The following is a 72,089-nucleotide window of genomic DNA, read 5'->3' on the forward strand; positions in this document are numbered from 1 at the left end:
CTCAAATTAGAAAATGTTCATTAACTGATGAACATGTGTGAACAATAGGAGGGATGTAACAAGACTTCACAAATGCATAATTTAGTAAAAGATATTGAAGTAAAAAGGTATTTATTAACAACTGAAATAAACGATAAAAACAGAGCCCCAAATAATATTATTTTAATATACATTTAATATTTTAATTGATAATTTGATTTTGCAAGTGATGCTCATCATAATGTTAACTATGTTAAATTACACGCTGAATATCAGATGTGCAAAGTCCATAGATGGCAAAGTCTACTCACCAAAAGTATGATACGCATGCATTAAATTAACAAAAAAGCATCTCATGAAAGAGACACATGCAGGGCATCATGTCATCTCTGGCGCCACCTTGTGTACTTAAAGGGCCTAAAAAATAAATATCTCATCCTGGTTTTAGTTGCTTGACTAAGTTCTTAAATATTCACCTTTTGTGATTGCACCTCATTTGTGGAGCTCACAGTGCTGAGAAATGACACATTGATTAGTTTGAGATATGTGGAAACAATTCAAATTAATAGTCATATTGTATTGTGTATATTTGTCAGTACTATTTTGAAAACTTTTTTTTCTCATGATCCGAGATGAAATGATGCTGTTTTTTTTATTGGTTTGTGATATTTCCTCAGGTCACATGAGTCAGAGTAGATGGTTGTTGATTTGTCTGGCGACTGATCTGAGGACTGTATCTTCAACCACCTCCTCTGTTCAGTGATGGTTGTTCCAGGTTGACAACCTGAAAAAATGTTTTCTTCAATTTCTCTCTAACATCTGTCTTCCTTGGCCTGAATGCAAACATTCTCAAAGGAGTGTCTCTTGTCCTGCAGATTGTGGTGAATACAGTGACTTTGTCTTTTGTCTGTTTATTACACCTTTGCAAAGGGATCAGTGCAGCAGAGTGAGGCAGTCAGAGGCAGACTGGTAAAGTGGGCAGAGAAATAACAAGCTCCCTAAAACAAAAGGTTCACCAGAAACAGAGCATTCAGTTAAGTACTATATTATGCCGTATAATTCATGGAATGTGGAGGATTACATAGAAATCAAATGCTGAAATACATATATTAAATATGAAAATGATAAATAAATAAATGGTAAAATGTTTCTTGTTATTTTTGTTGTTAAAAAGGAATAACTAAGTAATTCCATTGATGGATGTCGGCATACATAAATGTTAATAGATAAGAAATGTGTATACACTGATTCTTTCATCCATTCAAGGCACAAACACATTTATTTTTAAATTTAATTTATTAAGGTGACAATTTCTATATTACACATCTTTCATGTACATCATCAATTAAACAGGGAAAAGAAAATGTGTTACCATAAACCTCTTAAACCTTTCTTTTACAAAAGAAAATGTATTATTGACACCATTTACAACTCGGTTTCATATACAGGAGAGTGAGAGTGGTTTAGTTGTACATGGATGCTGCTGGAAAACAACAAAAAGCTGTGAATAATGATATCCACATATTCGCTTAACTGCCATATCCCTGGGATTTTAAATTTGTGATCGACCCAGAACAAGATTAAAGCAACACTCTGCATCAAGGGCAACAATCAAGGCGAGGCAAAAAATGTAAATATGCAGCGTCACCGGTCAGCTTTTCATCATGATACATTCGTTATATAACACCGACTTCCTCTCAGTAGTTGTTATCCAGCTGAAGTGACAATTGCGTCATCAGCTCAAGTCTTATTAGCTTTTCTACACTGGTTTGTCTCCAAAACAAACTCTCTACAACGGGGCCGAGAAGGACCAGAGCCAGAGTGCATTCATTTGACCATAAAGCCCAGATGGTCGACCATCTCTGCCGGCATCAAGATGCTAAAAAGGATACCTGATGCTTGAGGGTTGGAAATAAGGCAACCTGAAGGCTAATGACAAACACCATCGCACCACACGGGTGGAAACAGAGAGCTTAGTGTTACGGATGCCCAACGTGAAGAAAGTGGAGGGATGCTTTTTTTAAAAAGTGCTGTGCTTCGTCACATCGACAACCCCTGAGTGTTCCTCAGTAACCACGCGTCTTTTCACGTCACTCCAAAATGACCGACGCACTACGTGGCGGGGTTGTTGTTTTTTCTCCCATGAAGATAAATCAGATTTCATGTCTTGAACACAACTTCAAATTGAGAGTGGCCACCTTTAATGTAATGTCACTGCGTTTCAGACATTCATTTTGAAGCCGTATCTTTTCTCTGGAAAACAAAATGACATCGGGGGAATTTTGAGTGTTAGAAGTAAAAATACTCAACAGGTAAAAAGATCTATTGGCAGAGATGGAATATAGTATTCATTACTGTGTTTAATCATCTGAAACCTGCATTTTCGTTTAGAATGAATCCTTCATATCTACATGGGGAGCGGTTCCTCTTCCATGAGTCTGCCATGTTGCACCACCATGTTTCTCCAGTAGCCCAGAGAGGACAAACACTGAGTTTTAATGTGACCTGAAGGCCACCGTAGTTTTCCCACGGGGAAGGGGTGAGCAGAGGGGTATTCAGCTGGTTGCAAACCTCACCACTAGATGCCGCTAAATTCTTAAACAGTTCCTTTAAGCGTTAAAGGGAAGACTAAAGTTTTAAATACCACAACTATCACTCAGCTGCAAACACTAGTGTATGAGGAGCTGCATGCAGTTTCTTTGAGTTTTTCAAAGTAAGCATTCAAAATGTCATTAAGGATTTTATCTAGACTGGAAAAAAAAAAGTTTGGTTTGACTTGCACTTATACACCGAACTCCATCTTAAAATACCTTCCTTACTAATCCCAAATAGATTTCTTCGGGATGTTGTTATTTTTTTTAATTTTTTTTTTAAAAGCAACCCAATGAATTAAAATGAGCTCATAGTTAGAGGAATAACTTTTAAAATGCTCCCAGAATATTCTAATCCAAGACATCCCATTCCCCATCACAGTACAAACCCTATAAAACTAGGGCCAGTTTCACTTCTGTTGAAGTCTTCCACATTTCCCACCACTATAAATAATGGAGAATACAATACTTTTCACAATTCTCAAGCGATTCACAGATCAAATACTACAGAAGCAGGAACAGATAGTCGTTTCTCTTTTGTTACTTTTATAAGGCATATCGCCTGAATCTCTTTGAAGCTCCAAGATTGTCTGATTTAAGCATTAATTTGGAGGCACTCTATAAATTCAATGAGGCATAGTTATCATCTTCTACTGTCACACATTTCTGTTCAATTAAGAAGAAAAAAATCCATGTTTAGAGATGCAGATGAAAGTGTGAGAGGTTTGAGCATATGACCATGATTTGGATGATGCTAAAAGCGGACGCAACAAACAATCTTAGAGCGACAAAGTCTGCTTTTTGGTGAAACTTAACCCTGTTTTAGAAAAATCACAACCTTGCTTTAAAATGGACAATTTGATGTTTACCAGATGCTTTAATGCAGAGCAACGTAATAAGAAGAAAGCAGGTAGTCCGTTTTCGACTGTAGCCCCAAAGTCACCCTGTTGCCCGCCATCACATGATCACGTGTGTGGATGGAAAAAAATGACTGCAGTCCCGTTTCACAGATGTCATGGTGGGTGAGTTTTCAGGATGCGATTTGCCGCTTGGGAGAGTTGGGAGCAGCGTTGTGTTTTGGTTAAAAGAATACAAAATGTTCACGTACCATTTGAGCGTCGAGATGCTGCGAGCACGGTGAGCACGGTAGACAAATCCCAGCTCCTTTGCAACAACATGCAGACAACAGTCTCACACACGCACCCATAGAAGTACCACACGGGTGTGTGCGTGCATGCATGAGCAGAAACACATGAAACACCCGCTTTTTCTGAAGGGGCTCCCTGATTTGAACACTGGTGGTCTTTATTCCTTTGCACCCTCTATTCAAGCCTCTGCTGGTTTCTCTCACTCCTGCCCGAAGCCTTCGGTCTCCTCGATGGCGAACATCAGCTTCTCCTTCAGTTGCTCGTAGCTCTTGTAGGGTGGCAGGTCCAGTCTGTTGAAGCTGGGAAAGTAGAGTCGGTTTGTTCAGCTTGGCTTTGGACTTTTTTCTCCTCTGGTCTTTATTTAAACAACAACATCTAGAAAGAGCATCTCTGAGCCGACCCATGAAGAACCACATTCAGCTTATGCCCACTATGCTGTGTTTTCTTATAGCTGGTTGGGATTATGTCCCCACTTTTAACTACTAACCAAGCGAACACACACACAGGAAACCCTTCTTACATGAACTGCTACAAACGGGCTCGGTCAGTCCAAAGCTTGGTTCAGTCACAGTGTGAATCTGGTGTAGAGCTGGTGTCGTTTGCATGAACTCACCATGTGTGACTTCTGGGAAGCCAGTTTTCTTTCCCCACCTTCTCGATACAGAACTTCTGGGGACCGTTGCTTCCTGCAGAGTGAAGCACAAGTCAGTCGGAGCAAGAATCATCCCACTGATGCATTAGTTAGAAACCTCTATAAAAATAAAACTACTAAAACAAAGTAGGATAGTATAAGTGAATATTAAACAGAACAAAACACAGAGACATGAAGAATAGGAAAACAACAAATTCAAATAAAGCTTGGAGCATTATAAACACAAAATAGTTATATATTGATGTAATAATTACCCATGAGGTCGGCGAAGCCTCCTACTGGTAGACGACAGGTACCAGTAACAAACTGCAGCAGCCTCATCCTCTTCTCGTTGTCCATCTCTTTTATAAACTGCAGGACAAAGTGGCATGGTGATTAAAACGCTGAAAACGTCACCATTATTATAATTATATCAATTTTAGGTCATACAAATAGCATCATAAATAAAAGTAGGGAAAATGTTTCTAAAAATACAGATAATGAATAGATATTAAATGTAAACAACCAATTTTAACCTATAATATCATGACATCCATCCATCAATCAATTTAAAACTCTAGAGCTAGAGACGGCCGTGAGTTAATCTTTTCAACAATAAAATTCCTCCCAACGTTATGTCCCGCCTGTTGATATGTTGGTATACGGAAGATAGATAGTCTTGAAATGCCGTTTCAGCTCAAATTTAAATCTCAGTTCTACTGATTACTTGATTTACTTCTTGGACTTGTTGGTATCAGGTTCACCAACTATGACTTACATTTTAATTGCAAATATTTGAACATAATACCACCCAAAAGTGAGAATGAAACACACAATATAAACAGAGATAACATGATAACAATCATGATAATACAAAGATTAATCATTTGGACGTGTTAAATTCTAAAACCTATATTAGTCATATCCTTAGAGAGTAAAAGGTTGAATAGCTGAGTGCTGCTGATGCACACCGACCTGCCAGAACCAGACGATCTGTTTGCTGCTTCGGGCGTAGTGTCTGTAGATGGTGTTTCTCTGCCAGTCGGCCAGGTCGATCTCCTGCATACCACACAGCATCACCTGGAACAGGACACCAGTTATTAACGTTAAACGAGTCTCTTAGTGCATCCAGTAGCACATCATGTATCACGTAAATAATATGAGGTTCCAATCCTTCCACACCTCAAGCTCTTTAGCATCAAAGTACTGCAGGTACTGCTGAGGGAGGACCTCGTTGAAGCCTTCAAAGAAAGCCTGAGTCTGCTCCTCCACTCCTCTGGACAACCGCCACTCTGCTACCAGCCTGCAGGGGGAGACAGAGACAAATACACACATATTACACTCCTATCGTCAAACTAAAAAACACTAAAAACACCATGTGCTACGTTTTCAGAGCAAAACCAGCCTGATATATAATCAACTATGATAGAGTTATTATGTACGGGATTAAAAAGGCTGAATGAAAATGACTGAACAGTACCTGATGTACTCCTCCTTGTTCTCCTCAGTGACCTGGATCTCTCCTCCTCCTTGTTTCAGGTCGTGGGTGGAGATTTCCCCCAAGATCTCTTTGTCAACGGAGAAGAACATCTCCAGCCCACACTCCTCGATGTTGTTATCCCTAAAGAGGAGCAACAACAATTAACAAGCCGCTGCTAGAACACTGTTCATCATCCACACAAACAACAGCCTTTAACGTGGCCTCTGACAAACACGGAGGAGTTGTCAATCAAAATCAAACAAGTGGCAAAACTTTGAAGAGTTATAGCATAAAAATGTTGTGCCACTCTGCACACAAACTGAAACTCTGGTGTAAAATAATTTCAATTAAATTTTGAAAAACGAAACGGGACACTTAACACATAGAGCAGGACTAGAGCATGCTCATTATTTTCAAAGTCAATTCATTGCAAAGTCCAGACATCACCCAAGAGCCAAAAGCGTTGCAGCGGCGAGAGAAAACTGCCTCAACAGATTTAACTTTTGGCAGAAATCTTGAGCAGACCAGGCTCTTGGGATCCATCTGCATTTGGCGTTGGTATTATCAGCAGCAGTACAAGTCCAAGGTGGCAGCCACAGCCCTGTTTAGATGATGCTATCTCCCACATGTCGCTGTAGTCCAAAAGGCATTTGACGTTGAGCAGCAAATAATACTTTAACAATGCTTATAACCAATTTTACTTGAGTTCAGACTGGGCTGTCAATGACTAGATGTAGAACTAGAGACAAAACTAGCCCGCACTCCAAGCAAAATCTCAGATTTTTTAAGCTTTAATCCTTTTAACAAACTGCAGTAGCTGTATGCTATCAACATCATTCCCAACTCTTCTGACCCAGCTTCTCATTTATTCCACTACTAGCCTCAGGGAGGCACCACAGCTATGGTTTTAACAACAGCCTCTCAGGGTTTTCCCTGGGAACTTTCCAAGAGTACCATCTAAATATATAATTGAAACAACATGACAGATGAAAGAACAACAACATTATAGGATCTCCCATTACTGTCATTAGAACCAAGTCCAGCTGGTTAATAGCGCTTAAGGTGGGGACATCAGAGAGCATGGTGTGCTGCTTGAGCACTGAGCTTTTCCTTGAGAAGACACACCTGACTGTGACTGTTTGAGCTGTTTACAGTAAATATATGTTGCAACTGACTAATCATTGTCACTTCAGTAACCACATGATTGTCTCAATAGGTGCCTCACTCATTAAAAGGTATACTCTTTGCTGTGCGATATGTGTCTCGACTCTTTTGCTTAAGGTTTAATGATATAGTTGAATGAGGTCAGATCATTGCTTCTGATGTTAGCAAAAGGTGTTTCGCTGCTGAAAATTCCATCATCTTCATCTGAAATCCATCAGCAGTGAAAAGTCTGAATAGAGTTTTTCATGATTAATCACAGAATAACAAAAGTAGAGTGCCGTCTCTCTCCAGCTTCTGCCCATGTGGCTCTGTGTACTCACTTGATCCATATGAGGGAGTTGTAGAACTCCGGGTCTATTGACTCCAGGTCTTTGAGGGCCAGTGGTTTGTTCAGGATGCGCTTGTAAAACGGCAGTGAGAAACCAGTGTCGATGAATTTTCCATGGAAAAGAGCCTGAGGGAAGGAAACACACACAGCTTATTTGTTGTACTCCGAGTACTGCAAAACCCCAAAAACATCGTCTTTCCATACTAATTGACATAAACAAACATTTAAACAGGACTAACCATGGCAATGAAGCGTCCTATGAACTTGAAATACTTGAGGTGGTCAGGGTTGATGTAGGAGGCGGGGTTGATCTGGAGACAGTAGTTATCTTTGCCGGCGTATTCAAACAGGCAGTACATGGGGTTCAAAACTTCATGGGACAACAGGAAGAACCACTCCCTGTAAGAGAAGACCCCGCAGAAATAAGAGAAGGAAACACATTCAACAATATGGAGCAATCCACTAAGTGTAGATTTACAGAAACGGGGTGAACGTATACAGGAATTAGTGCAAATGCAAACATATTAAATATTGCCAGTGAATTTAGTCGCAAAAATTAAAAATCCAGTCAGGAAATACAATAAACAAAAATGTATGAAACAGCATAACATATGTTCTTCTAATATGTGAACATATATTGACAACCTTTATGCACTTTTAAATGAATAAATAAATAAAATAAACAACGTACCTGGCGACGCCTCCGTAGTCGAGGCCTTCTTCTCCAGGGAAAATGATCCATAGTCTCCTTCGTAGATCTTGAGCATTGAAGCTCATTATCTGAAATACAGACAACGTACTGAGGTTAAAACATGGATACACTTTACCATATTTGCATCATTTATTTACACAGATGTTTAATTCCACTATAAGTATTACGGCCAAGACAACATCATTTCAGAGTTCAGAGAGCTCTGTGTGACTGCGGGGCGGGGCGGGTCCCTTTACCTGCTGGAAGGAGTCCTCAAACAGGGTTTTTCTGGTTACGGTGATCTTGATGTGTTGAGACATTGACAGTTGCTGAAGAAAAAGGAGAAAATGTCAGAATCATTCAGTCCTTGAATGTGCTTTCAGCTGTGACAAGACAACACATTGTTATCCTGTAATATATAAGCACCATAATGGGACTGGATTGGGAAAAGATGTGCCACAAATGTCAAGACTCCAAACTCCAATATAATATCCAACAGCTCAAAGTAGCTTCTTAATAAAGAGGGCAGTTACTAAGCAGTTTACCAATTCTCCCTGGAAAGCAAACAGAACTCTACTGAAGTATAATGAACCAGTCATCCTGTTAAAACTGTGTAACGTTAACTCTTACCTGGCACCAGAATCTGAAGTACTGTACTTTGGCTTTGAAGTCTCGGACGTAGGTGATCTGAGGTCCATTTTCACTGTGGTGGGAAAGAAGCACAGACAGACTCTTAACATGTCGTATTTCATTTAAACATATTAAAAGGCTATTTTAACTTCTTTTTGACCCAAACTTTGTTGCTTGTTTGTTTTTTGTGGCAATTTTCCCTGTGCTGTTGACATAATTTGTATTATCCTACACAAGACTTTGTACAATATGGGACATATCTATATACCTTAGCAAAGTACGTTTTCCATGACTTCCATGTCCTACTCACTATACAGTACACATTATAGTGAGTTAGCCATGTTGTAGTGCTGTCTTGAGTTTATAGTGAGAAATATTATACCCTATACAGTCGACTCAAAGTATCCCACAATACATCTTGGAAAGTAGTGTACAAACGATGGTCACACATTATACCATCATGCATTGTGATGAAGGAAACATGACAAATATAGGAGTAGCGAGAGCACCGCAATTGAGACAAAGCTATGGGTCGTGGTGTAAAAATACTACATTTAAAGGTCATATTGATAACATTTTTATTTAAACAAATAATTAAAAATTATTCCAGCTACAGTGACTCAGAGAGGGCGGCAACAGCGCAGATGCAGACTGGGAATGCTAACCAACCAGAGCAGACCAGGCTTTTTCAGGAAGGAAGTATTCTTATTCACATTCACCAAACCAAAACCAAAGCAAAGCAATTACTCTCAAGACATATTATGCTCACGACTTCATGTCGTGACTCAACTGTTATGTGTGAGAACAGAGGACGTATAAAAGACTAGGTGATTTAGTATCAGGATAATCTGTGGCAGGATCTAAAAATAGGGAGACATTTCAGAGGCAGTGACTCATTTAGCTCAAGATCTACATCAACAGAACTACCTGGTTGAACAGAGTTACCTGCTGCATGTCAAGTGTCAAGCTAATACAATCAATCACATCCCAAGTAAATATTTTGTGTCAACGCCAGCTTTATGAGCTAATTTTATGTTTTTGTCTAGCTGAAAAAAATATATCACTCATAACTTTCTGACATGCAAAAGTGCTGGAAAGACGACGAATATTACTTACAGTCACTTCTAAAAGTTACAAAGTAGCAACTGAGTTAATGTTATATCATTTTTTCTAAAAATAGGAACATTCCATCCACGATCCATGAAGTTTAGTCAATCGTCCACTTATTTAGTGTGTGTAATGTAACTCTTTTCTGCCTCTGAACTCTCTTAATCTGATTCGACCCGTGAATTCCTAATTTCCCCAGACGTCTTGAAAACAGGAAACATTTGCTTGTAAAAACATTAAGTTACTAGGAGGAGTTCTGTTAAACTGGTTTGATGCCTAAAGGCTGTAAACGAGCTGCCAGACGAACCTGCAAGCTCATGACAAGAGTCCCAGTGACTTTATATCTATCTATCTATGAGTGCACAAAACAGTATCTAATATTCTATATTCTATAGATTCTCCAAATCCACAATTGGATTGGACTTTTGATTTCAGATTGGAGTCTTGATCTTTGAGATCAATGACAGATTATTGCTTTCATTCCCCGAAAACTGGCAGTTATATTAATTCTTCTTGAAGAAGAAATGCTGCATCTTATCAAGCGTGACTTAAAACCTTGTTTTAATGTAACACACTATATGATAACATTTAAATGATTTATTTAATATGCCCCAGCGACCCTGAATACAGGATAAGCGGTAGACAATGGATGGATGGATTTAATATGCAATAACAAGTTATTAAGTTAATAACTTATTTCACCTGTCAATTTGGAGCAAATAGTTGAACTTGAGTTTCTCAGAGTTTACGAGGTACGCCTGAATGCACCATGAAGTCCCTGTTGGCAAAATACTCCGCTGTGCAAAGTGATGTAGACACACCATTGACATTAAGTGGAGATACACCACCGCAGTTGAACTCCCTAAACAGTTGGCTGAGCATTGATTTCTCTGCTGGGGGCTCCATTGGTTGCTGCAGTCTCTTATGCAGACCATAAACTGTAGTTTTTCTGTCAACGACGCATTCTTTGCTGACATAACTCATATGAGAAAAATGTTGCCACCCAGGTGAGTTCAGGGAGGCCGGATGATTGCCTAGTCAGACACTAGCGTGGCCATGGTGTTGCAGTCTACCGGTAAGGTAAGGTATGTAGACGGACGGCATATTTTTACTTAATGAAAAACAATCTACACTTCAATCTTTCCCTGAGAATAAAGACGTGTTTACTGCACATGATAGGATTGGTAGAAGTGTAATCTGGCCCAGATGGTCGCCAAAAAAGATGGGACACAGTGGTTTGCTGCTCTGACTGGTTGTAGGTCTATCATTTTGGTCTCCACCCATTGATGACATTCATTGGTAATCAAAAATTAATACATCATTTTGAGGAAGCAGAAATTAAAATGGTAGAGGACATACAGTGAGGATTTTCCAGTGCGAGGGTCAATGTAGGTGGTCGTTCTCCTGTTGTGGTCTACAAAGTAGGGAATACCGTCAACGGTGAACCTCATCTCCCAGCCCTCTGGGAGAGGCTTGTCATTCAGCAAACTACAAAAAAATAAAACAGGACAAACGTTTAGTGATGGTTTGTTCAGTGTGATACAGCAAACCAAGTCACATCGTATGCGAGTTCAGCTAAAAGCACAATAACATCACTGTCATCTGATGTGCAGGTTATGTGGAAGGACAGCAGTGGGTATGCAAACTGACCCCTGCGTTCGAGGGTCCTCCCACTGTGTCGTCCGCGTAGGGTGATGCACAAAATAAACTCTGCCATTCGTGTCCGTTCTCTTCTCTGAAACGGCACATTGACAACAAATGAAAAAATCGTTGATTATTCAACTCATATGCACTCATAACTCGTAACCTTTGTATTTTTCACAGAGGAATTCAATGCCAACTCTAGGTGTTGGGCCTCATTGTTAAAAGCTACTTATCATAAACAAACAAACTCCTTGATTAAATTCTTTGACACGCATTAGTACATTGGAATCAAATCAAAGTCTCAGCTATGCGATAAATGGTGAATGTTTACTGCTACAGGTTAAATCATGTCTCAGAAGTCGGTGTACTTCAATCGAAAAAATCTTACCCCATCCATGCGGCAGAGGCCCGAGGGGATCAAAATCATTCTTAGTCTGAGCAGCTGACACCTGGTCTTGTAGCTGCACAACAGAGAATCAGAATCATTTGTATGAATCAAAAAGCACCTGACGGACAACTACAGCGTTTAAGGATATGACGCACAAACAAAGGAATGGTGTTACTTTGGTTATGGGAACATATCATAAAGATCAGATTTACAACCATCAGCTTGAACAAAAGTCACATATTTGATCCAGTTGCTTGTTTGACACTCAGTGACACTCACTGGACTTTAACCTTGTTCTGCCTATTAACAGTATCTGGGCTGCAGTGTGCACTGATGTCAGTATAGGAGTGAAGATTCAGCGTTATGCAAAGATGTACACCTTGCAGCACCCATTCACAGCAAAAACGTTTTCAGACCCTAGAACTCATGAACATGAAGGTGACGCACTTCTGATTTAATTAAAGGAAACCAGAAGGCTGTTTGGAATGAAAGTCACCATATTCCAGTGGATTCACGCTCACATCAGCACACACTAGCACGTCACGAAGAGGAACTCTCACCCCGAATATGAACCTCTGGTTGAACTGCTGCATGGCACCCTGTAGCTGGCTGCGCTGGTGCTGCCACTGCTCGTAGTTACGCACCGTCTCCATCGTGGGGCGCTGCCACGTGGTGGTTCGCGTCATGTGATCAACAAAGTAGACCCGCCCCATCTGGTCGACGCGACGCTCCCAGCTAAAGACGGATGACATGAAGGACAGTGAGAGAAGGTAAAGAGTGATTACGAGTCGACTGATATTCTTATGTTTTCAGCCAAAGTCATTATGCAATATTTAAACCCATTATTCTATCTCAGTGATTTGTTACTGGAGTTTATCTGTACACAACTTGATCATATATTTGACAACTGGCCATGTAGAGAAAGAGGCAGACGAAAAGAGCAAACATGTTAAGGAAGACAAGAAGGGTCAGAATATGGAGCTCGGATCCACATTAAACTAGCAGGTAAGTGGAAATGGAGGTGTGTAAAAATGCTTGGACAAGTTTGTGCGTCACGGCTCAGGAATATAGTAAATTATCAATGTGGTAGATGAGGGGGCACATGCTGCTCTCTGCAAGTTACACAAGACGGTGACGCCAAAACTCAAAGAGAGGAAAAATACAGAGGCCTTTGTGAAGTCAATGTATGCTGCAGGGTTGGTACCTCACTCCTATATAGAATGTATAAACAGAAATAATGATATGCATCCTGTCAAGTGCTATTTTTAGGAAGTTAAAAAGGAACCCAGTATCGCATCCTTGTGTTTGCATTCAATACTTCTCACCAAAATGCATTGTGGGTATTCTGTCTGTCTACTTCCCTGCTTTTGCAGGCACGCTGTTGGTGCATTACCGCAACTTAATCAACTGTAGCATGAAGCCATCATCGTGTGTCCTTGTACTTTAGCAAGTCACTGGGTGTCAAAACCCCAAAGGTTACTGATCACATTTTCCGCTGTCTTTCTGCCAGCATCATGACTAATTTATTCCCACTTTGGATGACGACAAGATTTGGCTAACAAAACAGCTCATCAAAGGATGGCGGCGGATACAGGTAAAGTACACAGCAGCTCCTGTTATCAACATACATGTAAATTATATAATCAGGATCCTTAAACAGAGCAGGAGCCAGTATCTGCCCTTTTATTTCATCTACCAATGGATCCTATAGAATAGAATGCAATACACTTTAAACAACAAGTACTATCTGTGTTTAAGAAAAGAAAGAGCAAAAGGGAAGGACTTATTACCCAGGGGGCAGTGGTTCAGGGCGCTCCCACGTTGTTCTCTTTTCCACATGATCGACAAAATACAACCTGCCGTTCTGATCCACCCTCTGCTCCCATCTAAGTAAAACAACGGCAATAAAAATGAGCACATTAGGTCAGGGTGCATGGCCACAGAAATTTAGGTTATGTATGGATCTAAAAGAGTGATCACATGAGTCAGCCCGCTACAAAAGCAGTAAATAACTATTAAAAGGTCATGATTTCACTAAAATAGCTCAATAGGGGCATTCAGGAAGTTAGTCTGAATGAAACCAAAGAGAAGATATGTGTCCCTTGGGTATAATAACGATGCCCTTTCTTTGTTATCCACATCCTCATGCTCTTAAAGCATTGTGAAGCTGTTGATTTTTGGCGCAATATTCTATAATAACATTCCAGCGTATGGTAATTCAAGTGGTACCCCAGGGTCGCCAGAAGGATGTGCAGAAGTCTAGTTTTCATTCAGACCACTTAAATTATAACATGCTGAAACGGTACTTTGCCTGCAGAAGGCATAAATATAACCATACCCCGGCTTTAATGCACACACACTTCAATGTATCCATACATAGCTTCAAGAATCAATAAATGCTCATGTAACTTGTCTGTTGCAGTGGTGTCAATGTTATCCTAGAGTTTGTGTCAAAAAAAAAAAATATATATATATATATATATATATATATATATACCCCCGCGACCCTAAATACAGGATAAGCGGTAGAAAATGGATGGATGGATATATATATATATATATATATTGCTCTCAGTTCTTGTGCAAAGACTGTAAAAGGAAAGCTTACCCAGGGGCCAACGGCCCACTGGCGGCAGCGGGGACCCTTGGAGTGACAGCAGGGCTGATGCTGCTGGTTGGCTGTCTGGTTGCTGCAGCTCCAGACGTGGAGGCCGGTGTGGAGCTCCCCTCTGAGTCTGCTGGTGGACTTGGTTCTGGGGCTGATGGGGGTCCTAAGGCTGGTGTTCGCACTGGTGTATCAGAACCTGACTGACCATCACTGCCATCAGCTGGGGCAGACCCATTGCTGGAAGATGCTGAGGAAAACAAATAAAAAAAATAAAAATCACTGAGAGTTAAATCGTAGATCCTAAAAAGCAAGACTGCAATTACAGATAAACAAACATTAGTAAAACATGGAGCAATATAATTGATTTATCAAGGCAGGCTGGCTTTGCAGCTTGAAGTGGCAACAGAACAGAACAGATGTCATAAAAGAAGATTTTTTTCCTTCCCCAGACAGATTTACGCCTCAATATTTGGGCTGTTCCTTAACACTGCCTTGTGTGAATAAGGCTCATATTAAAGTAAAGTGTGACAAGTGTCTAGAACACATCAGAACGGGACCTTTCCTTCAGTAACTGTCTGACCTGGTGAAGAGGTGGGTCTGCGTGGGGTTGGAGGAGGAGGTCTGGAGGGCCTGGGTGGTCGGAGAGGCCTCGATCCCCCTGATGACACTGAAGGAGATCCTGTGCTGTTTACAGACGTGCAGACACTGGGAGAAGACCTGTGCTCCACACCGTCCACGGCTGGGGAGCTGTCTCGACTCCGCCTGTGACGACAAAGTTTACGATAAATCGAGCTGAAAAATAAAATCAGAATCTAGAAATGAGTGAAACTCAGCTGAAGATGTTAGTTGCTACTGTACCTTATGGCATGATCACCATTGGGTTGTGGTTTCCCATTTGATGTACCTGGAAAACATACAGCATAAATAAAGCAGAAAATGGAGTTCCTGTTTATACGGGGAAAAAAAACAAAGAAATAAAACAATCTTGTATTTAATGGGCCTGAAGTAAATCCTACTGACATAAATGCATAAACGTGCTACTGACGATGAAAACCCTTTTTTAATTCACTCAGTACATGTTTTCTTGGTATTTTTAGCGAGACACGTGCAGTGGAAGTGACAAATAAACCTATACTTAAAGACTACTCGAGCAGACTCTTGACGCAATCTCTTCCGTGACTCACTGTGATGGTCGGCCTCCGCCGTGGCGAACATCTCGGGGTCGACGGTCATGCCGTCCAGGCAGACAGACAGGTCTCCCACGACATCCGCCTGGTCTCGGTCTGCACCCAGCTGTAAGGTCTGCACCACCTCAGAGACTACAAGAGATGACAGTTTAAAATGAGATCAAGGATTAGGACTGAATGCTGTTCTTGCTCATGTGGTCAAAGGCTTGTTCAATACAAAACAAATCTATAACAGCGTGTATTTTCCTGCTTTGACGTGGAACACCAAGCATGTGATTTGTACACAGAGTTCTCCGTCATTAGCAATGCTGGACGGGATCCATGCATACAAAAGTGACCAGGCTCAATGGAGTCTTTATGAGAACCCCCCCAAATAAAACAAGGCAACAAAAAGAGGATGACAAAAAAAAGTGAAGAAAATGACTTTCAAGATGTTTTAGTGTTGGCGTGTTTGAACTCTGAACAAAATCAGATAAACCACATCTGTAAATACTTTGAAATAATTGATGTATTTTTGGGTTGTCTGATTTTTAAAAATGTTTAAAACTGTTTTGTTGCATTAACATCTTTTTTATTTCCACATTTTGTCATCAACCCGTACCACATATGTGGCTGCCAAAACCTCTGGTGTGCACAGGGTGATGTATTTTACATTTCTGGCAGCAGCGACAGCAGTTTGAAATAAATGAAAGTGGTGGTTGGCTGGCAGCTTCAACAAAAGGAACAAAAGCTTCAACAAACAGGAAACACCCCTAAACTATGAGACAAACCAAAACACAGCATCCAAGATGTCATTAAAAAAAGGCGTGTTACCATTTTTCAGACTCAATATACAAAATAAATATCATGCTTGACTAAGATTTACCACAACAGTTGTGGAAAAAAACGGTTTCACAGAGCACTGCAGCTCTGTGCTGATCAGCTGACATCATCCGAGATTAAAGACAGGTTGGCTTGTAGTCTCACTTGTACCATTAATCTTGGTTTGGTTTGAATGGGAGTCAAAGAGTAAGTATGGGTGTGGTCACTCTAAACGATTTAACACCTTTCCTCAACCGTGTTATTGAAATTGATCCACAATAATCCAGGAGGATTTAAAATAATATATATCAGCTCATTTCACACACTTTCTAAAACAATGCTTGTATATCGACACAGATTGAAAATGTATCTTAAAAGGAACACTTCGCTCTCAAAATGACCATTTGTATATCAATGACTCACCCAGAGTGACCTTGCATTGTTGGTTATTTTATTATTTTACACAAATATCTCCACATGAATGAAGAATCAAAAGCTGTGAAAACATTTGCGCATTAAGTCTCATGCTTGCCCAGGAGAAGTCTTTTAAATAGTACGTTTTTAACAAAGATCCATGTGTTTGGGAAGTATTGAGCATATGACTGGATGAATGAGCCTGGGATTATACTGTAAGAGTTGTGCGAGAGTTTGTAAATGGATGTTTTGCTGTTTATTTTAATCCACTGAGAGGCAAGAGACAAAAAGAGTTTTCTCCCAAAAAACTCAAGGTGAGACCAGGTGAGTAATTGATAATGTATACAAATGATCATTTTGGGGCTGTAGTATTCCTTAAATAGCATAAACAAATATAACAGGATTTTTTTATTGATGAATATCTATTCAGGAAATGAATTGTCTACCCACATACAGATGGTAGCGCGCACACGACTCACAAACAGTGACGTCAGCAGTATGGAGTGAGCCAGAAAAGAAGATTATTACACAGATTATACAGCTCTTTGTGTGTGTGTGTGTGTGTGTGTGTGTGTGTGTGTGTGTCCTACACTCACTTTTCATGTCGTTAGACTTGAGTGTGTCGCTGACGTCCAGCGTGGCTATGCCTAGCAACACGTCTGACTTCAGTGTCTGGTGGCTCCACACCCGAAACACCAGTTTGCTGAATGGAGTCACGATCCTGTTGAAACAAATGTGCAATTGATACTTCTGGGCGACAGATGTCCTCTGAGGATCTGGTTTCAGAAAGCCCTCCACTTCATCAATCACAGCTTCAAACGTTGTGGCCTTTCAGACAGTCATGTTTCCTTCCTCAGCAGGAAACTGCTAATCTGATATAGAACCCAACCGATATGGGACTTTGGGGGCTGATGCCGATTCAGATATTTTCTTTTAAAAATGAAAAATTTACTCTGGCACAATTTCGGAAGCATTCGAGCAGCACTTCCCATTTTAGATTATTTAAAGATTAATTTTATACATCAGTGCATACCGGCCAGCGTAAGCTCCCATACTGATATATCTGCTAATATCGGGCAACTTTGAATCTGCTATTCCCTCAAAGCCAATTTACAAAATGTGATTGAATGTAGCTTGACGTCAGAGCTTTCACCACCTGACGTCTGCATCCCATTTTCAAAGCATTTCATTTAAATGATATTGTGAAACAAAGCGGTATTGCCGATAGCAACCAGGATGAAATATAAACTTCATCAGGTTTTTAAGTATTAAGCCTTTCGCTAGGTGACACACTACTGTTTAGAGATCCTTTTAACAGGTAAAAAGTAAAGGGGAAGCAGCTGGTAGCTGGCAATCCATCAGCTGTGACTGTGTGAGCAGCAAAAGTCTTTGTCTTGACACGAACCCACAGAGAATGAAGTTCAGAAGCTATTCGGGGACAACAAGTGTCTATTACTATCACTATGACAGTTGATTAGCTCGCAACATGAGGGAAAAAAACATCTGCGGGCACATGGGATCTGCTCCAATTACATTTGATAGTAAACACTTGTTACATAATATCTAAGCCCCCGTGGACCGAGAGAAACTGTAGGACTCTATATTAAGAAGGTCACTGTGCACAGCAGGGAATCCTGGGTAGGCGCAATGTAAGAGGACCTCTGGGGTGTGTGAACTTGCTGGACTGCAAAAGTCACGTGGTGCGAGTGTGCTCCGAGTACATTTAGAAACAGGATTCCTGTAAGATGAACCGGACACACTCTCACCACTGCGTGGCATTTTCCTTGTAAGTGCCAAGCGCTCGTTGGAGATAGCATATCTTTCATGTAAAACTGCACACACGTTGTTATCCTGAACTCGGGAGTTGCACTTGAGAGAAAATCCTTCCCGAAAAACCAAGTCCTGGTTCATTCCAAAAGAAAACTGCCGCAGGCAAAACATCTTGATCAAGATCATATGTTACTCCAGCAATTCTGGTGAAGTATAAGGAAGTCTATTTTTGTATGCTATGAAGAAACTCCTCAAGGTCTGGACAGTTTGCTTAGGAAATTATGATGTGCTCTGCCAAATACCGCAGTAAGCAGTATTTTTCCCCCCCAAGATATGCCTCTTCCTCAAAGCCAAACCCCAAATAACCACACTGGTTTCATTAATCACTTCATTCAAATTCACATTAGCAATCTCACGAACAGACACCGTGGTTTATTACACCAAAGACCAGCAGAAATGTTCATACACTTGAGCTGTACCTCTCCCAGTGTCACACTATGTGGTGTGTGCTTCAACAAGCGTCTCGTTAAATTTGAAGCACTACAACATTCCCGACGAGCAGATTAAAGCTGCTCTTGCTGATGTTAGTGCTACTACTTTTCCTTAAGCGCCTTCCATCCGTCGTGTACTGTATCAATAATGTCACCAATCATAATCATTTTGATTACCTGAACAGTCATTCAACGGATGCTTTATAAGGGCTTTGAGAAAAGCAAATATGTTGTTTAAGGAACAGTTGGGGTTGTTTGGCATTCCAGACCAGTAACATTTAACACATTATGGCACATAGTAATTAGTGTAAGATGTCTACCAGAGCTGACTAAAGCTAAACTTTTCCTTTGAATGATCAACAATTAGAATTCACCCTACGTCCTACGTGAAATATTTGCATTTTAAATACCATTTGATACTGGCTGGATTCAAATCTGGTTCACAAAATAGCAACAGAATAATAAGGTTCTGATTATCATAGATGTGGTAATCTCGGCAAGAGTTTGACTCACACAGTGAGCGGCTGCTTCCATTTGGGGCTGTTGGTGTTGTTGCATTTCTCTGTTTTCTTGGACTGGCCGTCGACTGTCACTTCCACATAAGGACTGGGGCCAAACCAGTTTTTCTTGTTGTCTTTTAGTTTTGCCGATAGCACTGAAACAGGGAGACAGAGAGGAGGGATCAGGCAGTGGACAGTCGGTCGTGTTGGTGCAGAAAGAAAGAGGAAAAGAACGCCAATGATTCAGAAGGAGCGCACACTCTTAAAATGAAAAGCAGAACAGTGGAACGGGACTGCAATGAAATCTGGATTTTACCAGTCCAAAATTAATTTAGTTGGTGAGGCAATGGCAGTTATTATGGCAATGCAGAGGAGGACAAACATCGCCCCACAGTGAAACACACAAGGCAAAGTTTAAGCTCTCGGAACAGGACTTGACCACAGCACATCATTTGTCCTGCCATAGAAGACAAGCTAAAGGTGTTACTAATAATGTTATTAATGCCTCCGTACTATTCAAGTGTGGCAGTAAGCCATGACTAGACATAGTCGTGAAAATATGATATTAATATGATATGAAAATGTCATATCATGATCATGCTGGCCAAAATAATGGTGATTCACGATATTGCAGCAATAATGATCAAAATATGTTTAAATCTTAAACATACTGGTATTATTTTATATAATTTTCTATCATTTTGTTAAGAAATACATTGTTGTACTGCTTCACAGCTCAGAAGCACATCTCGTTTCAGTGAATGTTCATTCAAGTGAAAGAAAATCAATAAATAAGATCATAAATCATAATATATGCATAAATAAATAAAGTATGAACAAATAAATCAAAAATGTATTTCTGTGTCCTGTATTTTTTTGTATATATCAGGCTCTATTATTAGCTTCTCTACCATGATAGCAAGCCAGACAGCTTCATGAAGTTACTACAATATTAATTATGACTATCCCAATGATGAAAATTCACCAGAATCAATTTATTGTGAGCAATTTTAATCCTGTCCACAATAAAGTTCTACATCGTGCGACCCCTAGTCATGACCTTGTGAAAGCTAGCCAGTAAAATATAGCAGGACACTGAAACTGAAGCAGCAGTGTGTGTGTGTAAAATGAGGAGAAAAAACAGTACACAGAAATGAAAAACGGACACAAAACAAAATTTGAAAACATTATTTTGACATCATTTTGACAAAAACTTACCGACTACTTGTAGCTGTGCTTTCATAGGGTAACCATTGGAAGTGCCCGGCTTGGTGACTCCACTTGCCATGACATAGGGCTGGGGTGAAGGCCTGCAGAGCAGACAACACATCATTACACTGGCGACAAATCACTTTCCCACTGCTGCAAATTTACAGCATATGGATGAGATATTTATTATAAGTATATTTAAGCTAGCTTCATTTGAAACCCTTAAAAGAAGCTTTTGATGTAAAAAAATGACATTTGTACAGAGCTAAACACAAGTAAAACAAAATGAATTACCTCCCTAACTTAATAATTAGGGACAGTGTGTTTTGTATACACACAGCAGACTGCTGACACAGAGAAACATTCATGCTCACATTCATATCTCCGGGCCATTTAGAGTCAACATTTTGGTCATTTTCCGCTTGAAGTAGGAATCAGTTTTAAGCCATAAAATATAGTCAAACATAGATCATAGTTTGCTTTGGACAAAAGCATCTGCCAAATAAATCTAATGTAATGTGTAATGAATAACAACTGTTGATATTTGAATTTAATATAGCAATATGAAGAACAGACCGACTGTACACTCAGAATATATATAACAAGTAACACCAGGTCAAACAAGCCCGCCACTGGATTAGAGTTACCTGTCAGACTGTCAAGCGGAACACACAGTTGTTACACCATCATGGAAGGTCATAAAAGGAGACAAAGGTCAGGCCTGCTGTCTGTGAGATACTGTCTGTATAAACTGCATCTTTAACTTTGAAGCCAGTCCAAAATACAGCCTGTGCCCATCCTCGTGCTCTCTGCCCGAGATCCAAATCCACCTGACCAGCACCTGACCTGCAACCAGTCACTACAGTATCTACACGACTGTAAACAACTGATTGCATGAGAGTTACATGGATCCTATGTCTCCTCAAACCATCTCACCTCCTTCTAGTTCAATTTTTCGTTAGATTTCCTATGTTTTCCTGTCTCTTAGTGACAATCAAATCATTTGTAAACACTGAGAAGAACTTCCATTGGTGGCTGCTTCACCCATTCACTGGTCAATACACAAGATGAAACTCATGGAGACATTTGTATCTTTGGCTCCATAAACACCTGATGTTTATGCTTTCAGATTGAGAACACTGGATTTATTTTTAAACAAAATTCACTGAAGCTACGATCGAACTTTCAGTGCAAGAAACACTGACAACAGAGTTGTCTTGTTTGTGTTTTGGGAATAAATATCCCCCTTAAGAATAGTACCAGTCATAAGATGTTTGCTTGACAATAAACGGATATGAAGTGTGAAATTCCTGCTCGGCTGCAGCACTGAAAGAAATATGTCAGTCAAAGAGACAGGGATACACTGGCCCAGGAATCAGGTCCTCTGATCTTTGCTACAACCTGGTCCGCGCGTCACTGAATAATGCATGTTCCCTAGTCTATCTCGCCCAGTATGCACATGGCAGAGCAGAAGAAAGTGAGGAGCTCCTGGGTAAACTTTCACTTTGGCTACTGCTTTAGGCACTGTCAATAATTCATTGCAACTGCTGACTTTGCAGCCTGGCGAGCAGGCCGACCGCGTTTCAAAGACGAGGGTATTCCCTGAATATTAAACCCTACAATGACCTGCCTCCACTCAGATTTATTAACCAGCTAAATAACATCAGGCACAGGCCAATAAATTGTGTTCAGTGATTTTGTGGTGATGTGAAATTTCACAATTTGTGCACTTGAACAGCACACCTTACGCAAATCACCTGAAGGCCTCTAGAGATCAGAAAAACATATCTGGGCTTAAGTTGTGTTCTCAAGACGGCCTCCCAAACTGGTTAACTCGTAGAGATAAACTGTTTACACCATGACTAAGCATACAAAACAATGACGCTTATCGCCCAAAACATCTTGATACTCAACTTGATCGGAAGATAAAGGGATATTTTATGACACTTCAAGGAAACAGCAACTGAGAGTCCTGTGTCTAATTGGTAATGCTTTTTCCAACCGAGGTAATTCATGGCTTGACTGACTTACATCACAATGACATATGTCATGAGTTACTGAAATCCTGGTGTGACCACAAACTAGGTCAGGAGGTGTTGGACGTATCGCAATGGATTACTAATAGTCCAATCGTTTCCAGCAACAATAGGGCTAACCAGCAAAAGAGCGGCCAGCCTCCTTGTTCGGTCACCAGATGACTAAACGTTTAACACTGCCTGTAAACAACAGTGGCAGGGAATGAAAGAGAGTAACTTTGCCAAGTTGCTGACGCCTCACAACTGTGATAATAAAATCATTGTCTATTTCCTTCTTCCCCGTGTGCTCGACATGCAGCCATTGTGCTTACATCATCAAAAGTATAATATAAGTCTAGTTTCAGGAGTTTTAGTTACTGCCTCGCAGCTTGACGTGTAGAATCGACTATGTCGTATTGAGTAGTGGTTCATAATAGTTGCTTAAAGTCTCGTATTTTGTGTAATGTTTCCTTGAAAGGATGTGAAGTTTGGCGTGCTGTCCTCTCGATATGAAAACAACTACACGATATGCATTCCAACTGTACTGGCTGCATGTTCATTAATTGTTGACAACCTATTTGAAATTATTATCCCCCTTAATGTCCTATTTGTTAAGCCAAACCCACAAACATTCGTAAAAAAACAAACAAAACAAAACAACATATTCTAGTCCAACTCGGAATTGATAAGGCGCTAACGCTAACTTAGTTAGCCGCAGAGTGGGGGACAGGATGTCCTGGTTCGCTCGGAGACGTCACTGACGTTAAACAGTCTGTATGTTTACAGTGGCGGTGTTGTCGCAAGAGTACATGTTGAATGTCAGTTGGTTCACCAGTTCTGACAGTCTGCTTGCCTTCCCCAGCCCGGCTAGCTGCTAGCCTACTAGCTCGTGTCATCATGGCTGTCTGGAAATCCCAAAGTCCAACGGCTATGAAACAAACAACCAAATACCACCGCTGAGAGATTTATTAATTTGTAATCACGTACCCGGATCCAATCGGAGGTTGTAAAACCAAACTGGCAACGCTGTCGTGAACTCCCAGCCCTCGGTCTGTCGGATGTTTAGGTTTCAGTCGGGGCTTCACTTCAAGGAAGGAGAAACTTCCACCATCTTCGTAAGCTCACATCACGTGATCGAAACAAGGTGGGGCGCTCGCTCCCCCCTCCCCATCGCATGGCTGTGATTGGATCAGAGGATGGACCAATGGACGACCAGTAAACACGATGATGCGTTTATGGTCCTTGCTGAAGTCTTCTGTGAAACGAGACAGAATGGATTTTACAACGAATGTGCCATGCACGGTTTCTATCTACTGCTCAAATGACACGATTCGTAATAAACTTGCGATTATATAGGCTAATGTGAATGGCATTATACATTCCAGATACTTGTTCCTGATTAAAGATTTTGCTATTTACTGTATTGTTAGACACTAAGGTCCAACCGCCACCAACTACAAACAGCAGATGGCATTGCTGTACTTCATAGCAAGATCACTAACTACAGGCTGCATTATTTGGTTTACTTTTTTAATGAGTTTACATTTCCCCCGTGTGTTTCATAACCTACGAACATATTACATTACATTACAAGAAACTGAAAAAGTAATGTTTTGGTGTAAATTATATTGTGACTGCTCTTTATATGTTATCAATATCCATTGTTTGGGGGGGGGGGGGGGGGGGGGGGGGGGGGGGGGTGCTGGAGCCGATCACAGCTATATGTTATTAATATGAATATGATTATTGTGAATATTAATATGATTATTATTATTTATTATTAATAATTAATATTATTATTCGCGGTCAAACAAACAAACAAAGAGCAGGAGGATACCGAAAGTTAGTCCTCTCTATCAAAATAAAGGTTTCGAATGTGTCATTTGGAAAAATATGAACTCTATCACAGCATAAACATGTCATGTCATGTCGTATTATCCTTTCATTTAATCACCTGCCCTCAACAAATGATAGTGAATCCACTAATGTCCGGTGTGCATGTGAGTTACTGTAATTCAGAATGGTGTGGAATCAACTTTATTACAGCCTCTGTTTTTCTGACTTGAGTCTTTAAAGATTCTTATGGCTCATAAATAATTTTAATTATTGGACAATTGTAATAAATGTAAATGCATTTGGTATGAACTCTCTAAAGTAGGAAATACTATTCTCTTGGTCACTTTACCAGTGCTCCTGAAGCAGAACTGGTCTAATATAGACTTTAAATCATGGAATAAACTAGTGCCTAAACTTCAATGCTTGTTCTTTTTTTGGCGTTTACCAGTGAGTGTTTTATTTTGAAAGAGATAACAGGAAGCTACGTATTCGCTACCGTGCCCAGCTAGACCGCTGTGGTTGAGTGGTCGTGGTTGGTCAGTGTTGTCACACAGCATGAGACCAATCTGTGCTCGGATCATGCGAGCATGGGAATATTTGGAGGAAAAGACGGTTTGACAGCTCACTCGAAGAAAAGGTAGGCATGCAATTCCCTGCGTTTCACCCAAAAGAAGAGCTTACTTCACTTACTGCAGCTGTTTTATGAGGCTTGAATGAACGTGATCGTGTCAAATATGTCCACACACAAGTCATGATGGGAGGTTTTACACTCGTGATGAGAAGCTATGGCTGTGCAGCAGTAAACACAGTAATGACACTTATATAAATACTAATAGAAAACAACATCACTTTTATATCACAAGAAAAGTTAAGTGACTTTAGGAACATTATGAGGATTATAAAATGTAGGTAAAGAACTCATATTAAGGTCACTATAAAGTAAACATTGACTGCTACAGTCACACTGAAGGGTATTATATTATTATTAAAGAAATATAAGAGTGCCAACATTTTTTTCTTTTTGCTGCAGAGTCGTAAAGTGTATCATTGAGGATGAATGCAGGTTGAGGGAAGGTCACACCCTGAGTTGGCTTGATGCCTGCTTCTACAGTTGCAATTCTAGGTATATGAATAGAAATAGAATAGAGTTGAATGGAGTGTCGGCGTGATTATCTCCACTAATATGAAACACAACAGATGGCCGATGAGCTCTTGGTCAACATACAGGAGCCCATCACTGGGCCAGACCAGTTTTGCTATGTGGGCACAGTGAGTTAAAAGTGAATGGCGTGACTGTAAGGATGGGTAGTATTGCAGCGATTTGACTGGAGGCTGATTCGAGTCACAGAGCCCCCGGACTCAATCAGCTGCTCATACTTTTTACTTTTTAAAGCAGAAGTCGTGGAAGTTTTTGTGTAACCTGAGGTGAAGTAGTTGTTATGAATGAAACCTAATTATTTATGACGGATGGGTTCATCCCAGTGATCCACATCCAAAGCAGCAACACGGAGTAAAACAATGTCGGGGGCATGGCAGTATAGATGCATATGGCCACGTTGAACCTGCTCAGCCTTCATGTGCTTACAGGTGCTTTGTTATCGTCTCTCTGAATTTGCATTGCTCCTCTGGGATTTTCATTTACTTTTACATGCACATTAGTAATCACCAGTAAACCTTACAGACTGGCAGGGATGGATCTCTTTATACATGTGCCTGATCCACACAGAAAAGGAGACCTGTATATACGTATCTGTAATCATATTCCTTGCTTGTCACTCTTTTTAATAGAGTGACACTCACTTTAATTTCACCGGCAGAAGCTGTTTCCACGTTTGCTTTGTGTGTCTCTATCTGTAATTGGCTCCATTTCAGCGGAGTGTCTTCAGGAATACCCTTTACCCCCTCCGCCAAGTGTTGCCAAGTTGTAATCCTCACGCCCAAGACATCGATCTGAGACCAGCTCCTTACTTAACTTTTGAATGCCTCAGAATGAACGGCTGGTCTCTGATGGTCTGACTGGCCGTGGGAAACGTTCACCCCACCCGTGCCCCAGCGGGTCTTTGACTGGAACAGCCTGCTCTTGCCAGGCAGCTAACAGTGTATTAATAAGTGTTTTGGCAGCTACTTTGGTCCCAACCCCCAACTCGCTGTCCATTCCCCCCCTTCATAACACAAACAAGCCAACCAACCCCCCCCAGCCCCAGCCCCCCACACACACACTTCAAGTACCTAAAAAAACGTGCTTATTTTAGGCTCGGGGGGAGATAACTGACACGCCAGGGTTGCGTACTAATAATTGCAGGGGTTTGTCGTTAGAGTGGCAAATATTTCCTATTATTTTGCACAATAGGACATGAACAGAATTATCCCGAGCAAAACACCAACTCCCTCTATTAGTATTTTAATTATAGCTATTTGTTGCTCTTTAAAGACTGCTTCATCAACGAGAAGCATCTTGTTGATTCAACATGAAGAGAAAACATGAGACAAAAGATGGAGAAACGGAGGGAAAAACCTGAGACATGAGAATAGATGCTTCAGTGATGAACGTGGTGTCAGGCTGACCATATCTGAGAACTGTGTCAGGGTGTGCTGGCTCCCACACTGACTGACGGGTGGGGGAGACGGCTGTAGTGGTGCTGATGTTTTTCCCTCACCAACGCCTCCAGGCTATGGCAGTGGATTGACGAGTTAAGGAGACGCCGTTGTGTTCATATGGTTTGATCATATTGTGTCTCGGGAGCGATGCTTCTATTCTCTGTTTTGTTTTTATAGCCCCGGGGATATATATTAAATAATAAAACAAAAAGAAACCACATGGCATGGTTCCAAGCTGGAGGAGCTATGTTTGGGTCCGGCTATGGGAAAATAACCAAGTCTGTAAACACTTAGACATGGACAGCTCAGTGCGCGGCACTTGTAAGTGATTTACAGGATCAGACAGTGCTAAGAGCCCACTTTCCACAGAAAACACTGGACTTTAACACATAGGACAGAAGATGTACACTCAATCATAGTAGAAAACGGATGCAGAGCCCCAGAACTGAAGGAAGGATGTCCAAAAACGTAACATTGGACTGTGTGTGCTGACCAACTCAGGATAAATACCCAGTCTCAGCTAGGAGACTGGATCCAAAAACAATCGTTCTTTGAAGACGCAGTGTATCCTTTTGTCTTCTCTCCCCCCCCGTCGGCAGGTTCAAGTACCCTGTTTGACCTGTAATTGAACCTACTTGTGGTTGTTACATGGTTTTGTGTGTTGACTGCTTTTTGACACCAACTCTGCTACATACTTGGCTCACAACGGGGTTTTTTTTCGCCCTAGTGAAATGGGTGGAGCCTTGTGAGAGAATTATTTCCCAACGTTGCAGGTTTACAATACTTTTTAACTATTTTTTGCTAATTGGCTCACATTAATCACATGTCCAACAAGTTTCAAATCTTTATTTGTCAGTTATAAATAATTCTGTGGTAGACATGTGTACACTCATGATAAAAATGAATGCACATGGATGTATATGATGGTGTGTGCAGGACAGGTGTACCACAGCTGATGTTTGAGCAAATGAAATACAAACTGCCAACACTAGATTCATTAATACAATCGCACGTCTCCTGTAGCAGATACAGTAGGCTCTCATTGTAATCTATGCAACTCAACTTCAGCTCAGCGGTCAGCAGTTAATGGAGTTATCAAACGTTCAATAAAACATGTTTTCAAAAGGTCGGACTTGCTGCAAACACAAGATACATACAGTTGTAAATGAGCACAACTAATATTAGGCTGATGGGTCCAGCAGTGGGATTAGCCATGGACATGCACATATTGATCAATTATTATTATTACTACCATTATTATTATTATTATTATTATTATTATTAATATTATTATTATTATTGTTATTACTAGTCGTAGTTGGAGGAGTATTATATAATTATTATTAATATTAGTAGTTGTAGTAGGAGTATTATTACTATTATTATTTTTACATAATTATAATAAGAATAGCAGTAGCAGTAGGAGGAAGAGTAGTATTCTTATCATTCTTATTGTTAGCAGTTGTATTATTATTATAAATATTTTATTAAATTTTTAATAAAAATACCTGTTTTTGTGATCTTATCCTTTTTCTGTTATTTTGAATATACATTGAGTCTACTTTGGTCTTATGAAATCTGCTACATAAATTAAACTTGGCAGAGATACTTATCTATAATGAAAATAATGATACATTCAGTCCCTGCTTCACGTCTGCAATTTTTTATTTAATTCCATAATAACGACCATTCTTTGAGAATTTGAGTGTTCTTATTAAATGGCTGTGAGGTCGTTTCCCTCTGTCTCTATTTGTGTGTAACAATGGCTTATTTTTAACCTGTTGGGCTGTTTAGATGGGCGAGGGGGGGGGGGGGGGGGGTGGAGGAAGTGGTTGCATGATGACAGAGGAAGATAATAGCATCCTTCTTAACCTTCATCCTTCCTCTGTCTTCACACACATACATACATACACACACACACACACACACACACACGGATACTGTGTTTTTTTCGCCCCGGACAGCTTCACGAATGAGCTCTGACAGTTTGATACAAGAGCAGTTTATTACATGAACATGAAATAGCTGAAGAGTGAATTTATCACTGGATTCAGAGCTGAATTTTAAAGTAAATCTCACTCAACTACATTGTAAAGTTGTAATAATTTGCAAATGGCTTGTCTTTTATTATATTATATTCATTTTCACCTGGGTAATTGTGAAACATATTGTAATCATTGCACCTGGTCGAAAGTGATTACGGATGCATTTAAATAAGAATAAACAGAGGATTGTGTCTGAAAACAAAATATTCCAACTTTATGTATACAGTATATGTATATGTATATATTTTAACTTGACAAACATCAAATGTGTAATTCATGGTAAATCCAAAATCCAGAAATGTTTTGTCTCCTGCAGTTTTTTCCGAATGAAGGAAATAAAGTTGACAGACACGCTGTAAGGAAGCCACGTTTTAGAGCATACATCCCTGAGTCAGGGGAATTCATAGTGCTGGAGGTACTCTACTTAAAGGGACAGTTCACCTCAAATAGTTTGCGTTTTTACACAGGCAACTCATCACAAAACAATCTAGATTGATAAATAGGAGATGAGAGGAATTTTTGAATTGAAAAGTATTCATGAATACACTATTTCTTTGTAATGTCATGAACCCTTTTTTCGACCTTTATCTTGTGGCCCTGTGTAGGGGCTTGACCCCTGGGTCGGCAACCACGGGACTAAACAACAAGAAAAAGATAAACGCTATCCAACCTGGCTAATGTAATGAGAGAAGAAATCAGTGGAACCAGAACATCTACTTTGAATACTTAAAGTACATTTGGCTGATAATAATTCAATACTTTGAAATCAGGACTTGTGAAGGCTGGATTGGATACTTCTTCCAACACTAATAGTATGTATTGTACTTCTTAGAGCTTAGTAGATCGATTAGTCTATGTACACACAATTAATTATCATCAATTCAAAATGTTGACATTTCAATTGCAACATTTCTTCCCAAATGTGAATAGTTGCTGGTTTTATTTGAGGACTTCTCTTTGGAATTAACATCAGCCAATGACTTGATAGTGAACAGGATTGTTAGTTGCTGCCAGAGTTTGTGGTTTGGGGTCTGCAGAGACTTGAAATGTATGAGGTTCGACCCATTGCTTCTCATTCTTGGTCAACTCTGGAATGATTGGCCGTGTGTTTTTGCTCCCTTTGGATTTTTATTATATCTCTGCGATACACTCTCGTCTGTAGCACAGCACTCAATTGTTCCTTTGAGTCGTACTTGTTTTGACTTTATTAAAAGTGTATCATTTAATAATAAAATGTTCTTTTCTCATTTGCTGTTGACAGCAGCAGAAGAATTCCAATCAGCTCTCAGGGTTATTTTAGGCCCCACAGTTGTTTTTTTCTCAGTTAAGTTTTCAGTCCAGGCTTTTGTTCGGTTCTTAAGCATATGTTATCCCTGTGTCTCAGATTAAGTTCAATACTTCCCGAATGCAACAGAATGCAAATTTAACACGTCCCTGCAGCAAATATCAAATTCCTTCCACCTTGAAAAAAAGAATTCTATGGCAACACATGCATATTTTTACTGCTGCTCACACTGTACCTCAGGCAATAACGACCTCTGGGGTCGGGACAAACGTCACAGCAGCATCTGCAGTCCATTTCACTGGGTGCAATGGCCAATAAAGCTAAATCTGGTTTAACAAAACAGCAATGTTTGGCTTTCCCATCATCCCATGGTCCCATGAGAGCAGCATGACTCTCATGGGGAGGTTTAAGGATGAGGAGTGAAAGATTACATAAATGCACAGTCATTACGGGATTTTTCCATTCTGGTGGTCACTAACCAAACATAGAGACATTAGATATTTTTAGCAGATACTGTGGAGTTGATTGAATATATTTAAATGATTGAAACAGGTCTTTGGGTCAGTTCCTCAGATTTTAAAGCTGAAATTAAAATGCCTTAACATAAGAATGAAAACCACTCACAATAAGTTGATCATGGTGAATTTTCATTGTTGGGATAAACACGAATATAATCATGAGTGATGAAAAAGATGTCTAGCTCATTATCCTGGTAGAAAGGAAAAAATACAGGACAGAAAAATGACAAATGACGTGAAATGTTCATATTGTCCTGACATCCATCCATCCATCCATCAATCTGTAACTTCTAACGGAACAGAGATGGAGAAGGACTCAAGCTAATCTTTTTCCTGAAACATTATGGCCCATCTGTCTATCCTGTTTCACTCGGAAAGACATCACAATACTGAAGCTAGGTTCTCTTGAAACGCTGTTTCTGCTCAACTTTAAAGGCAATCATTTAATCCTAGGGAACATGTAACAGTCATACTGGGAGAAATCCAGTATACCACAACAGGTACCAGTTTTTCCACAACAGTTCCGTTTCCAAATGGAAAAATGACTGTTCCTTGGACATTTTCCAAAGGTATTCTGGGAAATGTAGCACGTCACTAATTGATTTAGAGGGTGGTGCAGGTGGAGAGAAAGTGGGCGTGCAGAAAATTCCAACAGTTCATCAGTAAACAACTTTCCATCCATCCATCCATCCATCCATTGTCTACCACTTATCCTGTATTCAGGGTCACGGGGGGCTGGAGCCAATCCCAGCTGTCATTGGGTGAAGGCAGGGTTCACCCTGGACAGGTAACCAGTCTATCACAGGGAGACATGTAGAGACAAACAACCATTCACACTCACATTCACACCTACGGGCAATTTAGAGTAATCAATTAACCTATCCCCATCCTGCATGTCTTTGGACTGTGGGAGGAAGCCAGAGAACCCGGAGAGAACCCACGCTTACACGGGGAGAACATGCAAACTCCACACAGAAGGAGCCCAAACTTGACCCCGGCCCGGGAATCGAACCCAGGACCCTCTTGCTGTGAGGCGCCAGTGCTACCCACTACACCACCGTGCAGCCCGTAAACAACTTTGACAATAGATAAAACATTACAGACTGCAGATACTTAACCATTGGACGGGGATGAAAGGCTGGAACGCTGGCCTAACTTGTTGTTGTTTGTTGTTGCCAGGAGTGGCTTTTCTGTGCCAGACTGCGTCCAAGTGAGCCTCATTAAAAAGTGCCGTTTGTATTTAATCACATGAAGCGTATGTTGATATGCAGATGTTATGTCATACTGTATTCATATTCGACCTCCCAGCAAGAAAACATTGTACAAATAAATGATTTATTTTTAATCTCTAGTTTAACAATAAATTCTAAGAAAGATTCTTTTTTTTTGGGGGGGGGCAACATATTTATTTTTGAGTGTTTAAGTGTGTTTAATTTCCTCACTTGTGACTTGTCTCCTTTGGAATGCTTCTTAATATAAAGTAAAGGACCCCAAGGCTCAAACAAGTCTTTACATTCTTTGTTTCTGGCGTGCAGGTCCCTCAAGATGCACTGTGAAAAAAATATTAATCTTCTTTCCATTAAATATCTTATTAATTTAATCAGAATAAGTCTTTGCCTTAAACCCTTGTGAAGTAGCTGTTTAACCCAATCAGAGGAAACTGTTGTTTGGTCACATCTTGATTGTATTTTTTTTGTTCATTCCAGTATTTCTCCAAAACCATTGGACTGTTTTGTCATTGTGCTTGGTATCTGTGTTGCTTGGTGTGTGATTCATGGGAAACATCACTTACCTTGAGTGCTCCGGTTGCTGAGAGACGCTGCTGCAGCTCTCGTCAGTTGGTTTCAGCACCCTGCAGTCGCTTCGACAGCAGATTGAAGGCATTTTAGAGTTGGACGTGGATTTTTGAAGGCTGATACTATATTTTATGATTAGGGCGGGACCTCTGTTATGGTAAGTGAAACCAATACTGTCCCTCAACCTTGCATTCTCTCTACTGGCCATCAGGGGGCGGCTCCTCTAGTTGCAAAAAGAAATAAAATTGTATAGAAGTCTCTAAGAAAATGACGCTACTTCTCACTTGATTTATTATCTCAGTAAATATTGTAAACATGAGTTTATGGTGTCAATCACTAGTTTGAAGTCTTCTTCAATACAGCATGATGTTCATTGAGTATATTATTGTCCATTTAGAGTTAACTAGACTAGCGTGGGTACCATTGTGGTTGCTACCACGGCTTTGCTACCATCGCTACCAATGCAAATAGCATCTAAGATGACCTAAACACTTAGCTGTAAAGTTTACCTTGAATTATGGAAGCTTTGATAGCAGTTGGAGCCGGATACAAGGTTACCTCCCCTCCAAAACCATCACTGCATCCACCCTCTCAACCCTCTCCAACTGACAATAAGACCTGGATGCAAAATAACTTTCTCTCTGCTTCACCCTTCCTCACCGGTACCCGCTCCATAGAACACATCACACCTGTCCTCTGTGAACTTCGTTGGCTTCCGATTAAACACTGAATCAACTTCAAAATTTTACTCACCACCTACAAGGCCCTCAATAACAGGTCCGTCTCTGCCAACCTGCTGCATGTCCCCTGGACAAAGCGCCAGACTTGGGGTGATCGAGCCTTCTCACTTGCTGCCCCCACCCTATGGAATTCACTTCACTCCCACATCAAACTCTCCCCAACCCTCTCTTCTTTCAAATCTGCACTCAAAACACACATTTTTACACTAGCATTCCCCACCTAACTCCCACCTTCTTCTTCAGGTTTTAACCTCTGTTTGTTTTCAACCCTTAATCAAGATTTGTTTACTTAGTTTTGATAGGGCAGTATGTAAAGCGACTTCTAGTACCATAAAAAAGTCCTATTTAAATGTAAATGATTATTATTATGGGGGGACAATCTACACTTGTGTGCGATCCAAGATGGCGATGGCCAAAATGCAGAGGCGGTAAAACCGTAAACCACAGACAACCGTCCACTTCTTATACACAGTCTATGTTCCTAAATACACGGGTTGTTTCTACAGCTGTTACCAGACAAAGTGTTCCAGTTTGTCCATGACTGTTCTCAGACCATCTAAACATCATCCTGGAGAAAGAAATCAGGACTCCTTTAAAGGAAAGTCCAGAGATCAGGAGATTTATCAACCAGCAGAAGCAGCAACATTTACCAGTGATTTATGTTTTGACCATTGGCCGTGGTGCTATTTATACTTAAGCAGACACTATTAAACATATAGTGAGATGGTCAGAGACCTAGAGGAGGAAAAATACCATTGTTAAACAACTACTTGCATACTTGTAAACTCTACTCAAACAGAAGGAAATAGTGTATATTGGAGAGTACTTTCTGTATGTGACTGAAGCAACATGTGGCTCAGTGATTCTTAACAGTTTTTGGACAATCCAAATCAATAATAATCAGGCTTTACATACACATACACTTGTTAATTAATTAATTGCTTGTTTTGGTTTTCATGTGTTAACGGAGGTTAACGGATAGTAAGAAAAATATTGAATACCAGGAGTCCTCCACCAATTTAGCATTCTTATAACATTGACTGACTCATGATGTTACAGTTGGATCTAAATCACAGCAGCAGAGTCTGACTCTGAGCACACAGCCCCCTCTGGATCCACAAAGAGCTTATACAACTTTTTGTCATATGTAGTATTCAGACTCTGATGTTCCTCTAAGCTCCACTTCAAGGGTCACTGTCATGTGGGTGATTTAGGTGTTATTTTCGCTTATCCCTTTCCAGAATCGAGGTGACTGAAAGGACATGAAATAAAATGTTAAGCAGAAGGGCTGGACAGAGTTAGGGACACACACAGACTCAACGTGAGACAGAGTGACTGAGATAAATGGTGACAGACGACAGTGTCGGAGAGAAACAACAGAGTAGGACAGAGGCAGTTTGAGGGGGAAAGACTTTCAAAGAACAGCAAAGAGAGGAAAACACGAGATAATATGAGAAGGAGTGAGACAGTGGTAGAATGTGCGAATAAACTCCGATATATGTCCCAAGATTTATCTAGATGCTGAAAACCCAAAGTTTAGACACACTAACTTTGTCATAACACATTTATGTTGTAAATGTGTTCATGGACCTGCACTGTGTAAAGTGGGCTTCATTTGATTGGCATTACAAGGTCAACTATAAACCTAATTTGAACTGTTTGCAAGTCGTTTTCCTTTCACTGTGATCTTTGTGTCTCTGCACTTTCCTCAGTTAATCTTGTCAATGCACTTGTGTTTTTGTTACTTAGTATTTCATACGTACCCGATGTTCTTGATCACTTACTGTGATGCACTGTGTACTGATTAGAGGTGTTGGCCCTGGACAAAATAATGGACCAAGGAAGTGACAAATGCAGCAGCCTTTCAGCTTTATTGTTCCCAGAAAACAAAGACATAGCAAACTACTTGGCTGCCGTCCTCAGATAGACTGCGTGCTGTGGCCGTCGGTGCCAATGGCATACAGCGAGCGCTGCCAAGGTATAACAATGTGTGTGAGCAAGCATATGTGACCTTGAACGTCCAATGTCCTGATGGGGTACAATACATTGTTAGAGGCAACTGTGTCCATAACAGGCTTTCATTGTGTGGTTCTTACTTGAATGGAATTGTAATTATGACTGAATGTCTGTTTGTAGGTGTTTGTGAGTCTGACGTGGACACAATTTAAATATTGTTTAGGCTACTTGATGAGTTAAATAAGAAAAAAACGAACTATGAAGCTCTACATACTCCTTTAGCGCCACTTTTGCACATGTCAGTAACGCCCTGTAAATATACGGTATGGTTTCTATAATAGAATAGAAACCATTAGACACCATGTACGAAATGTTGATGTTTACTTTTAGTTTGACACAGGATGCAAAGGATGGTCTCCTGAGTGAAAGTCCTGTGTTTTGTTTGACCTGTCCACCTCCACCCCTGCTCATGCTGTGTGAACTATCTTTCTCTTCATACTGAGTCTATTGCTCTACGACGCCTTGGCAGCGAAAGCGGGTTCGGATGGACGAGGTTGAGGTGGACGCATGGGTCAAGCACTGGACTGTCACCCAGGAGACTGCCGTTTGTGTCCCATGTGACACCAAAAGTCTGTGTTGAGTTATTTAAAATAATGTAGGCTATGTAAGAAGTTACGTAAAAGGTTCCGAACCCAAATCAGGATCTTTGATTTCCTAAGGTTACTGTTCAGTTGTTTCAATGGGGCAGCATGTCATTTTCCACATTATGTAGCAACACCAGGTGGTCAGTTCACAAACTTCTGTAAGATCACGTTGGCTGTGTTGTTTGGCTGGAAACTATTTGAAGTAGAGATGTACCGATCAATCTGCTGCCGATCAAAGCCGGATGTGTTTCAGCTGATCGCTCGTTATTGTGATCAGCCAGTTAGACTCCATCATCCATTGTCTACCGCTTATCCTGTATTCAGGGATGCAGGGTGGCTGGAGCCGATCCCAGCTGTCATTGGGCGAAGGCAGGGTACACCTTGGACAGGTAACCAGTCTATCACAGGGCCGACATGTAGAGACAGACAGGTAACCAGTCTATCACAGGGCCGACATGTAGAGACAGACAACCACTCACGCTCACATTCACACCTACGGGCAATTTAGAGTCATCAATTAACCTATCCCCATCCTGCATGTCTTTGGACTGTGGGAGGAAGCCGGAGAACCCGGAGAGAACCCACGCTTACACGGGGAGAACATGCAAACTCCACACAGAAGGACCCCGAATTTGACCCCGACCCGGGAATCGAACCCAGGACCCTCTTGCTGTGAGGCGCCAGTGCTACGAATTCACAGTACATTTATATTTAAATCAGAACTCCACAGACACATATTGCTACATGTTAGGTGTCAAGTTTGTATTCCAAGGATGTAAAGTGGGGGAAAGATTTAAGGTGTGCTGCAAGAGTTTCAAAGAGTTTTAGGAGTCTTCCTGTGAGAGACTCACACGCTAACCTTTGATCCGATGGAGATTTTGACAGTTTTAAGATGGTCAAACTAGTTTCCAGGGCCCGGTTCAGAACACACACCGGTTCAGAACACACACAGTCAGACCCTCTTGCTGTGAGGCGAGAGTGCCACCCACTACACCACCGTGCAGCCCCCACTTAGACTCATATTTGTCATTTGTTTTGCTGCTCACATTTACATGTGTTGCCGCCACATGATATTTTCACATCGACAAAAACAGCTGCAGAGGCTTTCACTTCACACACACACAACACACACACACACACACACACACACACACACACACACACATTTTCACATAAAGCTCACTCATTATACTGTAATTCAACATTAATGGAGGTTCCAATGATGTGCATTGTGGTGGGTTCAAGCTCTATTCGGTAAAACTGTGTATTGGGAAAGGATAAATTATAATGCTTTCCTGAAGTCAGTTTACACTGACTTTGGAATTGTTTGGATTTTTCAGGATAGTGGTGAAAAGAAAAGTTAATCTGGAGCATTGCTGTCATTATAGTCATTAGAAAGAAATCAGGGGAAATACTCAGCAGGACAGAATTTTTAATAAAATCAGGCCAAGAAAAATACAATAGGTGCATCTCTGATCTAAAGATCAGATGAAAGGCCTTGAGAACAATTGATGTGCTGGTGCTGCGTGTTGTCTTAGAAAGTTTGGATGATTGACATTACCATCTGACAAACTGGGAGCTCTGGTGAAGTGAATTCAGCAGAGTTAGATAGGTTAGGTAGGTTTAGAGCATTGCATGCTTTATGTGTGTATGTGAGAGAGAAAGCAGGAGAGGAAAGGCACAAAAGCTATCTCTAATATCTACTCTACACTTTCCTTGTAGTAAAAGTTTTCTCATGCCAAGGGGCATTCAGTCATCTATTACATCAACCGATAAGAGTAACAGCGATTTGATGGGTGTCTTTATTACGTACGTCAGTTTCCCTTCCCATAGTGCATTGTAAACGGTGACTTTAGATTTGCTGGAGAAGCATGTGCCCTTTGAGGAAGCTCTCAAAGAATCCAAGCTAATCCCCAGCATAAACACTTACAGCGTGTTACGCAGAGTCAACGATATTAAAACCTTTTTTGGGTAGTGGAAGAAGCTGCAGGACCAGTGTTAAAGGAATCGTTTTTTGGGGGAAATACTCTTAAAATGTGCTTTTTGCCTGAGAGTTAAATGTGAAGGTTAGCTTAGCTTTGCACACAAAGACTGGAAATAGGAGGAAACAGCTGTTCTGGCTCAGTCCAAAGATAACAAAACCCACCTCGCTATACCCCTAAAGCTTACAAATTAACACATTGGACACTATACCTCATTTGTATACTGGGTACAGAAACTACGAGAAACAAGATACAGCATGTTAATGAGACAGCTTTAGAGGTCCTCCTATGCAGATTCTGTCATTTTTGGATGGAAAATGTCTTTGTTTTAAGCCTGACTTTATGAAATACATGGAACTCAAGTTATTTTTCTAGGGCAAGTCACAGGTTATGTCAGGTCAAGTCAACCCTTAGTTAAAAATAAAAAAATAAGGTACATGCAGGCTTTTTGCAGTATCTTGTCTTAATAAAAAATAAAAGATAAGGTATTAGTACTGTCTAATAATGATGCCCAATTTATTTGACCTGTTCAATAATAATAATTCATATTCTGTTAAATTAATGTAATCAAACGAATATCAGGCATTAGCTAACTACTGAGTCATGGCCACACAATGGTCTGACCTGTCAATCACAACATAGCCATGTCCTAAAACATTACCTGCTTCATTGTCTACTTTCCTCTAAGTGGGATCATAATTTGAGACCATGAACTTGAAAAACATAAAATGGACAAGTCATTAGTCATCATGTCCCAAGTTTTCTGTCATATCATCAATACAGTGTCAAAACCAGACCCCTCGTACCTGAAATGATGAAATTATAGCTATAGAGAGCAAAACATTTTTGAGTTTTAAGAGCCAGCATCTAGTGGCCATTCGTGGAACTGCACTTTGCACAGTTCTGCATAGGCTTCATTAGCACCAGAGGTGGCCCCTGAACAAAACCAAGTCACAATGATTTGAAACCAAATCTCTGCTTCAAGATGATGATGGTGGTAGAAGTTCACATCGATGACCTCAACATCGGCTGGCACTATTTAGCGTCAGGTTGTGTTTTGTGGAAGAAAAATTCAGGCCTTTCCAGCATCAAAACACGATTCACTACAGACACTGAAAGGTTATAAATATATAATTCTTGAACACTGAGAACTTATGTGCTGGATATGTTTTAATAATTACTGTTGTGTCTTGGGGTGAGTCAAAGGACCTTATTTCTTTACAGCCTTCGTACATCACTCCCCGTGGGTACAAGCCATTACACAAAATCACAGAGTATGTGTTAAAAGGCTTTAAATGCTCCCGGAAACATCTTTTATTTAAAGGCTGCTTCACTTAAATCTGGGGCGTGTCTTTTTTATGCTCTATATGCTCATCAGCAGCCATGACACTCTTGCTCTATGTGAGCAATAGGGATGCAACAATACAGTTAGCCCACGGTTCAATACGTACCTCAGTTCTTGGGTTACGGTTTTGGTTCTGTTTCAGTACACATTTTGCGTGTAAGTAGAAAAAAAATGCTATTTATATCTTCCAAAATTATGTTTATTTTGCTTATGAGCTAAGACTTTTTGAGACGTTTCCCTATCTGCAGCACGTGAACAAATGCTGCCTTCAAGTGAAATTTTATTGCAAAACTGAAATACCCTCAATTCACAAGTGCGTATTGAACCGTGCATGGCATACCGTACGGTTCAATATTCTATTGAGAAATGTTGCATCCCTAGTGAGCAAGTAGGAAGAAAAAAGACCAAGTCCAAATAAAGAATGATTTTTAGTTCTAACCGGTTCCCAAAACTCTCACACTCCTGACGCAGAGCATTTCCCACATTTCCTCTCCATTTCTGTGTCCGGTATTCTCAACACACAAAATGTTTCTGTTACTGCGGCCTGAAAGAGGAGCCTGCTGGCATGCATTTGAACTGTGACTGCTTTCAACTTTCAAACATTCAAACTCTGCTTTAATCTCCTGAACCCCAGCGTTTCCAATATCCCATTTACATTTCAGTTTGACAATTTCAAAGGACTTAAACAAATCATTGTTTTTGTTTTATTACGTGTGAATATTCTCACAGTGTGTAACAGTAACCAGAGAGGATTATTGTTTAGTGTGAATATTAAACATGCCGTCTGTGCAGCATACATTTGAAATCATGGAAGATAATGCACAGAGAGGCCAGAGGCTCACATAAATACTGCTGTGGGGACAAATTTGGCTTTTCAGAACTCCAATGCAGACACGTGCAGCACAATTCTACACTTCAGCTGAAAATGTTTCCTTTACAAACCAAATAACAGACCACAGTTGAAGATATTACGTTGAAACACAATGTCGCCAGTTTCCTCCCTGGTAGATAAATAAAGGACATCGTGTTTTCCCACCAAAGAGACACTTTATGTCGCATTAATTGGTCTCCTCTGACTCCTTACACCGAGGATTTACTTCACCCTTGTTTGGCTCATTATGGAGGAAACATTGAGGGGAACTGGCTGCCCTTTCACCCAAAAATAATAACAAACACACGTCTGTTTCTCCGACCCTGAGTGAAGAGCACGGACTTCCTGTTCTGACGGATGAGAACATACATGAACTGTAAATAAACAAGAAAACCATGATTGCACTCGTGAGACCACAAACTCACTCAAACTATTTTGAATTAAAGTCACAACAAGCATTTGCAAATTTCTTCTTTTAATTCTTTTTCACTTCTTTTTCCCCGCCGACAATTATAATACATTCGCAGCGTGTTAGCATGCCAGGGTTAGCATTTAGCTCAAATCACATCTACAGCCTCACAGATCTATTAGCATTGCTGTCGGCTGGTATTGTTTTTGTAATACTGTGTGTGTGTGTGTATATATTTACATTTACATTTAGGTCATTTAGCAGACGCTTTTGTCCAAAGCGACTTACAATAAGTACATTTGTCAAAAGAAGGAAACAAAGAAACCACGACGTATCATTGCCAATGCAGTAAGAGCTAAAAATAGAACAAGTGTTAGGTCCTCATCTGAGTAAAGATATATATATATATATACACACACACATTCATATATATATGAATTTGTATACTGTCCTGCCCTTGCAGCATGTTCTCTTGTTCAAAGCTTGACCTTGCCAGGAAACACCTCCAATAAAAACACAAAGGTTGACTTTTCTTGTATTTTCCGCAAGTCTTTTGTTTTTTTTACTTTTTTTGTGAAACCACTGCAGCAGGGTTAGGGGCTAAGGGAGTTGGGCTGCACGGTGGTGTAGTGGGGAGCCTCACAGCGAGAGGGTCCAGGGTTTGTGTGGAGTTCGTGTTAGTGTGTCGAGTTCGTGTTAACGTGGGTTCTCTCTGGGTTCTCCGACTTCCTCCCAGTCCAAAGACATGGATTACATAACAGCATCTTGATATGGTGTAATAATATCTAATGACTTGACTGTACTGTCGTTGTTCTTGTTTCCCTTTTAGAAACATGTGGAGGACCCTAACTCTCTCCTTGATAGCTGCACTGGCATTGGGCACAGAGGTGAGTGCCCTCTTCTTTTCAGTCATAAAATGAATAAATAAATAAATAATAGCTAATTGATATTTAAGCCTTGAGTGTGGTGTCCTATCCAGGTGTGCCAGTGTGAGGATGTGGGGTCCATGCTGGCTGTCGAGAAGGCGATGGAGGAGCAGCAGGTGAACGAAACATCCAACATACTAGGAAAGTCCCAACGCCAGATCCTGGCGGCTCAGTTTGAGTGCTACCTGAAGATAATCCATGATCCCCCGCGTACAGAAGAAGGTGATACGGCCATACCAACATTCTGCTTATTAACATTTCAGCTGATAGCAGCCGTCTGCTTGAAGTTACATCTCCATCAACACATTTTATTTCTGCCGGGTGGCAGATAAACTTTAATCACTAACATTTTGCATCCAAGTTGCAGTTTTCAGGGGCAGCAGTTTTAAGTTAGTTACAGGATATGCTTTTAAAACTAATCCATTTTCAATTTGCTTCAGTTTCCATGACATTAATTCCATGGCCTCCTACTTTAACGATGTGAATATAATGGATTAAAAGTACATTATTTCTAAATTCTCAGAAGAATTTCAAAATGCTTTTACTACACCAGTAAGATACAGCTTACTGCAATAATTTATTATTTATATAAATAAATAATTATTAATTGTGGTCCCCAGAGGATGAACCCTACTGACTTTATTGATGCCCTGACTGTATGACTGGTTGTTCTACACACTAAGAGCGAGAGGAAGTGGGTCTGAAAGAAAGGAAACTTGACCTTTGTCTTTTTCCCAGCGCCTGTTATTCCTGCTCAGCTCGCTGCCTTTGAAATGTTATTTTGTGGTCCGTTTCCCAGCATGCCACAGTACAACCTGGTACCATCAGGTTTCCGTCTATTGTCGACAGACTTTGTACGGGCCAGAAGTTAGACGCATGGAATATATAAGTGCAACTCACAATTTATGTTGAATAGATAACTAATGTGTCATCCTGCAGGCCACTTTATGAAAAATTTAAATCCGCTATGATTCTCTGTTGACATGTGGCCCACTGACTGCACAGACTCATTACACAGCTGTACGCCCGATAAGGTTGGCCAGTATGTTGTTGGGTATGATGAGGTGTCGGCTGCTCAATTGTTTAATGACCCGTTCTGAGAAAGGTCTCAGTGACCCAACTGATCCTCTACACAACAGGTCCTAACTATGCTATCAAACTCACACCCTGGCTCCCCTTTTCTTGTGACGCACCACCCACCTTCGTAACGGGCAAAGCAACAGAAGTACCATCGATAGATAGTCCACTCAGGGTGATGTGGGAGTTGTATCGGTCAAACAAACACTTCAGTTCGGGAGCTGTTCATGTCTCATATGTAGTAAACGTAAATGGTTGACATTCTGACACGTCAGTCGCGTGAGTTATTATGAAGTCAAGTTAAAGTCAACCACACTCTTTTCCTTAAAGAGGACCCGTTTTGCTTTTTTTATGGTGTCATACTTGTATTACAGATGAGGACTAGAACATGTTTAAATGCTTGAACGCTCAAAAAATGCTTTATTGTTGCAGCCCCTCTTCTCAGCCTCTCTCTGAAACGCTCTGTTTGAGCTCCTGCCCCTCCCTCCCCAAAAGCCCAGTCTGCTCTGATTGGTCAACTGCTTAGTGTGTTTGTCAGAAATGTCACCTTTCCATAACAGATAACAGGAGTTGTTCTGCTGAGGAATAATGATACAAATTCAGCAGAGCTTGGACTTTAGGCTTTGACACTCTGGAGACCTTTTACACGTACAAAACTATATAACACACTAAAGGAAGGGCAAAAGCTTAATAGGTCCTCTTCAACCTACCTGAGTGGTTTTGTTGCAGACACGGCGTGAGTGACGTGTGCAAAACTGACAGTATACGGGAACGTGGAGCAATCGAGGTTGTTTAGAAATAATCTCCAGGTGTGTTCGGGGGATGGTAGTGGGGGACTTCTTATTATATATTTGTACAGTATTTATACCTGGTTTTATGAGTGCTTTGTGTACTCCTGCATCATGACCACCCAAAAGACCCTATTTTGGATATTAAAGTTTACCGTGGCCGAATTTAGGCCATCTACTTTTACCTTTGCTGTCGTAAACAATCAGTGGCTAAAACCTCTTTCCTTGGTGCTGCTGTGCAGGTGATGCCTTTTGTGATTATTTTATTTGATTTAAATAGAAGAAAAAACGGAGTGCTTATGAACAGGACTGCTGTCGCCTCAATGGCTGAACAGACAAACAGCGCCACCTACAGAAACTCCCACATACAAGACTGCAGAGCATGCAACATTAAATACTATGGAATTAGTGTCTAGCACCAGAGATGGACAAACTGTTCAATACACACAAAAATGTACAGCCAAGAAGGAATTATTGCCTCCATCACTTTTAAACTAAAGGTGAGAGAAGGTTACACAGTGCTCATTCTCATCTCCTTGCCGTTAGGGATTGCAAGTGACTGATTAATATCTAATAAGGCTGCACTTGTAGAAAGAAGTGTTCCATTAAAGTCCCATTTTAAAAGCTAATGCACACACACACACACACACACACACACACACACACACACACACACACACACACACACACACACACACACACACACACACACATTCACACACACATCTAGCTTTCATGTCTGTGTCTGTAAGCTCTGTAAGTTCTACGTCGTGTCCTCTGCAGGTAATTTCTGTAACCGTACGTGGGACGGCTGGCTGTGCTGGGGGGATTCAGCTCCAGGGACCGTCATGCAGATGTGTCCAGAATATTTTTTGGACTTTGACCCTGCTGGTAAACACACACACATGCACACCTGTATCTTATGTGTCTTTTAGTTTCCTTTTGTCTATACTGAGATGTACTTTTACTTTATGTTTTCTCCTCTGCATAAGCCCAGAGTGTCTTTTGGACTGTTTGTATAATTGCAAACACAATTAAAATTGTTGAGTGGAAAAATTTGTTTTTCATTGTATATGTGGCACCAGAAGTCCCCTAAATCGTGTCATAAATAATGTTTCTGTTTGTGTAAACTGTAATGTATTCTTCAACAGAGAAGGTTACCAAAGTGTGTAATCCTGGTGGCCAGTGGTTCCACCACCCAGAGAGCAACCGGGTCTGGACTAACTACACCCAGTGTCAAGCCTACACCAAAGACAAGCTCGAGGTAAAACACTAAAACTGGTGTATGAGAGGATTTCAAAGGTTTATCCGTGTTTGGAACAGATAAAAACACATTTAGATCTGGTCCTTTGACCAACTTAGAAAAATATCACATGAAAAAACAAGGTTTGTAGCCTTTTTTAACTGCATTGATGCACATAAGCATGTGACTTCAGATAGCGCCTCTAAGTATGTATTTATGTTTCTTTATGTGAAGAGGGACAACAACCTGATATAAAACCAGAGAGAGAGAGTAAAGTACTGGCTTTTAGTTCCCAGGCAGGTAGGTGGAATAATCAAATAATCAAAAGAAGGTAACACATTAAAACATAATGCTAAAATAAAAGTATACAAACACATTCACAGTTATTTACTCCCCTGAGTGGTGGACCCGGTGGCTGTTGTTTTCTCTGACCAGTATTATGGTGCATAATTATGGAACATTTTAATGACCAAGCAAGTGCACAATTTAATTTTGAAAAACGCAACATATTATATTTAGAGAGTTTACTTCAGTGGTGATATTGATGTGTATTTTTGTTAAATCCTGAAATGCAAGTGCAGTTAAGTGCGGCTTCCATTGCTTAATGTCCCTGGATGAATACCTCTAAAACACTGGTTGACTTGCTCTAAACGCTATAGTGTGAACTGTGAAAGGACAAAATGCAAAGTGCAACATTGCACCTTTTTTTGGCATGGTGTGGAAATGTAATCTGAGCTGGCCACAGGAAGCAACACCACAAGGGTTTATGACAGACGATGATATGTGATAGTCAGAAGTTATTCGTGCTTGGACAGCTGAGCATAACAACATGAGCTGAGGGGCAAACCGCAGTCTTGACTCACTGACTTGTGTGTTCTGAACCGGGCCCTGGAAACTAGTTTGACCATCTTAAAACTGTCAAAATCTCCATCGGATCAAAGGTTAGCGTGTGAGTCTCTCACAGGAAGACTCCTAAAACTCTTTGAAACTCTTGCAGCACACCTTAAATCTTTCCCCCACTTTACATCCTTGGAATACAAACTTGACACCTAACATGTAGCAATATGTGTCTGTGGAGTTCTGATTTAAATATAAATGTACTGTGAATTCTCCTCCTCTAGTTTGTGATGTAGGATTCATCATTTTCATCACCTCGTGACTTTACAGGCTATACGTCGTTTCAGATTTGGTCCACTTGAAGGATGGCGACTCGCAGCCGTGCTCACAGATAGAAACCGTCTTTGTAAAAATTGTCCCCAATGAATTTGATTTATTTGCCATGATATTTGGGCAACATTGTGATTAAATCTCACTATGCATAAATTCATGTCCGTTCAGAAATTCTTTTCTTTTCTGAATTTCCTGCCATACATTTTCTCTGCAGACGCTTCCTTTGCTCTCGCCCGTGCTTCAAAGAGGTGTCTTAATAACTTAAATGCAAACTATGCACTCCGCTTTACGAGGCAGCTTTACTTGAACCTAAAATACAAACATTCAGGACCCACGGACCCAGTTCTGGTGTGGTACACAGGTAGGCCCAGCGAGGGCAACGGCACAACAATCTGGAAGAGACAAAAACACAGAGGTTTGGCCCAGGAGGAGGGGGTTCTACAGCTTAAATACATGAGAGGGGAGGAGAAAATTGGACACAGGTGAGATACAATAGGGCAGGCAATCACCCTGGGGGAAAGTTGACAGGAAAGTAAAACGAAAGACAACGTGACCTCAACCTCGAACAGTGAATTGATTTATAGTGACGCTTAACAAACCTCTTTTCGTCCCTGCAGTTTACCATCAGTCTCTACTACCTGGCCATGGTGGGACACGCCCTGTCCATCGTCTCCCTCGTCATCTGTCTGATCATCTTCTCCTACTTCAAGTGAGTCGTGACTTTTCTCAGGTCTGATCTGACTCAACACCTCGACAGTCTTCACAAACCTCTCTGGCCTTTTATTTCCTGTTTCAGTGGCACTTTGTGTGTGATGGTTAGAAACTGGTGTGTAAGGAGACAATAGTGAGGTTTAGAACATAATCACAACTAGCATGATCCTGTGCTGGGTATCTGGTGTAAATCTAATGAATGTAGCTGTAAAGGGAAAAAGTCAGTCGTTATAATTGTAAGGATATTTTGACAAGAAAATGGTCGTAACAGCTCTTGCAGTTTCAGTCCAAAAATGTTTGTAAAGCATTAAAATATCGAAAGAAACCTTAACAAACACACCTCCCTTCTCTCTTTCAGGAGTCTTAGCTGCCAGAGAATCTCCCTCCACAAGAACATGTTTCTCTCCTTCATCTTGAACTCCATTGTTACTATACTCTCGCTCAATGTGGCCAATAACCAAGCTATAAACACCAGCAACCCGGTGAGTCACTGAATTTATCTTTCATGTATATTTCGACCCATTACTCTAATGGATTTCAGTTCACTCGCCTAATTTCCCCATGTTACATTTATTTCCCCATAATTAATTTAATGGTGTGCTCATTATTAGGAATTATTGTCTTTATCTCAGTGCGTCACTCAAACTGTGGGTGGATTTCGGTTTGTATTCATCCATGACTTGAATTCAAGCGTGTTTCCTGTCCGTCAGGTGAGCTGTAAGGTCCTGGCTGTGCTGACCCAGTATACTTCTACTTCCAACTACTTCTGGATGCTGTGTGAAGGCATCTACCTCCACACGCTCATCATAGTGGCCGTCTTTGTCGGGGAACAGCAGCTCTTCTGGTATTACGTCCTGGGATGGGGTGAGACTCCAAACTATTCCTTCTGGGCTTCAGTCAGGCGACAGAGGCCAACACTGAAGTGCCTTAAAATTGTGTTCTCTCTGTTGGCCATCAGGGGGCGACTCCTCTGGGTGCAAAAAGAAGTCTGATTGCATGGAATTCTACGAGAAAATGACCCTACTTCTAACTTAAATGATTATCTCAGTAAACATTGTAAACATGAGTTCATGGTCTCAGTCTCTAGTTTCAAGTCTTCTTCAATACAGTGTGATGTTCATTTAGTAAATTATGGTCCTTTTAGAGTAAAATAGACCATAAAGCAGGGAATGCTTTTGAGCATGGCTACCTTGTGATTAACTGGTTGCTACCCCGGTCTCGCTACTATCGTTACCACGCTAGCAACTAAGATTACTAGAAAACTTAGCTGCTTAGCTGTAAAGTCATCGGCCAAAATGCCAAACTCAAGGCTTCAAAACCGTAGTCACGATGAATACCTCCACTTATACAGCGTATAGTTTCAGTGCTACCAGCTTGTTGTTGTGTCCATGTCAAACAACAAATACCAACTGTACTTATTTACAATTGGGAGACCTGGAAGACCTCAAACAGTGTCTGCAGAGACATCATTTAACTGCATGAGGGAATGCTACCAGTGGATTGTTACACAAATTGCATTAAAACAATAAATTTGGATTAACAGTTGCATTTTCTGGCTGTCATTCACTCACAAGATGCTAATAAGTGAAACTTTACTGCAACAACAATATTTTCAAGTTTAACAGCACTGTTAAGATTTCCAAATTAGAGTCTCAAAACATACATTTACTCATACCTGAATGTATCATCATCATCATCATCATCATCATCATCAGGGCATCTGCAATTTGTGACATTTTAGTCTTGAAATGATTCTGTTGCACTTAGAAAACTTCACATTTCCACCATGATTCCATACATAAGTGTGCCGTTGACGCCTGGATGTGCCTGTGCTTATATAAGTGTCCTTTTCATGTCTGCTCTCGTGCAGGCATCAAGCTCTTATGTATTAGTAATGGATTCTTTCCTGCCCTCTCTCACATCTTTCTGTATGTGTACGGTGTAATGAGCCTGTGATGTGATGTCCTACATGTCACCTTCACTTTGAGCCCACTGCTGTTGCTGCTGGTACAGCAGCTGAAAGCTTTCTGACTTCAGCTTTTGTTAAAGGGACAGTGTGAAGCATTTGCAGGAAATTGGCAGAAATGTAATGTAGTCGGTCGAGCCGAAGTGAAAAATGCCTTTTATCCCCTTTAGATCACTTCATATTGTACTCCTACTTAGCAATATACAGTATGTCCAAAAATAATGGAGCTAAGCTAAACACCTCTTGGTTCCAACAACATATTGAAGAGACTGATATCCTCATCTAACTCCCGGCAAGAATACAAATATTTCCCAACATGTCAAACTATTTCTTGAAAAAATGCAGCATTAATTAAAATTGCTCTCACCTATATATTAAGGTGCTGCATCACTTTTCACTTCATGTTTTACAATGTGATGTAACTGCAGAGTGATGTCAGTGGGCTCTTTCTGTGTGTGCTTCTCTCGCTCTGTCTCAAGGTTTTCCCATTGTTCCTGCTGTCACTTATGCTGTTGCTCGCGGGATCTTCTTCAACGACAAGTAAGTGTGTATGCTGTTCTTCTATCATCACAACTGTAACATCCTGTAACCATCTTCTACCCAGTTCTAAGCTGCGAGGATTTGTAAGATATTGATTTGCCTACCCCAGTGGTATTTGTGTGAGCCCCTGTTTGCTGGATCAAGCACTAATAGTGAATGATCCAGGCTTTGACTGAACCCTCAGGCTTATTTATGTGACGGTGCATGTGGAAACCCACTGGAATGGTCTCTGGAATTTCACCTTTTCTTGCTGTCTGTGTTTGTCCCAGGTGTTGGATCAGCGCCCACACACACCTGCTCTACATCATTCATGGGCCCATTCAAGCTGCACTGCTTGTGAGTAACTAATACAAGTAAAAATCTCACAAATATAGATAAATATATAAGGTGTTCACTTATGTCATGTAGGATTACAATGAGCAGATTTGATCTTACTCACTGTGTGACACACTAAGGGTAAAATGTGAGACATGCAAATGATTTGCCTTTATTTGCCGCTTTTATTGCCATGTATACTGTGTGTGTGTGTGTGTGTGTGTGTGTGTGTGTGTGTGTGTGTGTGTGTGTGTGTGTGTGTGTGTGTGTGAAATGTCATAACCACAGTAATGATGGTAACAGCTAAATCTCGAGTGCGACTGCTGGCAGATATCAGTTAGTTTCTAATTGACTGCCTTTATTTGCAGGACTGATTAACTGAATTAAATGACCAAACAGTACTGACAGTACTGGCACCATATTTTAAACTGTTATAATATTATGTTTTTGCAGAACTCTACACACTAACCACAAAACCTTCCACCAAACCAGCAACACATTTTATATCTCTTGCAAAAGCAAAGCATTCTTATCTTGCAAACTCTTTTGGGAAATTGTGTTTTGGCATCAGTACAGTAACACAAACCATTGATAATATCCATGAAAAACACCTGTGGCTCTGTTTGCAATAAGGTTTTGTCATCTAAACAGGTATCCAAATGTATAAAGTATGAATGTGTATTCTGAACATAACTACTATCAATATGAAGAATTCTCTAAACAGACGTCAAACAATTAAAGTGCAGTAGAAGAAAACAAAAGCATTTCTACTAGTGTTTGGGTTAACTATGCTAGGGTGCTAGCATTAATCTTTTTATTTATTGATATAAAAATATTATTCATAAATAATCCAATGTATTATATATTAATACATGTATTATTAAAATGTATAACAAATCATACATTTATTAAATTGTGTTGTTTTTAAATTAATTCATTTTAATCATCACAATATTCTAACACTTGTCAAACAAGAAAAGTGCAGAAGAGGAAAAGAGGAAAACAAAAACATATGCTAAAAAAAAGAACAGATTAGACTAAATCTCACCTTGTTTGTGGGTCTGAGGCGTTCACACCAGGTTTCATTACATATAAGACTTCACACCACATGCAATGTTGTCTTGAGCCCCTAGTGCAGTAACCAGCCTTGGCACGACCTCCTCTTCCTCCTCTATTCCTCACTCCCATTACTCTCTGTCCACTATTGTCCTCCATTGTTGTCCAAACCAAATGTTAACCTGCGGCCTATTTATAGAGCTCAAGCTCTGCTTTGTAGGTGAACTCATCATCTAAAAGTGTTTTCATGTGTGTCAGTGTGGGAAAGGCAAAATGGAGTAGCCGCGTAGGGACGACGTGTGTTGTTCAATTGCAAATTGGGTGTAAAGCTGGGAAAGTGGGGTTAATGGTTTCAGTGAAAGCATTCCGAAAAACTGTAGTAAGCCACGAGATGCAAAAGCTGTGAAGCATTTGAGGTGATTTTATTGGATTTAGTAACTTTGTAATGGTAGTATGGGGCAGTATCATGTACAGTCACACATGATGAACTTGTGAGGTTGTGTTTGTGCCTTTAAATGGTTTAACATAACTATTGCCAGGAAAATGACAACAAAAATGAATCAAAATGACATTGTGCTTTCTCCGTTTAAATGACTTGCAGACAGGAGGGAAGAGGAGACTAACGTCCATGAACATGTTACTTAAACGTGTTGTTATAGTGCCACCATCAGGCAGTCATTGGTATTCTTAAGATAAAATGCAAAGATGTCCCCTCCCTTCAAGTTTATAAGTCTAATACTGTATATGAGTCATATCATAACTCTCCGCCAATTTGATTTAATCAATTATCAATCTAGGTGAACTTTTTCTTCCTGCTGAACATCGTCCGGGTTCTAATCACCAAGCTGAAAGAGACCCACTGCGCTGAGTCCACAGCCTACATGAAGGCGGTGAGAGCCACCCTCATCCTCATGCCTCTGCTGGGGGTTCAGTTCATCCTTCTCCCCTGGAGGCCAGAGGGACGCATCAGCCGGGCCATCTACGACGTCTTTGTAAATATGTTCTCCCACTTCCAGGTAAACTCAACATTAACATTCGCCACATTAAACACTCCGATAGCTAAGCTGCTCTGTGTATTAATATTAGAAATCAATGTTCTAGTGACCACCAGTCTCAGATTCACAACAACTGGAGAAAAAGATATAAGAGTGTACCTAATTTTTCAAATGAAACATGATGATTCATTTCCATGTATTATTTACAGGATAATCTGGCTGACATCTGTTCCCTTTTGAATATTTGATCAACGTCCTATTGCTTTTCAGGGGCTCCTGGTGGCAATTATATTCTGTTTCTGCAATTCTGAGGTACATTTAAACTTTCATATTTCACAGCTGCTAGAACTCAGTTATAACCCTGATAATGTTGAAAACTGTCACCTTGAACTATGTAAGACCAGACTAAAGTCTGCTCTGTTGCGGTCCAGGCCCAGACAGCGCTGCAGAGGAAGTGGGCTCAGTGGAAGACTGCCTGGGGTAAAACCGGCTGGGGAGACACACCCATCACCAACAACCACTTTAACTACCACAACAACTCCTCCATTACCGAAAGCAGCCGCGCCACCATCAGCCTGGATGAACACGCTGCTGTGCCTTCTGAACGAAACGAGAACAGCTACTTCCTGTCCCAGGTGCAGAAAGCCAACGGGAAGCAGAGGGCAGGCAGCAACGGGGAGGTGGACATGCTCAACAAACTGGAGACCACCGACATCTGAGTGGAGAAAACACACAGGTGATGGTTGTGGTGCCAAACACACGCACACACACACACTTATATGTAGAGAAAAGCTGTGTTCCAATTCAGCGGCCGCATCCTTCGGAGGCTGCATTTGAAGACTGAATGCATCGCTGCGACAAGGCTGTCTCATTTCAAAGACTCTTTCATGCGGCCCAGAAATGCGGCCTTCTTTTCTCGGATTCAGAGGATCCAAATGATGGATCCTTCACGGCTCAAATTAGCCCAAGATTCATTGCACCGGTGAAGGTTGGATTTTAATCAACATGGCACCTTCGAGCAGATCTAACATAAATAATGAGAAAAAAAGAATAAAATATGATCTCTGGCTCCATTTTAAATGTATAACGCTATGCTCTTACTAGTCAACAGCAGCTGGTTGCTAGGCGACGGGAGCAGCAAAGTTGATCCTCTGTAGATCGTCTCATTTCAAAGTACCCGGCCGATGTTGACCGCAAAGGCCGAGTCCTACGAAGGATGCGGCCGCTGAATTTGGTCACAGCTACAAGACGAAAAAACAGAGGTTGCAGGTGAATTTTCAAAATAAAGGTTAAGGAATTTGGTATTGTAAGTACAAAATATCTGAAAAGCACTTAAAAAGCATGTGAACATACACATTTTTATAGTTAATAGATTTCAAGTTCAAGTTTTTGGATTCATATGAACTGATGAGAAAATCTATTTATATCATGGTGTCCACATCCTCGTATAGTGTTTGCATACACGTGTCAGGTTGCTGGATATTAAGTCCACGTATGTATTTCACTTATTGTTTTTATAATGTTTTGTTTTAATTATGAGAGAGTTGCGAATCACAAACCTGCCATTCTTTTAATGTATAAAGCAGAGCTGTTTGTGTAATCTGCTGCCTTATCAAGCCTCTGAATGCTTAACCGTGCACCACTGTGACCAATGAATGTCATAGCCCACCCGTGTTATGTTCTTTTACATGCTTTTATCTCAGAAACGCAATGCTGTTATCACTGACCTTCAAAAAAGCCAGCATCTCCCATTGAACCCGTCTGTCAGAAAATAAAAACCGCACCGAGAGAATGATTGTTTTTAACAGGATGAGACAACAAAAGAAACACGTTACATCCTGGTACCAAACGCACGGACGAGAGAGGTCACTTTTACCACACACATGGGTGTGACGTCTTTCTAATTACGTATTTTTATAGTCTTATACTTAACAGTTACACAACAAAATGCGACTTTCTTGATGTAAAATTGTCTTTTAGATTGACAAACGCCATATGTGTAATTCATGCCACTATTTATACGCCATCAATAGATTATTTGTCTCTTGCCATTGACAGCCGTAGATATATTTCCCCAAATAAGCCCCATGGTGGTCCAGGGGAAGGGGTGTGTCTAAACTGTAGCAACCGCATTTGATGTCCATTGACTATTTTGGGAAGATTATCCAAAAGCAGTGTTTTAGGGATTACATAAAACTGCATAAAACAGTCAGTGACGCAGTTTTGCAGCCAACCTGAAAACCTAAAACCATTGCTTCTCAATGTCAACGTTCAACATCCTGCTAGTTGTGCTTTTAGGGCAGTAACACTGAAAACAGGAATCATATTTCAGCTTTGGTCTGTAAAATCAGCCCTTGGCAGGTAAATGAACACATATTATCGCTGTGAAATAGGTTTGTTCAAGTTGATGCTCACTCACTCTGAATGCTTCCACAAATCTTCAGTTTGCCAAAACAAATAATTTACTTATAACGGCAAATAAACAGACATAATTTGAACATGGAACGTTTTATGTTGAAAAGGCTCCTGACTTTGGTCGTAAGATAAAACAGTGGCAATCTGTATGTAACTATGAAATCTCTCCATATTATAACATCCTGGCTACGCTGCAGCTAGAACATGTATGCAAAGTTTTGTGTAGCTAATTTTGAGCCCCGTCTGATTCGAACTGATTAGCTTCCCAGAACTAAATGATGTGCTGAACATTATGGGGTTACAACCCTCCTAATTCCCACTGGGAGCAGAGCTTTGAGTGCAGGAGAATTACTGGTGCTGAGATAATGGAGCCGCGGAGAGCTGCAATAATTTCACTCCTACTGAGTCATTCTCTTTACTTACTCCATTAAAAACACTGGGTTTTTGGGGAAATCTAAATGCGAAGCTTTGAAACATATTAATCACAACAAATATGAGACCGTCCACAGAATTAAGAATTCCATTTAAAAATGTTTCTGTGTCAAATATAGCGTGTGCAAACAGAACAACATTGTGCCAAATTAGGGAAGAAATTGTTAGGAATATATGTTTTTCCACTTCAGTTTGCATGTGAATGAGACAATTTCAAAGATAGTTAATTCTTTATTATTATAGTGCTCCTATTGATGTTCTGTGTTGTTATCGTCATGGCTGTCAAAATGGTCTTTTTCACTATTTCTAATGGATTTTATTATTGTAACTATATATACATTTTTATTTTGCAAATGCCCTTCAAGGAGATATGATTGAATCACTTTTCCGCTGCACGTGTACCGTGCTGTATTTACTCTGGCAGGCAAACACCTTTTCAGTTTCCACTGGAATACTGAGCAAGTCTTATGTTTGAAAGTGAGCTTGGAGCAAATGTATTTTGGTATTCTTCCAGGACGCATCCACACAACACACTGCGAATACAAATGCTCCAGTGTGGATACAGCAGGCTACACTGGTGCATGGGAAATAAAACACAATTGTTGTAAAGAGAAAGCAAGATCTCATTCTGCACAGGGAGCCCACCCTGTACACTTCTGCCAACGCTGCCCAGTAGAGAAACAGCTGTCATGGACATATTTGTAAAAAGAAATTTGAAAAACATTCCAATAAAACATCAAAAGAAAAGTTCAATTCAAGCATATTATTGTATTTATATTTTTAACACTGCCATTTATGTGTGGAAATAAAGTTGTTTGAACATAAACCAGTGGCATTCGCTGACATGTATTTCTGAGTGAAAATGTGTAGTCTGTGCCATAGTCTCATATTCCAAGTTTTATAAATGTCTTTGTTATGGCACTCACTTGCACATAGCAGGTTTTTCCACCACTGCTTAACATACCCCTACTACACTAATGCACTGGGAAATATTGTTTTTTTACATTGTGCTGGGAGGGGCCCATTGTACAAAGCTCACCTGAGGACAAAACCATCTTCCCAAAACATATTTGTCATTACAGACAACTTGTTTTGGAATCCCCTCTTTAACCACAATTCATATGTAAGCAACGTGAAAGGAAAGGTTGGGCTAACTATCTAATTGTGAACGCTACTGTTCTGTTGTCAGTGTCTGTCACGGACTTGGCTGCTGTTTCGACGCCCCGATGTTGTTAATGAGCTTTTGCTGATACACAATCTTGCAGTACGGTGTTGATCTGCCGTTTCTCAAGGAAGAAAAGGATGAGGTCCCACCGAGATTTGAACTCGGATCGCTGGATTCAAAGTCCAGAGTGCTAACCATTACACCATGGGACCAGATGGTACCGTCGGCATGACTTGTCAGCTTATGAAGCGTAGCAGTATTCAGTAGACCGCGTATTGCTCATCCTAGGTGTAATAATACTTACATAAAATATGTTGCAGACTTTATTAATCTCTTTCATTAGACTGGAATACGACGACACCGCTTGACTGCGACATTAGCTAACGTAGGCTAAATCACAGGTTAGCTTAGCTTGTTAGCTAATGTGCGTAAACTTAGCAGCAATGTCGCTCGGAGGTAGAGATGGAGAATCTGTGGAGTGGAGCGAATATACATATCTAATGCTTACTGTGACATCCGAGCTTATTCAAAGATAATAAATAACTAATGTTGAGGTCAGGTGTACACCTTAATGTAAAACTTCTGATGTAAGTAGAGAGTATGGCAGCACGGTGAGATACGTCTCCCCTCCTTAACTTGTGTTTCGGTAATAAATGCCGTTAACATTGGTTTTACAGTTATACTGCTAATGGATTCATGGAAATGATAGGCTATTTTGTTGTACGTCATTAAGGAAAGGAAAAGAGAAAATGGAGATACACCCTATGTGGTGTTGTGGTAACTAAACAGCCACTAGGGGGCAGCAGATGATCTATCTATCCATCCATCCATCCATCTATCTATCTATCTATCTATCTATCTATCTATCTATCTATCTATCTATCTATCTATCTATCTATCTATCTATCTATCTATCTATCTATCTATCTATCTTCTATCTATCTATCTGTCTGTCTGTCTGTCTGTCTGTCTGTCTGTCTGTCTGTCTGTCTGTCTGTCTGTCTGTCTGTCTGTCTGTCTGTCGCCTCATGTCATGCTTTCTGGCCTGCTGTGATGAATGATGTGAAATTAGGCTACTTACAGTTTTTCTCAGTCGCTTTGGTTCTTTTCTCAGATCAGAATGAAAATTCTCAGAACTATTAGTTCAACCTCCACAACATTTAGTCATTTGTGCACGTCATAGTAGCATTTTCTCCTACCTCTGAACAAATTGCAAATGCTTTTGGACATGTATCAGTTGCTTTCATACAATTCTCTGCTGTTTTATAACATTATCATTTGCTTATGTCATGTCAGTCAAAATGAACTATACTTATGGATGCTGAATAGTTGTTCCCAATAAAACTAATAGTCTTCATTTCATTGCTTGACATACAAAATTCTTGAACGAGTTATCAAATTCTGTCAAGCAAATTTTATACCTTTCTTTATCATTTTTTTCCCCTGGAAATGTCTCCTAAATTGAACAGTTACTCTCAGGTGAACTTCAGCTTTCACTCACAAGGAGGTGTGTGAAGTATTAGTTGTAATAAATGACAAGCCACTTGTTCAAAGTCACTCAGGGATGAATCCTATGAACCCTCAGTTGGCAAGCATAATTTCCGAGCAGGACATAGTGTGGACCATTTCTACAAAACAGAGGAAGAGGGAGAAGAGGCCAAATACATAGACAGATTCCTAATGAAATGAGGGCTACAGTTGTGGACCATGTTGTCAGTCACGGCCTCACGATGGCTGAGGCTGGTCGGAGGGTGCAACCAAATGTGGGAAGAACCACTGTGAATTGAAGCTCTACCAAAAAGTTTCTTATGTTTGTTCTAAATAAGTGACTGTAGTGTATTTTTCTTTTGCACAATGCTGTAAAATTGCAAAGAGCATATACAGTAAAAATGTGAAACGTACGTATTCAGTGTCTTGTACTCACTTACTCCCCTAACTACAGCGATGTGTAACTTTACTGTAGTTTTCAAATGGCTGTATAAGTAGTGTATAGTGCTGTCTTGAGCATTTTCAGGTAGTGTCACTGAGTTCTGACCCTTTTTTTGCATTGGAAAACAGTGAGAGAATAATCTGTCATAATGAAAACACGACAAAGCCATTTGACTATCTTGTTCATAAACGATGGTGTCAAGACTTCTCATTTGATGACACTGGCAGTTTCATTGGCATGAATACTTACTTTTGAGGAATGGACTATCCATTTTGAGCAAGTGACGTGCTTTTGCAGGTTATCCACTAGGTTTTGCAGTTTGCACTAATTGTTTTGAGAAATGCACTAACTGCTGTGCAAATGTTAATAGTGATGTGAGAAAAGCACCAAAGTGACTGAGAAAAACTGTAACACCTCCGACGTGCATCTCTCTTATTTATAACACTTTTTTCCCTTCGTGGTGATGATTAAAGGTTCATCTAATAAATAAAATAAATCAAACTACCACGGTCACTGAACATTTGCATTGCAGTCAGGGAAACGGGATTGTTTTACTGCTCAGCACCTCTCTCTCTCTCTCTCTCTCTCTCTCTCTCTCTCTCTCTCTCTCTCTCTCTCTCTCTCTCTCTCTCTCTGTCTCTGTCTGTATAGCTGTGATGCTGGTCCATGCAGCTCCATCCACCCATAGCTCAACAGAGAGGTACTGTGAGGATACATTAACCTGATGTCACAGAGCTTAGTCTATACTAACAGTACCAGCTTAATGCACACAAACTCAGCCCCATACCATCACAATCCCTGACACGTGAGCAGACTACTCCCACTTGACCCACCGCCTAGATTACCAGGCCTTCACATACACACCGACAGCAACACACACACACACACACACACATTCGACCAGCTAAAAAGGACTGGCGGTAAATCAATGTGCTGGACTTTGGATGCAGGAATTAGACTGAAATCAATCCAAAATTACAAGGTTGTCTGATTATCCAGAATGCCATCACTGGTCCAACCTTTGCCCCATATGCTAGAAGTAGGTCAACCGCACCAAACTCAATCAACACTGTATGCTTATTTGTTCTCAAATCCCTCCTGTGTGATTTAGGATTCCACACAAAGATCCTAAACCATAAATCCTGTATCAAATCATATTACCTGAGAAGAAGAAAAAAAAGAATTAAATCACTACAATTTGATATTGTTAGAGTGGTTCAGACAGAAACGGCCACAATCATGAAATTCCAGCTTCTTGTTTCCTGGACAGATGGTATGAAGCATCTAAGGACCACAACTCATGAGTTCATGTGAGGATGTGCCACATAGATACATGCTGTACTGGCAGGGTGACACCATAACACACACACTAGTGGGTCTCTTTTTCTTCTCCCTCCCCCTCGTAATCCCAGTTGGTCTAATTTGTGCTAAATCCTATTTTAGAGCTAAACTCAACTTTTGCCTAATTGGAGTTGGTCAACAACCAGACCCCAGCGAGATAAAATAAATCTTCTCTTTCTCTTGCTTGATCAGGTGCAAAAGCAGTTCTACTGACTCCGGTTTCCAGAACCTCAGCAGTCCAAACAAACCACTGGTTCGTTACTGGGATTCAGGTTAAGATTTCTCGGATCAATTATGTTAATAAATCATTTTAAAAATAAAACTGAAAAAAAAAATGCAAATCAGCCAGATTATCTTAAAAAGATCTTATTAAAAATGACTTAATTGCCATCTACAAATTTGACCACCAGATTCATCTAGATAAGAGGAGATGACGCATTTCTGTAAATTCAAACTCAATTGAATGTCACAAACATCAGACCATATTTGATAAATCTATGAAAGTAGCAAAAAAACTAAATGTAAATGTTGAATGTAATTAAGCATTTGGGGAATATGTCCTCTCAAGCCCCAAATTCAGTACAAAAAAGGCATCAAGTGCATGGAGAGAAAAAAAACACATCATTCATTTAAAAATCTTTGATAGATGGAAACATTCAGATAATAGTGACGGCCTGACTAAGAGCAGATCAATTACAGTGAAAGAGGAAGCAAAGAAAGGTAACAAAAGAAATGTGATTTCAGCAATTACACATATAAGCTGTGCCTGTAAGCGGTTTCAAAGGCTTGTCAGAAGCACCGCGTGAATCAATTCTCATTCTCTCGGCACATTTGGCTTAAATGCATTAAACGTAAGGCACCATGAGATTTTTCAGCGGCTCGGTTGACTTGAGGTGGTTCCTGAGTTAACTGCTGAGAATGTTTGTCATTGGTCTAAATATTTATGTGGAGATGAAACTGGACACCGGGGGGATCAGATACTCTCACTTTCTCTGGTTTTATTTACCTCCCAGGTCCGTTCTCAGCATCCGTTGTCTCCAACATGAAGCGGTGGTCCTCTGCTACACTCGGGGTTAGGGGTGGGATTAGATCAAAGTTTCATTCTGTGCTAAAGTCATAACAGGGTGGCACTTCTGCCGACCTCGGCAACATGGGCCTCTTAAATGTCACACTAGGCAAGCGTGAAGAGTGGAAGTATCACATTGGGGCAGTGGTTGACTCAGGGTTGATGAAAGGTTACTAAAATGTCACTTAGAATATAAAGCACGGAGGCGTACAGCTGAACACATTGATAGCATGCTATGTGGTTGAAAAGTGTGGCGGGATATGCTTAAAAACATAGTCATTACGTGAGATTACATTTTGGAAAGCTCCTAAAACAACCGACCGTGTTGTGTCCAGGAGCCCTTGAGAATTTTCATCCAATTGTGTGTCAAAATATCGGCCTTCCTCCGAGCACTCGTGCATTTTATCTGCTCTCAGAATGTGACGTGTGCGGCTCCAGGACTGCTGGTGCTGCTGCAGGGAGGAGGACATTCAGGCGCCGTTGGGTGATAACAATGAGAAAGAGATAGAGATACAGGTTGAAGCAAATACCACATGCGTTGCCATGACATTTTGTAATTGACATTACAAAGTCACCTTCCCAATCCAAGGTCAACTTCACAGCTAAGTCTTAGTAACCTTAGTAGCACTTAAGATGAGCTGTAAAACAGTAACATGTCAGCATTGTTACAAGTTAGCCAGCTTGGTTTAGTTTGCATTTAGTTAACCTCTGATGTAAATGTCATGTCCTCAGTGTCTTATATTTGTCTGAGCACAAAAGGTCCTCAAAGAGAGATGTTGTCACAGTTTCCCTCAAATAAATTTCCAAAATAAGGCGTGTTTAAAACCTCGCCAAGAAACCCAACCTTCTAACTGTGTGGTTTTCAAAAGACCAAGTAATCCTGTTGATCTGAATCACTTCCTAATTCCTAAATGTCTTCTTTCCTTCTTTCTAACTCTACTGTAAAGTCTACGTAAACCCCTGTGAGACTACATAAGCCCACGTGAACACAAAGGGGTCCTGCTATGAGGCAACAAGTGTCATGTTGAGATCCCCCCAGCGTGGCATGCATGTCATTGGTCTTCTTGGCTGTGGATAGGGGCCTGGCTGTCATCTATGACCTCGCCAGCTCTGATTGGATCCTGCATCCTCACTTCAACCTGGCAGGAAGGCAGGGATAGTGTTTACGCAACGCACACAGCCTCAGATTAGCACGTTTAGACCCCCTGCCCCCTCCTCAGCCTCTCTTATAATCTCCCATGATCTCATTTTGTCACTGCTCTCACTCTCTCCTATTCTTGTGGGCAGGATGTGGTCTCATGGCAACCCTCCTCTAATGATTGTTTCCCCCCTACATTGACAAGCCGCTTGCTGCTCACTCCAGTTTTCTTATTTCCTCTTGCTGTCGTGCTGATGCAAATCCTGTCTATGCGTCTTAATATGGAGTGTACGAGCACCCTGCCGGTTCCCCCGGGCAGCGAGTGGCCTTTTCCCTCCAGTCCTCCTCTTCCTCCTCCTCATTGTTTGTTCCCTCCATCATCTCGCTCTCCTGCCTCCGTCTCCCTCCACACTGGTTGACACGCAAAGCTCCTTCGCCGCAGTTCTGCCACATGAGATCTTGTCAGTGTCCTCGCTTCGCGCCTGCCTGGCTGAGACTGACCCGGTCCGACCTCCACAGAGGAGACAGCGGTCGCGTGAAGAAAACAAAAAAATGGCATCCTCAGCTCTGGTAAAAAGGCTGATGTCATGAATTCAGATTTTTGGGTTGGTCCCGTTTACTGATAGATCTTTGTTGCTGTTATCTTGGGATTTCAAGCGTTTTGTACTTTATTTTTTGCTGGTTTGTTGCTCAAGGTCTGCATGACGTAAATGTTGCCATCAGGTGTATGCGTAGGCTGTGTTGATAAGAGTAAACGAGCTGAAACAGCATTTTCAAGAGTACCTTCCGCACAGTGTTGTAATTCTGAGTAAAACAGGATGGACAGACGGACCATAACGTGGGAGGAATTCAATTTGATTGCTGAAAAGATGATCTCACGACCTTCTCTACCTCTGTGCACAGCTGATTGCAGCTTGATTGATGGATGGATGTTATGATATTTGTAGAAATTGGTTGGTACTAGCTGATGGAAGCACGTGTTTCTTGTCATTTTTGGGACATTGATTGTTAAATAAATATAGCAACATATGACCAGGGATGTGATCTAAAAGTCTTAAAAAGGATTTTTTAATATCAGCTCGTCATATCAGAAGGTCCAGTTCTGAAAAATGAAGTCAATGCAGAAGTGCCTTAAACTTGCATTCTCTCTTCTGGACATAAGGGGGCGACACCTCTGGTTGCAAAAATACATCTGATTGCATGGAAGTCTATGAGAAAACTACATCCATTTCTTACATACAGTCTACCTTCATATTGCGTCATATAATTGTGGTACAATTCATGGGCAGTAAAATCTGCCCTGCACTTGAAACATGATCATAAAATTGATTTGAGTCACTGAGGCGTCTTTAGGAAGGGTTTCATGGTCGCCTACTTTATGGGTAGGAATTACAATTCTGCAATTATTTTAAAAGATTGTTAATAAAATACCATAAATACATGATTTATATTTCACAATGTTCTACTGTATATGAGCCGCCAGCCATTCAAGTGTACCCAAAAGGTTCTCTCAGCCGTCCCTTCATATCTGTCTAATAGCCCTCCCTTTACCTGCACTATTGCAATTTTGCTGAGCGAAATGTATCTACTAACCTAATACAAATCAAATATTAATCAAATCAAATCAAATCAAACTTTATTTATATGGCACTTTTCATACTTGAAAGTAGCACAAAGTGCCTCACAGAGAATAAAAGCGAACAAAACAAAAACGAAAAAAGATATGAACAACAAAGAACACCATGTTGTTCTGTCCTTGGTTCCTGAATGCTTGCTGTAACTCCCGTCCTGCACCGCTTCTCTTTTTTTCTGTCTAATCTATTCATTTTCTGTGCTGGAATCAATGTGTAGAATAAAGGGGTCCTTCATATGGATCATTATTAACCTAGAGGCTCTCATTTGTGTTAAGTGTGGAAAATTAAAACCTTTAGTGCACTTAAGTTTATTGTTAGCATTAAATCATTTGCTCATCAGATTGATTATTCATAAACATTAGTTGCAAATGTCTTCATAAAACCTTGCACACATATCGTTCATCACAATAACTGACTCACCAAAATGAAATTCAATCTATTTTACCTTGAGTTGGTTGCATTTATATGCAACAATATTGTTATGATAAACTGAACATGTTATAGATTAATTCTGTTTTTAATAAATATGTTGCAATGTGCAATGCTTTAAACTGAATTGTAAAAAATAGTGAACATTTTCAGCTGAAATGATTTTTTTTACTGATTCTCTCATTATTATTATTTTATTCCACTCATATATTTTAGCACCTGCTGTCTCTTATTGTCTGTCTACTCTTGACCGTGTTGCATTTTTGTGCATTTTGAATGTGTAGCACCTTGTTGTTGTTGTTGTTGTTCTTCTTCTTCTTCTTCTTCTTCTTCTTCTTCTTCTTCTTCTGCTTACTATTATTATTATTATTATTATTATTATTATTATTAATATGCTATGCGACAAAGCTAGAGCTCATAAGTATAATTGTTGACGTTATACATTATGCCACAGACCACATGCCACGGAGGGGAGGACGACATGCAACAAAGATTCCTGACTGCAGTAATTGGTCAGCGTCACTTAAACCTCCTGGCCAGCAAAAGGTCACTATGCGATTTCTCGTGTGGGGGAAGGAGACGCCTGACACTATTCAAAGATGATAGGATCATCACAAGTTATCGTGCAGTTACTTTATCAAATGTAATTGAATGTATGTGTGTAATCATAATCATATGCAATATGCATCAAGATAAAAGAAAATTAGTTTAATGAAGGGAAAGCCATATGTCATGATTATTAATTAATTCAATTATACATTAATATCATAAAAACAAGATTTTGATCTTTGTCAGCACTGCTGCTAAACCGTTTCATCCATCTAGTGAATAGTGAGTATATATATATATATATATATATATATATATATATATATATATATATATATATATAGTGAGTATATATGTGTATATATATATATATATATATATATATATATTTAACTCTTAAACTGATTTATGTGGCCCTCGTTTCTTACATAAGTGCCCTATTTTCCCAGCATTAAATGAAGTGCTAAAACCCCAGGAAACAAAAGTTATGAAAAAAAGAACTTGTGGGGAGAGTAAGGGCCCACAGGCCAAGAACATACTTAAATCCAACTGTGTTTTTTTCCCCAAAAAATATCCTTCAATGGGGCTTTTGACATTCCTCTCACTCCATTAAAAGCTCAAAGATATTCTGCAGGGAACACATTGTTCTTCATGGGGAAAGGTACTTTCTTGTTACTGTGGCCCACAGAATATTTACCACCGACTTTTTTATTGAATGTCATTAAAAGAATACACAAAAATCAGTGTCCACCCTGCTATTTTTTAGGTCGACGCCGCGTGTTGACATTTTACAGTTGCAAGGCTTTTTACCCATACAGCATCATTATGCATCCTCACACTCCAGGAGCCACTTACAAATGGGAGGCTCACTCCAAAAAGAGCACTATTCAAACACCACACAACACAAACACTGCTCATTCATTCCTGCGGAGCAGAAAGAGCTCTAAATCTGTCTGAAGCTGTGTTTTTGCTCCCAGACTCCCTCCAGGTGGGACACCTCTGATAAAACCCACAGACTGCATACTGTACCGAGGAGAACTCCCACAGACAGGCTTACACTGTAAGCAAAGACTGTGTGTGTGTGTGTGTGTGTGTGTGTGTGTGTGTGTGTGTGTGTGTGTGTGTGTGTGTGTGTGTGTGTGTGTGTGTGCGTGCGTGTGTGTGTGAGAGAGAGAGAGAGAGAGAGAGAGAGAGAGAGAGAGAGAGAGAGAGAGAGTGTGTCTGTGTGAAGAGGAAAGAGACCGTCATACAAATAAAACTGAGACATAACGAAAAACGTCTGACGCAAGAAAATACACGTACATGCACTTTAATGAATATATATACAAATATGAATTACTGAATAAACTTGTGACAAGATACCTTCGGACTCAGATGACATGTGGTGGTGGAGTCTGGAGATGGAGGAATTTGCGGTATTTGTGCCTGTTTCCAGAAAATTCCCAGACCAACAGAAAAAGAATCAGAGGATCCAGAGCAGAGGAGGCTGGTCCACAGAGGCGGGGGAGGCTGCTCCTGCTTGTTGTTGAGAGAAAAAGGGAGATGAAAACATTAACAAGGAGTTATTGGTTGAAATAATTGGTGAGTTGCATTCACATGCTAAATGAGCATCTGTCTCAAATACCAAAGAGCTCTGACTAAGCTGTGTTTGACGCTGTTTGTCCAACTATGACTTCCAAATTACATCTCCAATCGTATATTGAGTGTGAATTGTATTATGAGGGTGATGAACTGGCAGCAACAACAATAGATAGATTAATACGCTGGTGTATTAGAATTAGAGCGGGTAAAGCAATTTCTGGAGAAAATTGCGGTGTAAATGCTGGATGACGCTACGCTGAATTGCTGGTTTAAATGCGTAAGAAAGTGAAGTCATAGAATGGGTTTAATTATTATTAGTCAGTGGAAAGTTTAATAACTCCAATAGTCTATAAAAGATGTGGAATAATTTAAAGTTTTTTCTTAAGTGTTGCTACCCTGCAACACTGCCTTAGAAATGAGCAAGGTTCAGTAAAAAGAATATTTGTAAAGGTGGGAATGCTTTAATTCATATGAATGTCCTAGAAACATTAAACAAGTACCAATAGTGACCAAAAGATGTGGAATATTTTATGGTTTGTTGAATATATTTATGAAAGTATTAAAGGTATGAATGAGAAAAGTAACAGCATACATGTCCCAATGTAGATTTTTTTATCGAGCAGTAGTTAGCTAGGCTTGTTAGCCAACAGTTAGCTTGTGAGCTAAAGCCGAGACGGGCCTCGCTCGGTCTGAGCTGACCCACTTAATATCTGTTTGATATGCCATCGGCTCCTGGGTCATCTTTTTGTAAACTTGTCTTTAGCTTCAAAAAAGAAAGTAGAGTTAAGTAGACAACTAGTGTAAAGTAAAATAACGCTGTCACTGATCCAGGTAATGATGTTGTAAAACAGTCCCGACCGAATGACGAGTAGCCTACAGGGAAGGGGAGATGAGATCATAACTCAGGGAGCCCTATTCACCTTTTGGGTTTCTGGGAGAAGGAAGCCGAACGATGTTGCCCTTCTCAACCTTGTAACCTGGACATAGTCAGCGTGTAGCCTAGGGAGAAATGAATCGCCCACTTTTTTCGTGTCGCTCAACCCAACCTTAAAAGTAATGTATTTCCCTTGGAAATGTAATTTGTGCCTGCACCACATTAAGTTTAGGCAAAATAAACAAAAATGCAAACTACTCCTTTTAACTGTGGTCATTACAGTAATAAAGTTTCACCAGAACGTAATTATTTTTAGCCAACAGAAAAGCCAAACACGCCGTTTCCTCTTCTACTTAATGACACAGAAGCACTGGATCACCCTAGTGGAAGAAAAATATTTCAAAGTTCATTCTTGAAATTGAGAATACTCCTAATAATGAGGAAAAAAATATATATATTGCCTCTCTCTCTTTGCCAAAGTTTAAAACAATTCCCACTTTATTATTTCCATTATTGGCAATTTAGAGATCCCACCTGAAAACTGTTTCACATGGCATCAACTCTGGCTAAAATGATGGCGTAACAGTTCATCCTGGGATTCCTCTTGTCTGATTGGCTTAGAAAGTCTTGGGCTGTAATCTGTTGGAGGTTAGCGCAGGTTAAGTGGTTTTCTAACAGACGAACAGTGTTAATGATCTCAATTTAGCACTTTAAGAGTTGTGTGACCACACACTGGACTTCATGCTCTTGAGGTCCACATACAAGTCTGTGGTGACTGAGAGCTTCTGAGGAATGTCAGAATTTAAACAAGATGAAAGATTTTCTATTTTTATGCATCCAAATTACAAGAAGTCAGTGTTTCCTGCTGGGCTGGAAAAGCCTCTGGAGCAGCATGTAGAGTAGACCATCATGAGACATTCTTTTTCCACGGAAACCCAGACTAGGTTTCTTTGAAGTTGACAGCTTTGTAGGATAGGGTGGGTGACCATTCAGCGGAAGGGAGACTCCGGGTAATAAGATTACTCACTAATTACCGACTAGGCACAGAATCTTGTTTCACCATTTATAATAAGAGGGTTTTTTTTTATTTCATGCAACATATTTTAGAAGCATTTAGATGTAACACTTATTGTCCATAGATTAAAGAAAAGAGGGAAAAAAAAACATTTCAAACACAATTTTGAGTTGATGAGCTGAAATTTAAATTCAAAAGCAAACAGAAAATGTTTTGCTGTCCTTCTGATTCATTACCGTTCTACTCCATCGAACTCTACATGTCTGGGTTTTATGTCTGTGGCTTTAAAGTACTTAAGAGGAAGTCAGAGTGGTGTACAGTTGCAAGAGGTATTTAAATCAAATCCTTTGCCTTTGATTGGACCGCTAAAATGTGGGCAGGCTTAGAATGTAGCGTGATGACTGTTGCTCCACACTCAACTTACAGCCACCGCTCTGCACTGCTCTCATATGGCGGTTATAGCTGATAACGCCGTCCGGACTGACGGTGTTGTCATGGAAGTGTAGCGCCCACCCTGAAGTTCCCCCTCAAGAAATAACATTCAGCTCTGTTAGGGTTTTTTTTTAATTGATGTCTGAACTGTTTGCACTGTTAGCACCCTTAGCTGCTTCATAATTCAAGGTAAATTTTACAGTTAAGTGTTAAAGTAATCTCAGAAGCTAACGGCATTGGTAACGTGATAGCAACAGTATATGCCGCAGTGGACACGGTGGACGCGGTGGACACGGTGGACGCAGTGGACCATGATTTACTAAATAAACATCATGAAGACTTCAAATTAGAGATTGAGACCATAAACTCAAGTTTACAATGTTTACTGAGATAATACATAAAGTGAGAAGTAGGGTCATTGACTTCCATGCAATCAGACTTCTTAATTCACCCATGAGGAGTCGCCCCCTGATGGCCAGTAGAGAGAATGTGAGCTTCTGGCACTTCCACATTGGCTTCACTTTTCAGAACGGGAGGTTGCTGCCTGTGGCAAGTACATGCAGGAGTAGTTAAGTAAATAAGAAACCACATAAGTGCATATAACCACGGCAAAAAGGAGCTGTGTGGACAGCTATAGATAAAATAATTACATAGGAAGTTGTGAAAAGTTCAGTCAATGTTCATATGCGTGATTATCCCAGCATCTGGGATTTCTCGGTGACAACGGTGTCTCCTCCCCCTCCCAGGCCTCCTCTGCACACTAGCGTGCAACAAATCCAGCAAGCAGGGACACTCTTTGTCAAACATTTACTCAAGGCAGGTCAGGGAGCTAACAGCGCTGTCTAGGGAGCCCTGTTTCTATTTTCTCTCCCGAGTCAAATTGTCCGACCACACGTTCAAAAATGCAAGCCAAATTAGTCTGCATCAAACATTTACATGCAGGGGCTTCTAGTTTTATTTCTGTCCAGCTTGTCTTTGCTTTTACCTAAACTTGCCGATTTAGAGATGACCTTAAACATTAATTCACGGATTGACCAAGCTTCATGCGCCCTCCATGCCACTCATGCACACACACATAAACATAGAACTCCCTCTTTCCCCTCTTGCATGAAAGATTTAACCTGGGCATGTCAGGGAGCTCATTGCTTTGCTCGGAGAGCTCCGGCACCTCGCAGCCATTTTAAAGCTTGAAGTTTAAAAAATTAAAAGCCAGTCGCCTCGCATTGCATAACAGTCGGATGGTTGTGCAGCAGCGGCATAACTTCATCTGCGGTGTAAATATGAAGCTGGAATGCAAAGAGCGAAATCGCTGCTCATGCTGGCGGTTTCTGAAAGTGACACGATTTTGGTGCACGTGTTTGAGGCCGTCAAATATGTTTGCGTCATTTTATATAACATATGCATCTGTGTGGAATATTTCTACGCTTGTGTCTCTTTGTGTCCTGTATCCACTTGCAGGCTTGAGTCAGGAGGGGCTGGCACAGCAGTGTGTAATTTTCTATGTATAACTCTAGCTTGGAGGCATAATAGTCAGGGTTGCCAGAATATGGTTTACTTTGAAAAAGAGATCTCAGCGCACACCGCACACAAAGCGGAAGCACACAAACATATGGCTACAAACATATATGTTCATGAGACTTAAGGGAACATATAGCTTTCCGTTTTGGCTGTGCAGCTGGACACTTTTCGGTCTCTATACCTCTCTTAATCCTCCCTCTCTCTGTTTTTCCCTCGGGAAAATTATGCAGGATAATGTAGGCGGCAGTCGTGCGCATATAGATGTGCACCTGTTGTCTTGGAAGGAGAACAAAACATCACAGCAGCTTGTAGTTTACTGCTGTATGAGCAAAAACAGACGGAGAAAAAGCTCAGCAATGTGCAGCCACACCAGACATGCAAACATGCACTCATGCATCCACCCAGCCAGGTGTACTTCAGTCAGTTTGAGGGTTTCGGAGGTCATAAGGTACAGTTAGTATGGCTGCATCTCAATTTATCATAGCTCTAGCTTATCTCAATCTAACTGTGTTACTGATTGTTAATAATGTTATTTGTTGCACTTTTAAATGTCATTTGCACATCGATTTGTACAACTAGCAATGCATTTTTGACAAGTTTAAGGTCAGACTTGAGCTTGTTGTGTCTAATACTGGGTCAAAATGGTTTTGTTTTGTCAAATAAGCCAACATTAATATTAAAAATGAAAACACTAACACTGGTACTGGGGAAAAGGTTAAGCATGGCTCATTACCAGCTATGAGAATTGTTGTTATTTCAACTATAATAATGAGAATTCCAGATTATATAAGTGCCTTTTGTTACTGCTGAGCATAATCCAGTAACCAACATTGCCTTAAAACATTTTAAAGTCACATGTGTGCTCAATGTGCTCAGTTTAATTGTAAAAGGTTCCTTACAGGATCCAGAGCAGCAAACAACTACTTGCTGTGTAAAGATATAGAGGACTGATGTCGAGCTGAGCAGCGACTGTCACTCTCCCTCTGTGTGTGTTGTTGTCAGAGCTTCTCTGTGCTTTGTTTACATAGCCGGGCTGGTTGTTTATGTATTTTGTAATTTTTTATTATGCATGTGTGTCTCTATGTTGTGCCCCGCTAGCTAGCTAATGATCGCCGCTCTGTTCATTACAGCTTCTCCGGTAAACACTGTGAGCTGTGTCAGCACTGTTGCTGTTGTTTCGAGTGTTCATGCTGTTAGCGCTGCTAGCTGCTAGCCGCTGGCTCAGCCGTCACCATGTCGAGAGCTATAAATATACTCTGAATTCTGAAGACTGACATCCAAACTCAGTTCATCTCAATTAACATCAGTGAAGATACATTTAGATAAGCTCAATTCAAATCAACCTAATTGGTACAGAAGCAAAATGTTAACTATGCAATACAGCTGAATGAATCCTCTCAATATTAACAGATGCTAGAAAGCAATACACACATTCAATAACAATCCATCATCTCCTCAGCTCTTTTGCTTTCTTATCCTCGTGTATGTTGGTGCAGTCACATGCTCTGTGCTCTCTTTAACCTCTAGAGCTTAGCATGTGCTTCGGGATGTTGTGATCCGTGTCACATGTGTCTGCTCATGAATGTACTAATGTTCATGCGAGAGTTATGCATGACGAACAGAGGAAAGTTGTGCCCTGAGACATCCATTAGGCTGCTCTGAAACCGTGGTTGACATCAAGGAGAACTTGTTTGTGCACTCGTCGGAAAAGTGGAGCTGTCCTCAGTAATTTTACGATTCTGCAGAAATCATTATAGTCATCAGGAAATAGCTCTGGCATTAAGGCATTTACAGGTGAAAAATAAATCATAAAATGCTCAAAACAATTCAACACGAGAGAAGAAGTAATCCCTACTTGTGACACATGTGCAAAATGTCAAAGTGACTGGTGCACTTTTCAGTGCATTCTGGGCAAGAAAATAGACGAGAATAAAAAAGAACACAGAACAAAGATGAATAAAGAAAATGTTGACACCACACAGTCTGCATTGGAAGGAAATACTGACCAGCCTAAGCCACAATGTCAACAACAAAAAAATTAAATAACCAACAATGGTAGGTTGAGGATGTACTGGTCAAAGGGATAATGGATCCTGTCTCTCCTTTGAAACATGCTGCCAGTTTCCAGCATGGGGAACAAGTGTGGAATGTGTGGCAAACTATAGAACAGAAATCTTAGTGGTAGGAAATTGCCAGTATTGAGTGAAAGTGTATGATTTCATAGTTCACTGAAATTGAATCAAAAAGGGACAAAAATGCAGAAAAAAAAAAAAATCTAAAATAGGGGGCATGAAATGCACTCAGAAAAAAAAAAGTCTTACCCTGCTTGGCATCTCTGCTCGCACTGTGTTATAAAAAGACAATCCTCATCTTTTATACATGAAGTTTATATCATAGCAGCAGTTGTTAAGCTTGTTCTAGCTGGGGATCCTCTTGAGAAAGTGTGCCGTTTGTGGACCTGGGCTGCTAACGGCTGCCTATCCTGTCATGTGAGGACCCATTTTGGGTTCTGACGCAATGCTGGGGGAGCATTACATTACACCGTTATATGAAACATGGCACCGGGATGAGGGATGTTTCAGGGGGGTGACATGCGGGTAAATAAAGGAGAGAATTAAGACATCTTAGCGCAGAAGAGCGCACCGCTGGAATTTCAGAAGTCAAATACCTCCTATCTGTTTGTTGTGGGAAGAGATCTTCACTGTTTCCAAACACACGGACGGATTCATTTGAAGCTGTGATTTGGGCCTCTTCTTCGCCACTTGTGATGAAGCCCACTAGGGCAGAGGTCACTGGGGATCAGGGGGAGAAGGAGGGGTGGAATGAAAACAGCATGCACAGGAACGACGCAGATCCTGCATTGTCATTTTTCTTCAAAACTTCACATAAATGAGGAAGACTCAGGATCAGCCACGAGGACACACACTTCATGGAGTATTATGTTGTCTGTTTCAATGTTTCTCTGCAGCAATCATTTCTTTT

General features: G+C 40.5%; 2 protein-coding genes across 2 annotated transcripts; one reads left to right on the forward strand and one right to left on the reverse strand.

Moving 5' to 3' along the window:
• Positions 1-1,251: 1,251 nt before the first annotated feature.
• itchb (itchy E3 ubiquitin protein ligase b) lies at positions 1,252-23,896 on the reverse strand. Its single transcript, XM_084014745.1, has 24 exons — positions 23,764-23,896; positions 20,771-20,862; positions 19,566-19,707; positions 17,388-17,512; positions 15,574-15,708; positions 15,248-15,293; positions 14,970-15,151; positions 14,390-14,636; positions 13,572-13,667; positions 12,342-12,516; positions 11,782-11,854; positions 11,400-11,484; positions 11,109-11,237; positions 8,643-8,715; positions 8,270-8,341; positions 8,013-8,101; positions 7,561-7,720; positions 7,314-7,447; positions 5,830-5,970; positions 5,532-5,652; positions 5,325-5,429; positions 4,625-4,721; positions 4,332-4,404; positions 1,252-4,017 (listed from the first exon to the last, which is right to left on the reverse strand). Exons 2-24 carry the CDS (start codon positions 20,838-20,840, stop codon positions 3,918-3,920), a joined length of 2,670 nt encoding a protein of 889 aa, XP_083870871.1. The 5' UTR covers positions 20,841-20,862; positions 23,764-23,896; the 3' UTR covers positions 1,252-3,917.
• Positions 23,897-25,121: 1,225 nt separating this feature from the next.
• calcrl2 (calcitonin receptor-like 2) lies at positions 25,122-55,248 on the forward strand. Its single transcript, XM_084014493.1, has 13 exons — positions 25,122-25,249; positions 41,631-41,688; positions 41,781-41,949; positions 44,376-44,483; positions 44,744-44,856; positions 46,623-46,714; positions 47,075-47,198; positions 47,427-47,580; positions 49,162-49,222; positions 49,492-49,558; positions 51,391-51,609; positions 51,859-51,900; positions 52,020-55,248. The coding sequence occupies exons 1-13, from the start codon at positions 25,200-25,202 to the stop codon at positions 52,305-52,307; spliced, it is 1,545 nt and encodes a 514-aa protein (XP_083870619.1). The 5' UTR covers positions 25,122-25,199; the 3' UTR covers positions 52,308-55,248.
• The last annotated feature ends 16,841 nt before the right edge of the window (positions 55,249-72,089 follow it).

This window comes from Eutrigla gurnardus (assembly GCF_963514095.1).
Source record: "Eutrigla gurnardus genome assembly, chromosome: 8".
In the NCBI taxonomy this organism is placed as follows: Eukaryota; Metazoa; Chordata; class Actinopteri; order Perciformes; family Triglidae; genus Eutrigla; species Eutrigla gurnardus.

Coding starts and splice junctions, on each gene's coding strand:
- calcrl2 (XM_084014493.1), top strand. CDS start 25,200: ATGGGAATATTTGGAGGAAAAGACGGTTTGACAGCTCACTCGAAGAAA. Junction 41,689..41,780: donor CACTGGCATTGGGCACAGAG/GTGAGTGCCCTC, acceptor TGTCCTATCCAG/GTGTGCCAGTGTGAGGATGT. Junction 46,715..47,074: donor ATCATCTTCTCCTACTTCAA/GTGAGTCGTGAC, acceptor TCTCTCTTTCAG/GAGTCTTAGCTGCCAGAGAA.
- itchb (XM_084014745.1), bottom strand. CDS start 20,840: ATGGCAAGTGGAGTCACCAAGCCGGGCACTTCCAATGGTTACCCTATG. Junction 14,637..14,969: donor CAGACCCACCTCTTCACCAG/GTCAGACAGTTA, acceptor TGTTTTCCTCAG/CATCTTCCAGCAATGGGTCT. Junction 13,668..14,389: donor AGTGGGCCGTTGGCCCCTGG/GTAAGCTTTCCT, acceptor TGTTTTACTTAG/ATGGGAGCAGAGGGTGGATC.